We start from the raw sequence: 72,089 nt of genomic DNA, 5'->3' as shown, positions 1-72,089 counted from the left end.
TTTAATATTGAAGTCATGGTAGAATTTACTTCAAGATTAAGAATTGATTCTATTAAGAATCAATACAATATAATGTCCTGTTTTATTTGATATTGCAAGGCAAAAGAAAAGAGGACTGATTGCATGATATTAATGATTAGGTTGAAAAAAAAATAAAGACAACATTGTGAAGTCATCCCAACTTGCCTAGTAATTAATGTTTGTAAAAATGAATATAAGAATACAGAGAGGATGGGTATGTGTCCAGCATGATATCCAGTCAAGTCAGAACTATACAGGCCAAATGCTATGCCATTTGATTAAAAAAAATACCCTAAAAAGAATACTTCTATCATGTTTTTCTATCCTATTGATCAAATGGTTTAACTTCTTCCAGAAGCATTAGAATGCAAAGAGATCTCTGAACATGTAGTATGACAACTTCTAAGACTCACTGTTAAATTACAAAGGCACTGTAGTGAACATATTTATTCTTCTAGATTTAAGGTTAATTAGCATCTTCTGTCAAAACAACAGTTTCTTAGAAGAATCAATCCAATACCTCAACTGCCTGAAAAGAAAGTATTTCAATTCCCAATGTAACTCCTTTTTCTTTTAGTCTGTCATCAAAAGGATCCATCAAAACAATTGTCTTTAATCCTGGCATTTTTCCTTGCTCACAGTTCTCCAGTATTGTCTCTGCTTTCTCAGGTTTATCACAGATCACTGTCGAGATGTCAGCTGAAAGAATACAAACAATTGGAAAGTTTTATCTCATTCCCATTTGGGAGATAAGGGGATATGTAACACACAAGGTTAGTGTTTGCTTGCTGAAATGCCTTCCCTTGGTGCTTTTGTCAATAGCATTTTATTAAGAAATCAAGCCATTTGCCTCTGTTACAATTTCAATAACTACTTTGATAGACTTTATTTTGCAGTTTGTGCTGTCAGGATTTGACAGCCTACTCTTGATAGCATCAAGGGGCATCGAAAAAGAGGCTCAAGACTATATGTAACTTTTGATTTGCCTAGTCCTAATCTACATTCATTCTATCATTTCCCCAAAATAGCATAAGCAAAACATTCTCTCAGGTGTCCAAGAAATGTTGCTTAAAAACACTGTGCTGGCAGCAGTGGCAAATCTCTCTTTACCTTCTCAAATAAACATTATCAAGATTCTCTACTAGGTTGAGCTAATGTGAGAAAAGAGCAATCATGAGAGAAACAGAGAGATCATACTGTACTATTTCCAAATGCTAACTATTCCTGATACATGCTTTATGGAAGGTCCATCAGGTCACCATTGCATGAGCTTCTATAGCTTGTTATACCATGCTGTTAAGGGAGAAGCCAGCTTGTCCAGACTAGCAAAGGAAGTCCATTATGATTACATTTATCCCAAGAGAGACATCTTCCGTACAATTAACCTTAATAAGCTTTATTGCTAAGTTGTGATCCAACCAACTTTTTTCACAAGTAAAGCATTATGGGTTATTTAATTACTGGAGTGAAAGAGCCAACTAGTTCTACTTTGGACTGAATTTTCATTGTTGCTTTTGCTATTATGATGCAAACTTCACTAAGTTCAATGAAGTTCCAGAATCTATTATCTTTGCTGTTATTCCACAGGTTTAATTACTAAGGTCCTTGAATCTGGCCCCATTTCCAACATGTTGAACAGGACTGATATTAAAAGATATCATTGCCTGAGTTATAAATAAACTAACGAATCTGGAGTGATTTTTCAGAGCCAGGAATGATTTATTTATGCAAAAAAGTTGGATTGGGTAGAGTAGTGGTTAAGGCACTGAACCCTGGAAACTGAGGTTCTAGTCCATCCTCATCCATGGAAACTCACTGGGTGACTTTGGGCCAGTCACTCTCTCCCAGCCCAATCTACTTCAGTGTTGTAGGGGAAAAAGGGAGATGGAACAACATGAACACCACCTTGAACTCTGGTAGAAAAGAAAGGGTATAAATTTGCTGAATAAATGGTGAATAAATAGAATATGAATAAATACTGTTGGAATTAAAAACACTTTGAAAGACTTGCTGAGATGTAAGGTCAGAGAGCCAGCAATCAAATCTGTTTCCATCACTGGATTTTCTCCTTAAATACATATACATACATACATACATACATACATACATACCACACTGAGAGAGGAAAAGTCTTACCTTTATTGACAATGAACACAATTGCCTCTGGACCCAAAGTATCATAAAGGGGAACTATTACCATTGAGTAAGTGTAGCAGGCAAGCTCTGAGATGATCCACTATATATGAAAACAGAAAGAAAAGAGTAACATATCATTCCACATACAGGCTAATAATTCTCCTATCAGAGAACTAAACAACATTTATATTACAGGCCTTATGCTTGTATTGCTTGCATTGAACAGAAGCCACACACAAGAACCTCGGCAGGAAGCAAGATAGGGACACTAACTGCTAGTAATTAAAGTATCCAAATAACTGCAGCACTTGTGTAAACAGCATGTAAAAAAGTCTCCTTAGAAAATATTTTGTACAGCACATATTAACTCTGGCCAAATAGGTAGCCAGAATTCCAGTGCCACTTGGATTATTTTCTCCAACACTAAACAATAAACAATAACCATACAAATCTATTTTGTAAAGGCAAACAAAATCCTATATATAAGGCACCATAAGGATGCCAAGAATCCACTCAGTCTGTTGTGTTCATATATTGTAAATAAATTAATCAGTTCAGGTAACTGGTTATTATAGTTATATTCCTAAACTATAATTTACACAAGTTACCTCTGGCCTATTCTGAGCAAAGATGCCAATGAATTGATCCGATGAAGGTTTACATCCTTTGTACAAAAGGCCAGATCCCAAATATTCAGCTCTGTCCAGGACCTATAAATATAAGTGAAAATTTATTGTGCTTCATATTGCAAAAAGTTTGGCTTATTCATAAGCATTGCTCTATAACCAACCTGTTGATAAGATAGCCATTGGTATGGTTGCTTTGGTTTTCGATATCCTAAACAAGGACCATTTTCTGCAAGGAAAGAAAAGAAAAGAAAAATGTATGCTTAGGGAAAACAAAATTATTGAATGTCAATGTGCTTATTTCATGGGATTATCAATAAGATTTCATATATAGTAGCTGCTAAGCAGTGCTTTTAAAACACAAATCTTAACAGTGGGGCATCTGTGGTGTTAAACATTTAAGGTACATTTGTATAGGAATGCATTTCCATTCAGGGAATTCTATTTACCTTGCTTGAATGTTGGTTACAGATTATTATTTTAAATATAAAGATCAAGACATTTCAAGAGGCATTAGAAATATTTCAACAGCTTTTCTGTATTACATTCTGAGTAAAATAATGAAGAAGTACCTTAATGGAAAGAGAATAAACAGTATGAAGGAGATTGAAGATCGACATCTTGATTTATTTAAGCACAGAAGTGCAACACAGAGTACTCTTTTGCCAATGAAATGAGGCCAAAGAAAGAAGTCAGCCCTGATGTATGAGCTATTGAGGGATGAAGGAGAAGTTCACAGAGAAGATGCTATGAATCTTCTGCTCCCTACCTAAGTCAAAGTAGCATCTTGAGCTATGTGCATGGACAGCTGAAATTGTGGAAATATTTAATTAATGACTCCTCCATCAGATCTGTGTTGTGCTTCAAATTCAAAGGCAAAAAATTGTGCTTGGAGCATGAAGAGCACTCACTGTCTGCAACTTCTTAAATGTGGTGCATCTTTCTCTGGGAAGATATGCATTTGGTTTAGGAAGTTGCAGATGGGGCATGCCATCATGTATCGGTCCACATACTCCAAAGCACTTTTTTTTGCCTTTGAATTCAAAGTCTTTCACAAGCCTAGCTGAGGTATTTCTCCTGCACTCCATTAATCACGGATCTGTTGCATCATTTGATTTGGCCCAAGTCATGAAATAGCAATCAAGCATTTCATTTTTCTCCTACAATGGGAGTTTTATTTCCACAACAAGGAGTCTATAATAAGTTATCTTAGAAGATTCACTTTGATGAAGGGAATAGTCTAGAACAAGTTAGTTACTTTAGAAGAATATTAAATAGAATAGAGGGGCTATATCAATGCTAAGTATTATAGAAAGACTACGATCCATGTCTTTTCCATTATGTAACTAGAAACCAGTGGGACGCGGTGGCGCTGCGGGTTAAACCGCTAAGCTGTCGATCGGAAGGTTGGCAGTTCGAAACCACGCGGCGGGGTGAGCTCCCATTGCTAGTCCCAGCTCCTGCTCACCTAGCAGCTCGAAAACATGCAAATGTGAGTAGATCAATAGGTACCGCTTCGGCGGGAAGGTAACGGCGTTCCGTGTCATCATGCTGGCCACATGACCTGGAAGTGTCCTATGGACAACGCCGGCTCTAAAGGCTTAGAAATGGAGATGAGCACCGCCCCCTAGAGTCGGACACAACTGGACTTTACGTCAAGGGAAACCTTTACCTTTACCTAACTAGAAACCAACATGGCAACCATGAGTCCTTTTACTATTTTTACTTTTACTATTAAAGGTAAAGGTAAAGGTTTCCCTTGACATTAAGTCCAGTCATGTCCGACTCTAGGGGGCGGTGCTCATCTCCGTTTCAAGCAAGTGAAAAGTGCTACAGCACTCCCTGTTTCAAATGTTTTTTTAGGATTTAAGGCCAACCATTCAAATTAATACCAGGATAGAAAGTATCTAGACAATAATGGTCATTTGATTTTGATGTATCAACATTACCTGGACTAATTCCCACTAACCTGATACATAACGTCCTCTTCTGAATCCTTCATATAAAGTCTTTGCATCCTCATAGTAATAAGACAGAAGCTTTCCTTCAGGGACAAGCATACTTCTTCTAGCTCCTCCCTACATAAAGGAATCATTACTATTGATTTGGACTTCTATGGAGAATGCATTTCCAAACCCATAACCAACCTAAATCCATGTTTTGCTGACTTACACAACAATTTGGGAGGGAGATGGGCGGTGATAAAGTTTGCTCAATAAATAATTCTCTTACAGAATATTAAAGTAATGTAAGCTATTCCAGTGTCAGACTAACTCTCACTCTGATCACTGCCTGAGGGTTTTTGTTTGCTTGTTTCACACTTGGGGGTGGGGGAAGCACAACATTCAGTTTTGAACAGACTCAGCATTTGCTTTACCTCGGTGCCAGCAGATTGTTTGTTGAGGTCAAGAGGGGGTATAATTGGCTTGGGTTTTGTTATCAACCATAGGAAAACTGTGGTTCCAAAAGTAATAAGACCAATCAAAGCAGGAGTTGGGAGTGGTGAAAACAAGACCTGAAGTAACCAAATCATTCTGACGGATTGCTTCTGCCAGACTGCTGAATCCTAAAACAAGAGGGACCAGAAAGCAATGGTCAGAAATTCACTACTCATATAGAAAGGAATCAGTAACATCCTTTGAAGAACCAGAGAATACATACCTTATCACTGAGTTTGAACCTCAACAAAAATAACTAGTACATCATCAGTATTAACATATCAAGATCAGAGAAAGATCATGCTATAGAGAATAAATTAGAGGTAATGATATCCATAATCATTTGAATTGGTCCCTGTGCTGTTTCAAATAGGCCAAAGAGTTAATGTGTTAACTGAGCCAAGCCTGAAACTATGATGCAGCCCCTTGGCACATGCTATTTTCAACTACCTTTGCCCCATTAAGATCAACAAGACTTTCAGGGAACAACTAAGAATCAGATTGTACTGTTGATGCCTATATTGGGGAAGGCAGGTTAAAAATACTCCTGATAACTGTGATAAATTGAGCTAGTATTTAAAACTTTCCATATAGTTTCTGCTGCAGGACATTCATCCCTGTCTTGCTTCCACTCTCACAGTTTCCATGCCAAGCAAAGTAAATATATCTATTTCAAAAGATTCATTCTTAAAGTCTATGAAAGCTTTTCAATGAGGATTTCAAAATTTCAGGACTCAAAGGAAATTAACCTTTATATTTGTGATGCCAAATCCTCAATTATTACTGATCAAACACAAAATAGTTTGCGAAAATCAATTACATGGAGGCCAACGGCATTTCAGAAATCAATACATTGCGAGAAATCATTACTTGCAAACATTTTCATTTCAACTTCTAGAAGAAAAATTGTGTCCTAAGAGAAAAATTGTGGGAAGCTAGAGATTTTAAATGTCAAGGTGTTCATACTGCATCACTGCTTACTTTAAAATAACTAAAATGTTTCTTGTAAACTAGAAACTGACTTTTATTCTTGCAGGCAGCTGATTTTCCAACTTGAACGCTGTTTTTAGTTATGTCTCAGGATTCTGCAGTATATCTAGTACCCACCTGGAGGCCTGTTTACATTAGGATTAAACATGTTTCAGGAATTTTCAAATTAGTTCATTTTAGGCTAACATTCCACAAAGAATTTTAGAACTAAGTCGTTATCTGCTTAACTGAGCAATTTTTATTGGCTGGGCTCTATAGTACTTTGAGTCTTTTCATGCAAAAAGTATAATGAGACAGTACAGGTACTTTTATTAAGATTTGAAGAACTTAAACTTAGGGAAATGATCTTGTTACTACCTCAGCTATATTAGCCAAATAAGCTCTAATTAATTCACAAAGACAAGGGTCAGTCAGTCCATATCTATGATATTTTTCAAATTCAGTTGTGTGCAGGCTTAGGATGTGCATATTCATGTCTGTGTGAAATTGGGAACAGTGAAGTCAAAAGAAATGAATACGGACAGCGCAGTGATCATTAGCTGTTAACAATGGCCATTCAAACAGCAGGTTGGGGTTACCCAAACATCCTTGCATTGATAACCGAATACAACATTTAGCAATAAAACAGCCCTTTGTTCTAGTTCAAGTCACAGGAAATAGAGTTGAATCACTTGGATTGTAACTTATCTGTTTCATACTCAAATGTGTTGTGTCTGTGTTTCATTTCCCTCTGACCTACATTCTGCCTTATCCTTAAGTAGATGACTGTATATGCAAGACAGGCCTATGTTCAGAATTGCAATGCCCAAGTCCTGAAGATTTTAGAATTCTGATTCAGAATCCTTCTGTATTATTAATAGAAGTGGGTAATTCATGCTGCAAAATCAAGGATAAAAGGTTGCAAGCATGTTTTTCATGAAGACAATCCCCCCGCTCCTAAAGTGGAACAATTTTACTCTGAATAAATATGAATGAGGAACTTGACAACCAAACAGCTAGCATGTCAACATAGCTCTCAGTCCATGGAAATAGCTGGCAGTAAATTTATGGAACAGGCATCATCAAAATCAAAAGTTCAAGCAAAATAGAACCAGTTGAGCCTTTTAGCAGTGGTTAAATAATATCTAATGTTTTCCATGAGAACAAAATTTGTTAGATCATATCCTAGTAATAAAACTTGTTAAAATTAATTATACAAGAAGATTTCTCTTGAGGTAGATGGAATAATAATTAGCTTCCTCTGCTGGCCTGAACAAGGTGGCTTTCCCTTTAATAGCGTGCAATAATAGTGGAAATCCAAACTACAGAAACCCTTAACAGTGGAAGCAATACAGAAAGATGTTTGATCTCTTTCCCCCATTCAAGATAATCACAGCATCATTCAAGAAAAGAAAAAAAAAACCAACTTCTAACTTGACTAATTTGATAAAGCATATCTGTGTGTATGCTTTCACTTGTTAGTGAATAGATACTGATAAACAATTAGTTATCACCAATGATACTTTCTGCATTCCAGTTTCCTTTAATCCTAGTATTTATATCCCTAACATGGACATGTGTATGCATAGACATAACCTTCAGGCTAACACTTGATGTTGTAGGATGTAGTCCATTCTTCCATATATCTTCTGTAATAAGATGTATCGTTTTTGTAAGAAAGATCTGAAATGGGTATTCACTAGAACTGTAAAACTTCAATCATTTTAGTGGAGTGTATGATCTGCCTCATAATGATCAGACAGGACACCCTGGAGAAGATGCTGATGCTAGGGAGAGTGGAGGGCAAAAGGAAGAGGGGCCGACCAAGGGCAAGGTGGATGGATGATATTCTAGAGGTGACGGACTCGTCCCTGGGGGAGCTGGAGGTGTTGACAACCAACAGGAAGCTCTGGCGTGGGCTGGTCCATGAAGTCACGAAGAGTCGGAAGCGACTAAACGAATAAACAACATGATCTGCCTAATTCAAACCCCACTATCTTCCGTTTAAAAATCAAATAGGAAAAAAACATCCATACAAATCCCTGGAAAGCCACCTTACTTTCCTTCATATGAGGGTTAAGTATAAAAGTAGAAACAGAAGTGCTACTGAGGGAGTTTTTTAAATAGCATCTAGGCAGGCAGAAGATAGATGAGTTCTTTCTGCAACAGTTGACCAATCTTTCAAACAGCCACACAATTGTGATAAAGGGGATTTCAGATATCCAACATCTGCTAAGAATCTAACTTAGTCAAAATTCCAGCATATGCTCTCTTGCTGACAATTTCATTTAGGAGAAAGTAGAAGGAAGAAGAAGAGGGTCTCCTGTCCTAACAGAGAAAAAATGGTTGAAGAAGTGAAGGCATTTGGCACTTTGGGAGAAAGTGATTTTATTATTTTTTGAGTTGTGATATCCAGAGGAAAAGGAACTGAGACAGTCCTCCCTACTGCACTTCAGAAGAGTAGATTTTGATGAACTTCAAGGGAAAACAAATCCAACTCAACAATTTCAAATACTTACAGAAAAAACTGGCCAGAAAGAATGGAAAACTCTACAAAACGATATATTGGAGGTGTGATTGCAAACAATCACAATAAGAAGAAAAAATGGGAGAAATCTAAAGGCCAGTGTGGATATAGAGAGCTCTCTAAAATACTGAAGGGAAAAGGAAATAGGAGGAGGGGAGTGTACCTAAAGAATACAAAGTAGCCTCTAGAAGCTGCAGGAACTGTGTCAGAAATGGTAACTCAGAATGAGATAAGGCTTGGGAAAGATATCAAAACAACAAAAAGAAGTTATTGGCTATGGTTAGAAATAAAAGAGTTCTTTGGCTATGATTAGAAATTAAAAGAAAACCAAAGAGGCCATAGATCCATTGCAAGGAGTAACTGGTGAATGAGTGAGGATGAAAAAACAGAACTTCTTATCTGCTAGTTTGGTATTAAGGAAGGCCAGAAATTACAGACCTGGCAACTTAATGTCTATACTAGGCAAAAAGCATACTTATGAGCACTTGGGTAGACATGCTAGAACTAACAGGAGCCTGCATTGTACCTGATTAAACTAATCTCTTCCTTTAATAAAGTTACTAGTTTAGTAAATCAGGAGAATGCTGTATTCATAGTGCACTAGGCCTCAGCAAAACCTTCAACAGAGTGCCTCATGATATTTTCCTATATAACATATAGGCTAGAAGATACTATGTTAGTTTGACTCACAGTTGACTGAATTACTACATCCAAAGAACATTCATTCACGTTTTCATGTCCATGTGGAGGAAAACACTGAATGGGCCTGGAACTATTCACAGTTTTTATCAGTGATTTGAGTGAGGAAGTAGAGATTAAAGTTTACAAATAATACAAAGGTAAGTTAGCGGCTGATAATTTAGATTAAATAGAAAAGATTCAAAAAGATCCAGACAGGCTTGAATAGTAGGCTAAAATTCATAGGATGGAATTAATTGAAAGAACTAAATTTCTGCATCTGGGTAGAAAAAATTGAGACGTAAGTTTCCAGTGCTGCTATATGCAAGCTGCCTAAGTACTATCAGTTAAATCCTTTTTGTAAGAACAGTCATACATTGTAAATTGATTGGTCTGATCCACCCCTAATCCAAAAGCAGATCAGACTGCCACTTTGGAATTACTAAGACTTCAAAGGATCATTTAATACTTTCAAGATCTTTCACCACATACATGCCAAGGAGTGTACTAAGTTTAAACAGTTTCAAGTGATAAAAACTTCAGTTATTGCATAAGGTTCTGCAAACTGTGGCTTTTGCCCTTTAGTGCACGCATTACTGGCTTGTTAGCATGCTTGAAAAGTGCTCATATCCCACTAGTACAAGAAGCCCTTTTGACCCATTTATCAGCAGATAGAAAGGAAACTATGGCAAGAGCAATTCGAAGGTTCATGGTGTTGTGAATTTACAACTACTCTTATCATTTAAGTCTTAAAGTACAGAATAACTATAATTCATTCAGAGACTCACCTCAAAGGGTTTTTCTTCCTTTTATTTAGAAAAAAAATCTTATTGAAACTATTTGTGATGTTGAAAGCTGCTGTTTGTCCGCAAAAGAACTACTTTGAGTTCCATTACATTTGAAAATAAATTGGAAATTAGTCATATTTAACGTATGGTATTTCACATGCTCGAATCTCATTGATTCGAAGGTGGAATATGGGAACAGTGTCTCCAAATGAATTGAGAGTCCTGAGTAAGAGGACCTTTAGAGCAGCAGGAAGCAGAAAAATGACAGGAAGCAAGCTAACTATTGCTGCTCAAAGTTATTTAGCAAAATTTACCTCAACAAGAGCCCCCTAGAAAAAGTAGGACTTCGTAATTTACATTAGGGCATACAATAGGTCCTTCTACAAATGCTTACTATTCCTTAGATCCAGCTGTCTTCTGGAATTAGATTACTGAATAATTTTTCATTCAGCTTTAGGTCTTCACTAATTGGGAAGTAGTAAGAGCTGCAGTTCATTCAGATGTTCACGTGAAATGTTCACCCAGTGTATTAAACCATAACTTGCTTTGTTTCTGGCTTTGCATGTTGTGCCCTTAAATGACACATCTTTCTGTCATGCTTCCTTCTTATTAAAATCAATACGCTATGCTGTATATATCATATGCCACCTTTGAAACTTATTGTCAGACAGATGAGAATTAAAAAAAACCCTCCCCCTGTATAAGCAATACTGTATGCTACATATGTTTGTGAATTATACAATTTTTAATAATGTTTAGTATTCTAGGGGATACTCCACCCATTAAAATCACAAGACAAAACAGTGAACACCCTTAACTTTAAAACACATAAGCTAAAACTCCTGGATGTAGTTAGTTTAAAACTAAAGCTATATAGAAAGGACTTTCCATAGACAAGTTGTAATTCCCTTTGTTGGCATGCGCTGTACCTGCATGAATAAGTTCCTATAGGGGGTGGGGGAATCATCCTTCAGTCATTTGAGCCCCAAACCATTTAAAAAGAAAATATACAAATGTTCAACAGGAGCTGCCATCATATATAACAGAATGCAAAAAAAAACCTGCCCATGTTAGCCACAACCTTTTATATGTAGCAACCCTAAATGTTATACACTGCCACCTTAATGGGAAAGTAATTTGGATTATGTCACTGAAGCCAAACAAGCCACTTTTGAGAAGAATGTATTTAGAAGTACTTACCAAACAGACACCACTCACTACAAGCCTACAGCAGACTTATCTCACATCCTTAAATAATAGTTATATTCAGGAAGTGCTGGAAGCAGCTGTAGTAAAAGGCAGACCTCTCAACCAGGAAGTGAGTAATTGTTCTCAAGGTTATGTTACTGTATTTACACATTTGATGAGCAATAATTTTGTAGGGCTTATTTCTGTAAATATGTAATGTTAAACTGTGTGCTGTTCTCTGTAATGTAGTAGAAAGTGAAGAATTCTAGTACCCACATTTAGGTAAAAAGTGACAGAAAATGAACTGAATTGCTCATAGGTCAGACTTTTGCCTTTACAACTTTAAACTTCTATCCCCATTTTTTTCATTAAAAATTGCAGTCTTCACAATAAGAAGGAAAGTATGCTGAATGGAGAACTGTTCTGAACTTAATAGTTGTAAATCCGAAGACAGTGAACTGGATTCACATCTCAAAAGTATTTTAGCTCTGGTACACGATAGCCTGTTAGTATTTACTCAGAAATTAATTATGCTGTGTTTACAGTGAGTTGTCATAGTTTTAGTTTTTTACATCACATAATTAGTTTATATCAGTTTATGCTGCAGGAGTATTTAATTAATGCCATCAAGCCATGTTGGATAAAGATGAACATAAGATCTTCACCTGATGTTATGTTCCTTCAATGGTTCTGCTCTGGTAACTGAGAGAGCAACATATTAACATATTGTAAATAAAACTTCTGTCATTATCTCTTAAAAGCTGGGTTCAAGCTAAGCTATTATTTGTTTAACATGGTATTTTGAATAAACCACAGTCAGCTGGATTTACACTTCAAACTGAACCATGCATTAGTGTTATAAACCACAATGATATGTTTGTACAGCATGCTAAACCAAAATGAAACTACATTTTGGCACAGTGTGAAGTGCAAATCCAGTCAACATTTGCCTATCAAGCTATTAAAAATAGGAGAATGGATCATCAGGGCTAGCAACTCCAAATTACACAGGACTTGATGTCCAGAATCAAAAAGTAGAAATTGATAATTGCTTAATAGCAGGTTTATTTTAAAAGGGCAGATTATGGCACCATGGAAATGGTCTTGGAAAAGCATTATCTGTTCAGTTTTTCCATTGAAAAAATTGGTTCTTTCAATGCTACCTACAATTATTTACAACTGCTAATACTGTAAGCAAATTTGCTCATCAGAAACTCCCTGGAATTCTTCTTAATAGCTTATAAGGAAAAATAAATATTTAAATCTAGATCAATAATAAATCATGTACTAGGCCAACCATTTTCAAAAAACCTTTCCAAGAAAACTGCATGCAGAGACTAGTCCAGGCAGTTGCCAGGAGTCAAAACTGACTCAAAGGCGCGCACACACACACACACACACAAACCCTGTATGTTATATTCAAACAGATATAACAATTTCAACAATTTTGAAGGGAAGGAAGTTAATTGCTTGGCTTACCTTCTTTCAGTTGCAGAAACAGAAGAGAGAATAAAGTCTAGTAATTTCATAAATGATTCTTATATATGGTCTCTCCTTGCTATCATTGTTCCATCTGCTTTAATAAAAATGATAGCTGTTTTGAAGCAGCCGTGTTAGGTTCAAAGGTAGAATTTAGCCTATCAAACAGTGGGAGAAATGTGAGCTAGTATGTAATGCCAGTTGGCAAACAGGCAATATTTACACAAGAGCTTGCTAAACTCATAGAATGCATAAAGTTGCAAAACCAACAAAGGGTTTAAAAATGCAGCACGTGCTGTATTCAAATTCACTTTTTATTTGCCTTGTGGGCTTATTCCCTCTTATTCCGCATAACCCCCATATAAAGAAATTAATTATATGCATTTTCCTGGGCAAATTTTGTATACTTTTCATTAGAAATTGGGGGCAGAGATGCAAGGAGTGTCACTGCAAGACATAGAACAACCGACTTGCTGCAGTATGTAATGCACAACATAATCTAAAAGCTTCAGGGAAAACTATTACAGAAATATTTGCATATGTGGAAAAATCCTGAAGAATTCTAGTAGAATGCCACTGGCAATCTACTTGTGGTGCTTTTGATTTTTCTCTTTTTCTTGAGTTAGTTTTATAAAGACTGCTCAAATCATTTGCCAAAGATCAATGAGATCTTAACTGAATGAGGGTCTCAAACCAGAACCTCCCTCTGCCCTAGAACATGATGAAGCTAAGCAAAGCCACCACTGAAATTTAATTGGGAGAGCTATCATGCAATAGTTGGTAGAGTACTGTGATTTTGTCTGTGTTGATTCCATAACTTTGATTAAACCACAGTGATTGTTTTCAGTCATCAAACTAAGCCATGGCTTACAGATCACAATGGCTGGGTTCACATAGTATGCTAAGCTCACAGTAAACAAACCATAAAGTGGTTTATTGTGTTCTGTGAACCACTTCAGTGTCTCTTACATTCTAAGTTCAGTATAAGGGAACCATTTTGTAACTCAGCCAGAGTATGGATAACTTCACGCATAATGTGATGAGGGCTTTTTAAAGGGAAATAAAAGAAAGAAGGCCTTTTTTTTTTGCACATTGTGCAAACATGAGCTCTAAAATTTTCACATGCAGAATGAATACTCTGAAATACTTCAACACATAATTTATAGCCTTATATTGCATTTACACAGATATTCCTTATTAGTTTATAGTGAAGTAGCCCCTCCATCAGTTCATACCCATGATAAAAAGCTGCAGGCATATATACTGAGTGTAGTGCTGATCAGAGGGTATTTCCAAATGTCTATTTGCCACCCAGTTTTGTGTCATTTAATGTTACTAACACTGTCTCTTTGTTTTTTATCCTGCCTTTATTATTTTTACAAATAACTCAAGGCGGCGAACATACCTAATACTCCTTCCTCCTCCTATTTTCCCCACAACAACCCTGTGAGGTGAGTTGGGCTGAGAGAGAGTGACTGGCCCAAGAGAAATGTAACTGCAAGCACAATATATGGGAGAAACAGCTAATTCAACCGAATTGCTCTTCCTCTATTTGTTTAACAATACATACAAAATATACATACAAAATAATTTATCCACATCTTCCTTAGACAATTTTGCCATTTTTTTCACACTACAGATGTTATGCCCATCACATACAGTGGTATAATGGCTAAAAGGACATGATTTATGTAAAGTCTCTTCCAAGTGAGGGCTTCCTATCTGTTATGTCCTGGCCATTTAGCTTTTCTTCCTCCTTCTGATTTATAAACCTTTCTAGGTTCTTAAATTCAATCTTAGATATATCCTGATTTGCCTCCTAGAGCACATGGTATTCCCTGTGACTCTATGGAAGCAAAAGTTGGACTTCAAAGAAGCAAAATAGAAAGAGTATTGATGCTTTTGAACTTTGATGTTGGAGAAGACTCCTGGGAATACCATGGACAGCCAAGAAAACAAACAAATGGATCATCAAATCAACCCAGAGTTCTCACTGGAGGCACAAATGATCAGGCTCAGATTATTCTACTATGGACACATTATGTGAAGACCTAGCTCTCTGGAGAAGGCTCTAATGCGGAAAGGTGGAACAAAAAAGAAGAGAATGACCAGCAGCAGTGTGGATAGACTCAGTTACAGTAGTGATGAATGCACCATTGGAAGAGCTGAGGACCAGGTTAGGGACAGGTCTTCATGGAGAAAGTCTATATGTGTGGTTGCTTAGAGTCAACAACAACTTGATGGCATATAATCATCAATCCAAATTCCACTCAACTCATATGGGAATCTGATAACTCCTCTTATCCTGAGATAGACAGTATGGTGCTTGTGGGAATCAATATTCCTTGATGATTACTAATCTTCTTTCCCCACTTCACTTTGTTTTAATTTTTTTAATTTAAAAACAAATAAATTCTGGTCTGTGACTGTAATAAAATATTGATTGATAATAACTGTAATGGTTGCCCAACCCAAATACTCAGACTCACAAGAGGGTGCTAAATGAAATCTGATTTATTAGGGATATTAGGACAAATACAGAGAAAGCTGAGAATGAGCAAAAGCGCGCCAAATACAAACTTAAAACCCCCGTTGCACACATACCCCGCCTCCCTACCAGCAGAACCGCCCGTCCCAGGTGCTGGCAACCATCAGAACTGCTAGCCTGGGAAAGTAACCTTGAACACAAGAGATAACCCAAATACATTCCAAAATCACAGCCAAGAGATAAACCCCTCTCATCCTCCCGTCAAAGATGAAACACGCATCCAGCTAATGACATGCGAAACGTTACGATGTATCAAACACATTGAAACGGCGAACATGACAATAACAAATAGAAAGCTGGAATGCTGAAGAAAGCAATGCACCAGTCTCAAGGATCATCTTTATTTCCAAAACTGCCACTGGACCTTACACAAGTCCCGTAGTCCTCCTTAGAGAATAAAAATATTTCATGGGTGCAGCCCAGTACTTTGTTTGGAAATATGCCTGGGGTGGAGGGCGGGCACTGTAGCCTGGAGTGATAGAGGAATCCTGGATAGGGTAGAGAGAATTGACATGGAACAACCTCACCAGTTCAACTTTTGTTAATTTTAGTTAGGTCCTTCCATCAGTCAGTGTTGTTTTAATACTCTAATAGGCCATTCTGCCTCATGGCAAACATTGTTTTAGAACACACATAACATGTTCCCTAAAGTTCCAAATGTGCACATTAGTCTAAAATGTTTGTCTATCCTTGCTATAGATAAACTGCAAGACCTGAGAAATTGTGTGTGGTCAAGACAGGCAAACAATTTTTATTTGCTATCTACTGTAGTCATGTTATCCTTCCCTTTCAGTTTGCTTAAGCTGAGAAATACCCAGGAAAAGGTAAAGAGCAAAAGACAAGATGTTGTAAGCAGTAATACTGACCACAAAGTAAATTTCAAGGCAGAGTTCATTCAGGAAGGAAAGACAACCCTTTGGTAAGACTCTCCACTTTTACTTTGTCTCTCACACACACACCAGTTTGATTTCAAGGCAGATGGCTGAGTGGTATATACTTGACTATCGGAAACTGCTTAGGGACAGTTTGAGGGTCGTTCATGCATCTGAAAACCCCTTGTTCCTGTTCCATCTGAGATTTCAAAAACATGTTTTTCCTCATATTGATGAAGTAACTGCACACAAAAGTGAAGTGATTTTGTACTTCAGTCACTTATAACGGCTGGTTTCTTACGGTATGTAACGCTAAGTTAGAATCAAGCTGTGCTTAAGCAAGCTAACCATCTGAATTCAGTTAATTCAACCTAATTCAGACAGAAGTAATCAAAAGAAAAGCAGCAGTGAGAAAAATTGTTTATTTTTAAAAACTATTCAGGACTTTCCGTAAATTATTCTGCCAAACATGAGGTGCTATTGCAAGGAACCTAGCTACCATGGTGATCAAGGACTCGGTTAATTAGCACTGTTGGATGAATGGCAAAGGTGTTGGTATCATAATTTAAAGCAGGAGTATAAATAACAAAGAAGAAGGAACAATGGAAGGTCTACAAACGTATCTTAATATTTCTTACAGCAATGCAGCAGCACCTTAGCAAATGCTCATGGTATTCATTTTCCATTTACTATGGTTCAATTATTTCATTTCTTATGACCACATATTCCGCAAACAAAATCCTTGCTGTTGAAAGGTCCAAGCTCAGAGTAGCTTTTCAGGCTCCTTGCAATATTTCCCATCCTTTGAGTGCCCAAAAGTTGACCTCAGCTTTTGAGATTGCCATCAATAAAGCCAATGCAGATCCATCTTATCTATACTACTACAAACTGGAGTATATATATGGTGACTGCAGTTGTGATGCTAAGAAGTCCCTCCAAGCTTTCATCAATCAAGTTCAAAAAGAAAACATTTCTGCCTTGTTTGGGCCAGTTTGCTCGGAGGCTGCTGAGGTATAGTATATGATCTTCCCATTCAGTGATTATGCTGATTTTTACGTGATTTTTATTTTGTGGCAAGCTATTTTGCTGGACTTCATCTGAATATTTCTGTAAGTGGAAATGGTAACCAAAATGTTAGTATGGGACCTCCTGTTCAGATTTCTAGCATGCCCTTTTCAGTATATTCCATTCCATTCTACTACCCATTTAGATTTTCTTTGGGCTATCTATAAATTTTTCTCTAAACTTGAATTGTGTACCATTGTGTATAGATGTGTCATTTTACTTATATAAGGATCAGCATGGGATGGCATTTTCAGATACAGTAGACTCTTTTGAGGGGATAAAATCTTTCCAATTTCAGAAAAATAGGGAGATGGACTCTTGAATGTTTTGGAATGCTTTAATGTTATCTTTTGGTCAGAATTGGATATTTGCAAAGATATTTCCTGCTTAGAGTTTGCATTCTTCCAAATGTGAGACACTAGCAGTAAATATGTGCATTTGTTTGGTGGGTATTGTACAAGGGCAGTCCTTATATGGGAGTTTGAAAATAATATATTTTTATCTTTTTATTATTTATTGAATATTGAAGATGCTGATTTTTCCAAAATATAAAACAGATGAAAAAGTGTTGCTGTTTTGGACAGAATTAAATTACATCTTGTAGCAAAACCATTGCTTAGCTAAACATTTTGATTTGGGTATGGTCCCTAAACCATTAAAACAATCCCTATGGTTCATTATGATGAGCATTTTCATTTGGAGATGAAAGTCACCTAATGATTTCTTTTTACCATCCAAAATGAATAAATGCTTTGCAAAGGATGTTCAATGTCCTTCTCTTTAATAGCTCCTCTTTTATTTTTGGTAAAAGATTTATCCAAAATAGCCATGGCTTGGAGAGCAACTGTAAATGTTAAAGAAACATAAACCTAGCAAGTAATTGTACATTATTTGGCTCTGTCAGCTCATCATATCAGATAAGCTATGCTGAAGTAAAAATTTCAATCTAATCTCCATATAGACCTTGCATTAGGTATCTACAGTATTTCTTAAAGATAAAAAGCTCCTTTGAGTTGAGCTTGATTCCTAATGACTGAAAATATCCATGTTGCTCTTTTGACAACACTGTGTAAATGGTTTGTCACTTTTTTCAGAATATTTTTTCAAGTCCCTTGTATTTCCCAGGGCTCAACACAGCAACCAGTTGAACAGGCTGATGTAAGATATACCTTATTTGGAAACTTATGGGTGTGCTTCTGGGATAATGCTTTCCTAAACTCAGTGCAAAAAATAGTGTTGCACAATAACTACCACAAGAGATAAAGGTAGAAAGAGAACAAAAACAGGGATATTGTGAAAGATTCAAAATCTTTTGCAGTGAAAAACTGGTAAATTATCGGGCAGTGTACTGAAGTTTCTGGTTCTGATTCTATCTATCTATGCCTCCTCTTAAAATCAGACAAATACAATAGAGCCACCTTTCTTGTTTTACTTCAGTTAATTCAAGAGCAGAAGAAGTTTAACTTCAGATAAAGCCTAGGCTACTGTATGTTAGTTAACCTTAGGTTGCTTGAAATAATAAAGCAAATTTGGCATGTCTTAACTCCTAATTGATTTCAGAGGGAATTAAGTGCAACATAAACTTGTTATGTTTAATGAGCTACCTCTTCTATTATGGTGTTTGGCAAACAAAATTTATGCAATGATGGATTTCTGTAAGAGGGTGATTGCCATGTATTTTCAAGCACTATATTTTCAAGAGTCCTGCTGAATACTTTAAAGAATATTAACAAGCAAGTATCATTATTTATTAATACGTTAGTTGTTTTCAAAACATCCCATGCATTAGCCAGCTTTCCCTAATCTGGTACCCTCCAAAGTATTGAATGTCCGCTAATGGTTACCGACTAGAGATTCTGGGAATTAAAATCCAACACATTTGGAAGGTACCAATTGGGGAAGACAGGTTTAAGAACTTTGTCCATGTGCATATATATGCCACACTAGTTTTTCTTGTAAAAAAAACCTGTAAATGTTATGATATAGCAAACAGAAATAGTTCTGTTCCTTCCTTGGACTTTGACAATCCACCGATGTTGGTGGTGGTTTGAGGGTTTTCTGAAAGTGAATCTTTAGCCACAGAAATATTTCATGGTGTTGCAGCCACACCTACAAAATAGACTTGTTTTGTCTGGACATGATTAATCATTCTGAAGGATTAATTTCCAGAAAACACTCAAACCATCACAACAATTAGGGCTGGATTTAGACATGGTAAGGTCTTAAGCTATAGTAGAGGTTCTATTTGGTAGTGCTACAGAATACTGCCACGATGGATAATAAATCCATGGTGGGATATAGAAGGTTCTTCTTTGAATAGAAAGTGTGAATACACACAGAAACATATTTTGAGAGCCCCTTTCAGATTGTGAAGGCCCAAACTATATTTTTCTTACCGTGTGCCCAAATGTGACTCTGCCTATGATGCCCAGATCTGCAAAGCTTTGTCTAAGTAAAATTTGTTTGTATATAGCAAAGTTCTGTATATGCTGCATAGGCTACTTGGACTAAATGTGAACCCCAGCAGCCCATTTTCTGATCATGCAGAAATCTCAGCTCATGTTGACAGAATTCAGTAGCAACATGATATATCAGTATCATCCCCTTTTTTAACCCTCACCCAAAGCAAAAAGAACTAAAAAAATTCAGCCCTCTAGATCTCATCATGTCACTAGTTGTCATGTTGCCCTCCTGAAGGCCAGGAGGTTCAGTTGTGGTCCCAAATTGCCAGTGATTTTTTTTTTTCAGCAGTACAGTTATAGTCAGACTCACCATTTCAATGAATAAAGCTATTTGTTATAATATGCATGCTGGTATGTACACAGTATATTTAATTCCTCACCATTCTTTTGGTTTGTTTCTTTGTTTTGTAAACAAAGGTTTTTTTCAGATGAATGGAAGTTTTTATCTTCCCAATTGTTTTAAATGAAATTGTCTGATTCCATTTCTTCTCCTGGCACAATATACACAAACTTTATTATTCTATTTGTTCATCTTTTAAAATCATAATCTTTCAATCTAAGTCTTAATTTAAGGCCAAATTTACTGAGGCTAGAACTTCACTGAAACATGGAATAGTTCTGGCTGTACAAGATGAGATGCATTGTTATAGTTGAATGAATCAGTTATTCTACGTTTCAAAGACTGCTGTTGCTAGCACCATCCCATGCACTGTATAGACTACAAATAAAATGCCTCTTATTCTGTTTGCAAAGAAGGCTGAGAAATGCTTCATCTGATTATATGCTGTTTGCCCACTACTCTAGTGTGGCCAGAGACAAACGTGTAATGAATGTCCACATTTCAAAAACAAGATGGCAGAGCAAAGCAGCAGCAAGCCCTAATCTGAACAATATCCAGGGTTTTCTCCAACATTGCTGTGCTGGATTTCATATTCTGCTTGATATTCTGCTTCCACAGTTTACATCAATTAAATCTCTTATATGTTTACAGGCGTGACCATGCCATATCATTACAGTCCAACATAAATTAGGAAGGAAATCTATCTTAAGGTCCAATATATCGCTGTATAAATTATGCAGTCTGTAGCACTCCATAGGTTTATTTGTTTATTTATTTGTCAAATTTTATCACCGCCCATCTCCCCCCAAAGGAAGGACTCTGAACTACATCTCCCAGCATCCCTCATCACTCTTGGCCACTCTGGCTCAGGCTGCTAGGAGTTGTAATTCAGAAGGGTCACATTCTGTGCATCTAAGGTTTAGAATAAAATAAAAGTAAAGTTACCTTTTAAACAAGCTCAGCTCTTAGTAACTAACATGGACACAACTATCTTGACATGATATGAAAGTAGTTTGCCATTGTCTTTTTTTGTTTGTTTTTTTACTGTCTTGCTAGCTTCAGCCCTAAATTTCCTAGACAGTCCTTCCTTCAAGTGTTAACCAAGGTCAGTCATGATTAGTTTTCTAGGTTAACCATGGTGGGGAGACAGAAAAAGAAAGAAAAGTCAGATTCTTTGTGAACAATTTATATTAGTCATTTTCAGCAACCCTTAAATGATAAGGGCAAAACACGGTCAATTTTTTTTCTCAGAATTGCATCAGCTAGTGTACATTACTCAAAAATTTCTGACCCATGTTGTTTATATACACCATCAAAGCAATCCCATCAAAGTTTCTTGGAATCAAAGAGTTTTGGTTTGCATGGGAACCTAATTAATTAATTAGTGGTACAGCCCTATACATGTGTACTTAAATGGAAATCATTCCAAGTTAATATTTTATATATGATTGCAATTAAATGCAGTTTCACATTCTTTCACCCCCACAAGCCTAGATCCAGAACAAGTGCAGAACCACAATTTAGCTAAATTAGGCGTTGCAGGATGCTCAGTGCTGTTCCCATGTGCTTCACATCATTTAAAATGGGGTGGGTAAGCATTTTGTATCCCTTTGAATTTAGAATGTGCAGCTGAATTCAGTGGTAAAATAGACCATTTTAATCCCCCAAAATAATTTTAAAGTAAAATGAATATGTCACTGGCCATGCTGTTGCCAACTGTAGCATCTGCCCATTCTCTGTGATCAGATGGAGTTGCTTGTTCTGGGTCCCACTGACCATGCAATGTCATCTAGTGGGAGCCAAGAAGCAGGCCTTCTCTGCAGAGCACTTGTGCTCTGGACAGCTTCCCCCGGAAATTTGCACTCTGTTCATCTTCAAGCAAGTCCAAAAAACGTGGCTCTTCCCTCAGGCCTTGGGTTAGGGCATCCAAGGGGCTCCTCTAAATTGGAATGGGTTATGTGTGTGGGGCGGTTCTTTTTCTTTTTCCTCACTGTTCCCTTGGGGAGGTTGTGATTTTTTTATATCATGTTGTTTTTCCTAATTTTAATTTTGTGAAGCTACCTATGGGCAGTCAAATGACACCTGGAAGTACAGGTAAGCATGGCCTGGGAGAACAAAACAAAGCAGGGCATAGGCTGATAGAATTTTTCCAAGACAACTCACTCTGCATAACAAACACTCTCTTCCAACAGCCTAAGAGACGGCTTTATACATGGACTTCACCAGATGGACAACACCAAAATCAGACGGACTACATCCTTTGCAGCCAAAGGTGGCGGACATCTATACAGTCGGTAAAAACAAGACCTGGAGCTGACTGTAGTTCCGATCACGAACTTCTTATTGCACAATTTAGGATCAGACTACAGAGATTAGGGAAGACCCACAGATCAGCTAGATATGAGCTCACTAATATTCCTAAGGAATATGCAGTGGAGGTAAAGAATAGATTTAAGGGACTGGACTTAGTAGACAGGGTCTGGAAGAACTATGGACAGAAGTTTGCAAGATTGTTCAGGAGGCAGCAACAAAATACATCCCAAAGAAAGAGAAAACCAAGAAGGCAAAATGGCTGTCTGCTGAGACACTAGAAGTAGCCCAAGAAAGAAGGCAAGCAAAAGGCAACAGTGATAGGGGGAGATATGCCCAATTAAATGCCAAATTCCAGAGGTTAGCCAGAAGAGATAAGGAATTATTTTTAAATAAGCAATGTGCGGAAGTGGAAGAAGACAATAGAATAGAAAGGACAAGAGACCTCTTCCAGAAAATTAGAACCATCGGAGGTAAATTCCAGGCAAAAATGGGTATGATCAAAAACAAAGATGGCAAGGACCTAACAGAAGAAGAAGAGATCAAGAAAAGGTGGCAAGAATATACGGAAGACCTGTATAGGAAGGATAACAATATCGGGGATAGCTTTGACGGTGTGGTCAGTGAGCTAGAGCCAGACATCCTGAAGAGTGAGGTTGAATGGGCCTTAAGAAGCATTGCTAACAACAAGGCAGCAGGAGACTACAGTATTCCAACTGAATTGTTCAAAATCTTGCAAGATGATGCTGTCAAGGTAACGCATGCTATATGCCAGCAAATTTGGAAAACACAAGAATGGCCATCAGATTGGAAAAAAATCAACTTATATCCCCATACCAAAAAAGGGAAACACTAAAGAATGTTCAAACTATCGAACAGTGGCACTTATTTCACATGCCAGTAAGGTAATGCTCAAGATCCTGCAAGGTAGACTTCAGCAATTCATGGAGTGAGAATTGCCAGATGTACAAGCTGGGTTTAGAAAAGGCAGAGGAACTAGGGACCAAATTGCCAATATCTGCTGGATAATGGAAAAAGCCAGAGAGTTTCAGAAAAACATCTATTTCTGTTTTATTGACTATTCTGAAGCCTTTGACTAGATGATATTCTAGAGGTGATGGACTCATCCCTGGGGGAGCTGGGGGTGTTGACAACTGACAGGAAGCTCTGGCATGGGCTGGTCCATGAAGTCACGAAGAGTTGGAAGCAACTGAATGAATAAACAACAACAACAACAACAACACCTATAGTTCTTTTTGAAAGTGGGTAGTGGAGAATTTTATCCTTGATGACAGTGGTAATAATAACAATAGTAACAGCACACATATACACACACACAATGTAAGGACTCAGGAACCAAACATCAGATAAATCTACCACTGTAGTTCTTCCTCTCCTAATTTTCTATGTTATATTTACAAATGTAGAAAGCCAGTTTAGGATAATATTGAATTACAGACCATAGTAATGCTAAGACATTGTGTTGGTTCAGATGTGGCATTATGCTATAATGTGGTTTGTTTGGTTTTGGCTTAGTATGCTTGGTGAAGCCAGCTAATTCTTATTTATTCAATTTAACATGGTTAAGCAATTGTAGCTTAAGTATGACATGTGAACCAGGTCATTGTGTTCTCACAGCGTCCTGTGAGTTGTGGGCTCTTAATATTGCAACATTTTGCAGCTTGTTTTTAAAGGAAACAATTTTAAAACAATATTTTCAAATATAAAACAACAGTCTGCTTATCTAGCTTGTTTCACCATGGTTGATTGAAAAAACTATTTTTTGTTTGGTTCACACTAACCTAAGCTGTAAAGTGTGGCTTATAAACCATAATGGGCAAATTCACAAAACACACAAGGCTAAACAAAGCGAACCACATTATAGCTTAGCATGATTGGCAAATACTCTGGGTTCACCTATCATCCAGTAGCTCACAATCTTGCTCACAATGGCAGCAGAGCCTTTTAAAGGACACTGGATTGGCTAATCTTGCTTTCTAGTCACTTTCAGAAATTGCCTATTTAGCTATCTTAAGGCTACTAGAGACCTTCAGAATGACAAGTTTGAAAAGTCATCTGGTAAGTTTACTTTCATTCTTGAGCAAAAGAAAAATTACCATAAGTTTAAGAATTTAAAGAACTGGAAATAAATGGCAAAAGGGTAAGTAGGACTTTGATCTAAGAAAGTTATAAACGAATTAAGGTCCAGACAAATTTGGAATATTGAGACTTTTACTATAAGATTTTGGAAATAATTCTATAAAATAAACAGGTTTTTGTGGGAACCAACTTGTTTTGCCTAACTTAAGTCATAACAGAGATTGGAAACTGTGATTTCAGAAATTGGACACTACAGTGGACTAAAAATTCCAGGCAGAAAAGGAAAAGGAATAAAACTGTAAACTTGCCTTTGGTTTTTGGTTAGTATGGGGATTTACAAAATGACACAAAATGTTATAACATTTGAAATACTGCAGCAGATTTTTGAAGAATGGGGCCATAAATTAGTAGTTACAATGTCAGCAATGATGTCTGCTTCTATGCATAGATTATGTTCAAAAGATGTTAAAGAAGGAATGACAGATATGAAAAATAATTGCCTGAATAAATGCAGAAATATCAGAACCAGAAATACTGGATAATAAAAAAAGTGTGGCTTATAAGACAGAGAAGGCAGCTAAAGTGGAAACACAAATGACAAGCGAAGAAAATGTCCCAGATAAGGACTTTCTACTGGATATAAAAAAGAAGTTGGTTAAAGCTTTGAAAATCAAAGTGGAAATACAAATGACAAACCAAGAGAATGACCTGAATAATGTCTTTTTATTGGATTTACAAAAGAGGTTTGCTAGAGCCTCAAAGAAGCCCTTGGGATGGGAAAAAGAAATATTGAAGAGAGACCAAATTCTGCAACAACATCTGAATGAATTAAAGATCAAGATTGTCAGAAGTAAAAGGAAGGAATATAAAGTCAGTTTGTTTGATCAAGGTTAAAATAAGACACCTTTATATAAAGCTCTGGTAACCCTTTACAGACTTTTTGCTGACACCAGGACTGAAAAGTTGATGATTTGTGGATTTGCATAAGGGATGGTTTATAGAAAGAAGAGGTATGTATTTGTTTGTAACCTTATAGGGGTGAAGAGTTATTAAGCTTGTTTATACTTGTCTTGATAAAGATTGGAAGTCACTTGTATGTATATTCCTTTTCTTTATCTTACTATCTTTTTCTTTTTTTCTTTGCACTTTTTATTCTTTCTATGTCTCCTTCTATTTGAATTTAGTTTGCATTTGCTTTTAATATTGTAATAAAAATCTTCAATAAAAATTATAAAAAAGTAAAACTCTTTTCAAAGAATGCAAATAGATGAACAGGAAGAATAGCAATAATAATTATATCCCAGCTCTGTATCAGGTTGTGTCATGCAAACAAAAATTACAAGAACTCAGAGGCAAGTTCTAACAGACAACAGCATTTAGTACTGAAATGATACAAAGTTGTTTAACAAATGAGAGAAGCATAGATCTTAGAATTTTTCACAGTCCACCATGGAAAAGTGGATGGCTGCTATTAAGAGCCAGTTCTCAGATTATTCCACATCAGAATTTAGCCCAAGCAGATTTATATATTTAATATACAGTATTTATCACAAGTTGTTTGAAAAGCACTCTTACGTGATTCTACTGAAGTTACACTCTAAATCAAGTTCTGAAGTTTTCACCACACTTTAAATAAAGCAATTTATTTATCTATAGTTTTAATAAGCACACACATTCACCCTACCATGTTTCCTTTTCTTTAGCAGTTGTTTTATCTTGGACACATGGGTATCCAGCAAAGAAAGAAAGAAATACTCTTTGATTAAAAACCTCTTATGTTTTGTTTATTCAGTTACTCACCAGTCACTTCCTTAGAGAAAAGCCTTGTTTCTCTAAACTCCTAGGAAGACAATTGACATCATGGCAATGCTGAGCTTACACCTGTAATAGCAATTGCTGTAAAGTAAGAAAAAGTAATTCTCCTTGGGACTTGCCATCCTTTTATCTGATCCTCCTACATGCATAAACAGCTGTCAACAAATGTAGCTTTCCTAAGTCATAGCTTTCCCATGGTACTTCGTAAGGCATTGTGGAGAATTTTCACTCTTTTATAACTTTCAATTGTGATATTCCAATCTATCCAGTAAATGCTAACAGAAAGTATGACTATTAAAAGAAATTACTGATATTCTAGGAAATAAATGGTCTTTACAAAATATCACTATCCAGAAAATTATACATCAGGTACATTAGACTTTGCATGAGATGCTACAACAGGTCATTTAAATGTAGTATGTCACATGTAACTACAACTTTGAGGAAAATGTAGTTCAGTCTGTATCCAAGAATTGCCAGCCTTTTGAGGTAGGCAAAGTCAGGAAACAGGCACTGCAACAATTCCAAGAACAATCCTTTTGGTTGTAGGGTTTCTGCCTCCCCCATCTTACATCGAACAGTATCAAGGCAGAGTTATTTTCAGTCCCTTTATCATCCTTTCCACTTTTCCAGAACTAAGTAGCCACTTCTCCTCTTCAAAATCTTATCCATTCATTCATCAATGTTAGACTCTACATTCTTTTACAGAAATAGTTATTGATGTACTTACCTTGTTCTGTTGTGGTGAAAGGGGATGAAGAAAGTATTGATAGGGGAAGGCTAAGTCTTTGGTCATTCTGTCTATAATAGTTTCACCTCTAACTGGGCTATTGCAAAATTTATTTTGTATCTATAATTACATACATACACACTATCAGGAAGCATCAGCCTACTAGTCAATGCAAAAATGTTGGGGATGTTGTCAGAGATAGATATGTGTTGCAGGTATAAGTGGGGCAAACCTTGGTGCTGTATCTTTGGATAAATAATTATCCATGGTTATGCAAGCAAACACACCTAAGTGCTGAAATGGTTTTGAATAAAGTAAACTACTCCATATGCCAGGGTGTTATTAATACCACTCCACTCTTTGGTTTATTCATGAAAAATGCTAAACCATGTACTTTCTATGGTTTACTGAAAACATCTCAGTAGGCTGGGTTCACATGATAAGTCAAAACCTTATAAAACTTGTTTGATTTAATCTGATGTGTGAACCCATCTGTCAAATTGGTCTATCACAAAGATTTTAGTGTCACAAATCAACATTAAATCAAAACCAAACAAACCACAATATGGTTTAGGATTATTTGTGACTTCAGCAATAAGATTCATGTACTTACAAAGTCCAAAAAAAAAGATGACAAGCTTTGTTCCATCTGTTCTGGTTAACAACCCACACTCCTGGAAATATGGTGTACTAATGATTACTCAGCTGTGAATATACCAACAGTTGGATCTTGTCTGCAGAGCATTCAGCATAGTAAATTTATCTCTGTTTAAATAATGCCTTTTATGTATAGCAGACGATAGCCTCACTCTGTTATTTACTAACCTCACCTTCTTTCCCGTTTTTTCCCCCCTACCTACAAGCCCAGAATAAATAGCATAGTTGCAGCAGCCCAGCTGTAGCAGAGCTTATGGATTTGTGTAGTTGAATAGATAAATCATCTTGTGCCAATTCTTGACCTATATTTAAACATTCCTAGGTACAGCATATGTTATTTCCCTTGGTTGTACAGGTAATATAGTATGGAAGGATTGAACTTTTCATGCTTACAGATCATTAGTGTGGATATAAAGAATATGGGTTTAGAATACTGAGACTGAAGAAACTTTAAAGAGATCTTCACGCACTATGTTGAATGAAAATTATTTTTAGAAACTACTGGATTAAAACAACTCAATCTACCTGATATCACTTTCTCTATCTGAATGCAGAAAGCGTATAGAATTCAGGGAGTAGATAAGGAGTCATTCAAAAAGACCCCAAAATCCCAACTGCACTTCCCACTCAAAAGAAATTAAATTGTTAAATATTGATTCTGGAATCTCTGCTGACTGTGAAAGTGGGTCTGTATGTATGTATTACTAGGGTAATGTGAGGTAAAATAATAAACTCTCACCAATTCTTTAGCATAGAAGTAAGCAATATAGGTTTACTCCTCCTTTGTTCGCTATTAATACTTCTCTCTCTTGCTCCCTCTGTGAATATTACTTAATCCTCTGTTCAATATCTGATGAAATACTAAGATTACCTACTGCTAAGATTACCTCTGCTTTGCAAGTTGCATTAAAAAGCCTGGTTATTTGAGGGACCACCAATCTCCCTTGGTTTCTGCCAGGCTGGTACAAGCCAACAGAGTCCCTTCAATTAAACAATGCCATTTGTCAGGCCCCAGAAAGCGTGCTTTCTCTGTTACCCCTGAGAACCAATGCAGAGAAATCTTTAAGAAATATTTGTAATTCCTGCTGAAACTTCCACCAACCCTCAGCTGCTTTATGGGAGACAATTCAAAGGGAAATATTCCATTCTATATAAATTAATAATCATATTTATCAGCTAATTTCACTCCCCAAACTATGTCCCAATTTTTGTTTAATTATCTCGTATACACTATTTATTTATTTATCAAATTTGTCACCACCCATCTCCTCCCACTGGAGGGACTCTGGGTGGTTTACAACAATATAATCCAAAAAACAATAAATATATAATAAAATTCCAATATAAAATACACTATAAAACAATTTCACAAAGCTACTAAATATAAATAAATCCAGATGGTTGTGGTCTCATTCAGTCATTGCATAGGAGGGGCACTTCAAGGCACTGGCCAACCCCAAGTATGACTATTTTCCTCCCTGCCCCAAGCCCGGTGGCAGAGCCAGGTCTTCAAATTCCTCCAGAAGGCTAGGAGCGATGGGGCTAACCTCACCTCTGGGGGCAAGATGTTCCAAAGGGCATGTGCTACTGCAGGGAAGGCCCACCTCCTGGACCCCGCCAGATGGAATTCTCTTATCGACAGGGTCCGTAGCATGCCCTCTCTGCATGATCGGGTGGGATGGGCTGATGTAATGGGGAAGAGGTGGTCCCTCAGGTAACCCGGTCCCATGCCATGTAGGGGTTTAAAGGTGATAACCAACACCTTGAATTGGACCCAGAAGCAGACTGGTATCCAATGCAGCTTGCGTAGCAAAGAAGTTATATGCTCCCTTCTAGGGGCACCAAAAATAGCCCATGTGGCCGCATTCTGGACCAGCTGAAGCTTCCGGATACTCTTCAACGGTAGCCCCATGTACAGCGCATTACAGTAGTCTATATGGGAGATAACAAGGGCATGAGTGACTGGGCCTCCCGATCCAGGAAAGGGCGTAACTGGTGCAAAACATTAATCTTGTAATCACTTTGGTGGTTTCTTCATGTAATTTGATCATCATAATTCTTATACTTGCTTTTCCAGTATGTCTTGTAGCTCTTCATTCTTCTTCTGCATCCCATATGAGAACATCACTGATGGATGTTCTTGACTTGTTTAAGATGTTGGAGAACAAAATTGCAAAAATTGCCACTGCATTTTCTTCGATACATAATTCCCTTATTACCCCTCAGTTCAAAAGAATGTGGAGCAACTTGTATTAGTGTATTTCTTTTTCCCATATATGCATATGTTTCCATCATATACCTACCTTTTGGGATAAGTAACATTATATAAAATTTAGGAAAAGAGTAAGCAATGGTAAGCAAAAGAAATTAAAGGCAAAAAATGGAAAAAAGAAAAGAACGTCTAACTAAATCAACTTTATACTTACATTATTTGCGATACCCCTATGTATCCATAGGTGTCCAGGGAAGCAGGGGTAAATACACAAGGGAGGGTGAATAGTACAATGTACATCATTATGCAAACTTTCCATCAACATCCTTGTGTGGGATGTCATGACACAAATCATTTTGTCATTTTGGTATTGTTGGGGTTAGAAAGGATGCCTACATACATCACTTTTATTTAAACTGTTGTTATTCCAAGATCTGTAGTAGCTCAGGAGGTGATCCACTGACTGGATGATGGTTTTTGCACTCTTTTATTGGTCAACTAAAGTGAGCTATAATTGACAGATGATGTTCCCTATCTTATCTTGGCATTTTGAAGACCGCAGAAGTGAGGATGATTGCATTCAGACATTTGTGAGGTACTACGGAATGGAACAAATTGGGAAATAGCGGGAAGACTGGGAAAGTAATTGAAGAGAGAATAGACATAAGGAATCAAAAGAAAAAATATGAGTCCATTGACAGATTGTTTTAAAGATGGCAACTTAGCCCAGGTGTCAAGAAACTTGGGAAGAATCCTTTCAAATAATTCAGAGACACAGTCTTAATAAAATCACTATAAACGGATGTTGGAAATTCTTCTTGCAGTTTCCAAGATTCTATATTTACTACAAGACTGGCATTAAAGATATATTTCTGAAATCTGTGTAGATTTTGTTTCCTTGATCTTGCCTGGCCGTGTGGAGCTTGACACATGGCACCTGTAAGATATTAGGATAGTATGCATTTGAATTAAGGAGGCACCAATAGAGGCAACAATGTCAATACTTCATTTTGCCATGCCCTTAACTATGAGGTGGCTACCATGTGAGCTCAGGAAATGTCCAGACCTTTGATGAACTATGATGTGAATAATTGTTCAGCAGCCTTTGGAGAATATAGGTTCCCATCCCTGATCTCTATATACAGAACTGTCTCTTACAACTTCATGAATGTGACATTCCACAAAAGCTTCATGTCTTTATGGAATTTCCATTAATATTTATAATATTCATTGTGGGACTCAGAATGACACATATATTTATTTAGTTGATTTAGGATCCACCTACCTCCAGACCAGTTCTGGCCAGCTCACAATATAACAAAACAAAATAAAAAATACAATACACAAAAAATGGTTCTTTGGGGTAACAGAGAAGGCACGCTTTCTGGGTCCTGACAAATGGCACTGTTTAACTGAAGGGACTCTGTCGGCTTGTACCAGCCAAATGAAGCTGCAGGAAGATCCAGAAATTACTTAATTTCTTTGTAAAATCCAAATGTGATCAAGTTGACATTTTTCATGCATTCATATAGATGGTAATCCAGAATAAAGAAATTTATATACAGTTGTTATGTGTTATTAACTAATGCAATTATAACTATTTTTCTCACCTAGGTTACAGGTTTGCTTGCTTCTCACTGGAATATTCCCATGTTTGGGTTTGTTGGCCAAACTGCCAAGCTGAGCGACTCATTTCTTTATGACACTTATGTCAACCTTGTCTCGCCAGTGCACCTGATAGGTGAAGTGCTGCAAAAAACTCTTCAGTATTTTGGGTGGAGATATGTTGGTCTCTTTGGAAGCTCCTATGATGCATTTACATGGGGTGGGTCAGAGGAATTATGGACATCTATAGAAAACCAACTCAAATTCAATATAACAATCACTGCGAAGGTGAGATACAATACAAAAGATCAAAGCCTTCATGAAGAGAAGCTCAATTATATATCATCTGTTGCCAGAAGTAAGTTTCAGAAGAAACGGAAAGAAAATTTAATTAGTATAAATTACAGAAATATATGAGCTCTTTGAAATAAAATAAGATAAAAATACTTAATCTCCTCCTTTATCTTGTTTTGAAAGAGTTGGAGGGAGATATGAGGTAAACTTCCAATTAGTTAATGGACATTTGTAACAATGGCTAATATTGGGAAGCAGAATTTCAAAATGGCTATAGTAATTTCAGTTTGGATTATATCATAGTATAGAGATACCTACATATTTGGCTGCTAATGATACTCTCACTAAGGGGCACATGTGGTAGATGATGTTTCTCTCATCTATTTAGAGACTTTTAAAGACCCCAAGTATCATTTTTTGCCTCTGGAGTACAAGGAATATAGTCCTCTTTAATTGCTACTGTTTACAACATATTATTCTTTTAAGATTTAGTTCTGCAGATGGGTAATTAAATTGATTTAAATGGCACTAGCCAGTTGGGTATGTAAAAATACCATATTTTATTTATTTATTTAATTTCTATAGCCGCCCATCTCAACAAGTGACTCTGGGTGGCTTACAATCATAAAAACCATAAAACAGTTTAAATAATTTAAAATAATTTAAAATACAAAATAAATATATATAGTCACCAAGTAAACAATGCATGGATGTTAATATAGCCAAGAAACGGGGCCCTTAACACACTTGGGAACCAGGCCTGGGCACATAGCCATGGCGTTATGGAAGGCCAACAGGCTTGGGGATATCCTGATCTCTGAAGGGAGAATTCTCCAGAGGGGCAGGTGCTACAGCAGAGAAGGCAGGCCTTCTAGTCCCCCCCACCCAGCACATTCCTCGGCTAATGAGACACATAGCATGCCCAACCTACTATTATATACCTGCATCCCTGGAAATGTATTAAAGTGCTAGAAAAATTTAAAAGAGTACAAATTCAGGTCTCTGAATAGCATAGACTTATGTAAATAATGGACAGTAATTCATTCAACTTTTGAGAGTTTTTGTAATGACCGCTGTCTTTTTTAAAGTACCCATTTAAAAAAAAAATACAGAAGAGGAATCTCTATGAGTTACAATCCCTACACTGGCAGCTTTCATTCAATGGCAGAATCATTCCCACCATCTCAATCCCACCTCCATGCCAAAAGGCATATACTCACTGCTGGGTATCTTCTCTGCCACTTTCATGCCCAGTGCAATCATCCAGATCAGTTCACTCACAAGTCATCCCAAGACTCTTGTTTCACAGCAGCACTTTCTGCTAAGCTGCTTCACCAAACATATTTAAAGAGAACTGCACCATTTTACAGTTAATGTTGCAAATATCTTTTGTAATACTTAATAAGGCACAGATACAGTATACTGTACATAAATCCCAACATCAACCCTACACATCTGTGTGCAGGGAATAGTAATGAATAAATTGCTTTGACTTTATCTTTGCAATGCTATTGAGTTGATTTCTGTTTGTTTGGAGCTTCCATTCTCTTGTGTATTAATTTTAGATAAGTGACAACTAATTGTTTCAATTTCTTTGCAGTTATTGTTTTAATCTGCAATTCTTTGGATGCAAGAACCATTTTGTTACAGGCCAAAGAATTAGGTATGATAAACGGCCCATATGTGTTCTTTGTTCTACAACAGTCTGAGGTCAGTAAGTAGCAATGGGTGTTTTATTACCATGTTTTTTAGATTGCATGATTGGGAAGAAGAACTATGGTTCTAATGGTTACCTTAGCTCATAGCACAGAAATGAAATACCAGATTAGAATATATTATCAAAAAGGGAAACATGACAACCTAGTTTACCATGTGAGGGATTCCAATAACATATTGAATAATTGTTTTAAGCAAGTGAAGACAAAAATCCTCTAGGCTTTCCAATCAAAAGCATTCCTGGTTCAAGTGTATCTCTTTTCTGTAACTGATATTTTGGAAAAGGGTAGACCTATAGGTTGTGTTAACTTGACACATAGCCATGGTTAACTTAAATGGCTAAGACACAATTAAAATAATGTAAGCTTCTCCGTTTTGTCCTTGCATTCTAGACCAATTTTGGATAGTCTTCAAGGGCAGCCCCATGTAGGCCACATTGCAGTAGTCCAGACAGGAGGTCACTGAGGCATGAGTGATAGAAAGCAGGACCTCTTGATCCAGGAATGGGTGCAATTAGCACACAATATGAAGATGTGCAAAGGGTCTCCTGGACACAGCTGCCACCTGCTGTTTGATGAGGAGTGGTGAGTCCAGGAGAACTCTCACACTTTGCAATCTCCTTCCTATTCCCTGCCAAAGATGGAAAATCTCAGGTCCCAGGATCAAAACAACTCAAAATCCACAGCCACTTGGTCTTACTGGGGTTGAGACAAAGGCTGTTCTTCTCCATCCAGACACTGGAATAGAACCTTGAGAGCCTCACTTGATTGTCCAGGAGTGGAGATAATACAAATGAATATCATCAGCATATTGATGATACTGCACACCAAGCTGAAGGATAACCTCCCCCAGTGGCTTACTGTAAATGTTAATGAAAAGTGTTCTCCCCCACCAACACCAATTGGAACTCCCCCAAAGGAATAAGAACCACCACAATACAATGCCTCTCACTCCCAACCATGGTCCATGGTGTAGACATGGAGGATCTTCCTCTCAGAGGTCTAGGAGGGCCAGGATGGATGCACTCTCCCTATCCAAACCCATCAAAGGTCGCTGACAAGCACCACCAGTACTGCCTGAATATTATATCCCTGCCTGAATACAGACTGGAAGGGGTCCAGTAATATGCCTTCTCTAGGACCCTTTGGAGCTGCTAGCCAACCATCTTCTCCACCACCTTTGGAGTTAGGACAAAAATTGTCCAGTTCTGTTGGATCCAGAGATGGCTCCTGGAGGAGGAGGTGGAACCACCCTTTCTCTCAAAAATACAATTACTACTGCATGGATCTACCCATATGCTCCCTCTCTGGAGGTCTTGGTCAGCCAGGAGGGGCATGGATCTAAAACAGAGGGGATGTACTCATACCCCAAGGATCCGGTCATTAAGGATTAACAGGGTCTCACTCCTCCCAGATAACCATGCAAGACCATGTCTTGGTCAGTTCCATAGGACCTGCATAGCTGGAGTTCAACTCAGCACAAATCCAATCAACTTTATCCATCAGCTGCTAAGAATAGATATGAAGCCACCCTCTAGGGACTGGGTCCCCATAAACAGGGCTGCCAACTGGCAAATGGACAGTGCAGTAGGAGTGGAAAGGCCTTAAGAAAGGTTCTTACCTGTGTTCATTTGTTACAATTATTCACCATGGTATAATTATTTGTAATTTATGAAGCTATACTGGGCCTTTTGGGGAGTTCACATTACCCCTCATACATGGTATTTTAGACACATATGTATTGTGACTGTAACGATGGTAGTTAGGCTTCTTATACAGAATAATCACCCCGTCCGACAGTTTTTGGGAATGGACCCTATTAAATCTTTACCCCTAATATACTAACGTACTCTATACAGAAATGGGATCAAATATATGTATTTGTGCTTATTTGTAAAGGCTATTTTGGAGATACTATACATAGTACAGTCCAGAACTCTTTATTCCCTCAGGACTTCTTTACCTCACTCCTCCATGTATTTGGGATTTTCATAACACCCATTTAATGTGAAGAAAGGCTGTGTTGAAAATCTCATTGGCAAAACTGGTAACTTACCTGTGAGGTATTTGATACTGAAATTTGATGGTACTCTGTTCACACACTGAGACACTGAGATATTTATTGCTAGAACTCACAATTTCTCTCTCTTGTCTTCCAGGCCTATTTTTTGGAAGAGACTTGGAATAATGAACACATTAGCATCATGGATGCTTATCAGCCTGTTTTTTTAATAGCTCTTAGGTCTTACAAGGAATATAAGGCCTATTCTGATTTCATGAAGGAGCTCCATGAGAAGCACAGTTTCTTTTCTTTACAAGAAGAGGTCATATTTACTGCCATTAATTGAATATGTCCTTACCTAGATATATAGCTTGAAGGAATCTTTCTTCATTTCCATGTCTTCCTTTGATGCCAATGCTGCCAAATCTGTTATATACCCAATATTTAACTAATCATTAATCAGCTAATTCGTGTAGCTTTCTCCAATCTGGTGGTTTCTAGCTGCGTGCACTTCAACTTCCCAAACCCCTTGTCATTAGCAATGTGGGCTTGAGTTCCTCCAAATTTGGAGGGCATCAAATTGGAAAAGGCTGAACTAAGGATTCTGTGAAATTAAAAATCATGCTGTGGTGAAATTATCAGAGTAAAGAAATGGTGCAAAGTCAATATTCCTCGCAAGTAACAACATGGTAGCTATTGCTCTTTCCTTACTCTTCATCAGTTTTAAAGCTTAGGAACAGTGACTCTGTATGTTCGTATGACATACTAGGAAATGTCAGTTACTGTAACTAACATATGCCACCATCTCACCCAACTGCACTGCATGCAGCTCTTTAGCCAAACTCTCTGGTTCACTGGGTCAACTGAAGCCCAAATAGTTGCCATTTTCGGCTTGTGTAAATTGGGATTTGTACCTAAGGTTGGGGAAAGTTCTGGTCTTTGAATTTCACAAAATGGTGACCATTTGGAGGGCTGGATGTCCTAATAATTACATTGGTCAAAATGTTAATGGTAATAGCAAGAGAATAATATGATTGATTGATTGATTGATTGATTTCCTATCCCGCCTTTATTATTTTTATAAATAACTGAACTTACCTAATATTCCTTCCTCTTCCTATTTTCCCCACAACAACCCTATGAGCTGAGTGCTTCATATATAGGGAAATTACTGTTGGGTTTACACAAACCATTAAACCATAGTGTGCTATATTTAATTAAGGCTTAGTGTGTGTTATGTGACACCAACACTGTGGCCTAAAATATAGTATTACACATAAATCCAGCAACCCACAGATCTAGAAGTCATTAATAGCCAGCTTGGTTAGCAATTGTGTTGTCCATTGTCAAAGGCAGTAATCCATTTATTATGATGCAAATGCACTGGAATAAATGGGACTGCATCTTAAAGAATTTGGAATTCTTTAAGATGCAGCCCCAATTATTTATTCATTTGTCAAATTTGTCACCTCCCATCTCCTTCCCCCAGAGGGACTCTGGGCAGTTTACAACAAAAGTAATCCATTAAAACAATAAATATAAAAACAATACAATATATAGATATATAAACAGCACTAAGAAATAACTATAAAAATAGCAGTAAAAATGAAGTCCAAGTGGGAAGATCTAACACAGACCATGTCTGTGAGGAGTGCACTAGGGTGCCAGCCATCCCCAAGCAGAGCTACTCCCTTCTCTGATCCAAGCAAGACGGCATAACCAAGTCTTCAGGTTCGTCCGGAAGGCCAGGAGCGATGGGGGCATGTTCCACACAGGGTGGGAGCTACTGCAGAGAAGGCCTGCTTCCTGGACCCCGCGAAATGAAATTCTCTTGTAGACAGGGTCCGCAGCATGCCCTCTCTGCATGATCGTGTGGGACGGGCTGATGTAATGGGGAATAAGCAGTCTCTCAGGTAACCTGGCCCCATGCCATGTAGGGCTTTAAAGGTGATAACCAACACCTTGAATTGGACCTGGAAGCAGACTGGTACCCAGTGCAGCTCATGCAGTAGAGGTGTTATGTGTGCCGATATATAACGCGCGCGGCTGTGTTCTGGACCAGCTGTAGCTTCAGATACTCTTCAAGGGTAGCCCCATGTAGAGTGCATTGCAATAGTCTATATGGGAGATAACAAGGGCATGAATGACCATTTGAAGGGCCTCCCAATCCAGGAAAGGACGTAAATGGCACACAACACGAAGCTGCTCAAAGGCCCTCCTAGCCACAGCTGCCAACTACTTTTTTAGCAGGAGCCATGAGTCCAGGAGGACCCCCAGATTATGCACTGGGTCTGTCTGGGTCAGTGCAACCCCATCCAGAACCAAAGATGACAAAGTCCTGGATTTGGAAGAGCCATTAACTCACAGCCACTCCATCATACCAGGTTCAGCTGAAGCCTGTTGTTCCCTATCCAAACCCCCACAGCCCCCAGACACCGAGAGAGGCAGTCACAGCATCACTTACCTCACCCAGGATGGGGATGTCCAATTGAGTATCATCAGCATACTGATGATACCTCATCCCATGGCGATGGATGATCTCACCCAGAGGTTTCAAGTAGATGTTGAATAGGAAAGGAGAGAGAACCAAACCCTGCGGCACCCCACAAAGGAGGGGCTGAGGGTCGGGCCTCTTGTTCCCTATCACGACCGATTAGGACTGGCCCTGGAGGAAGGAAGTGAACCAGCGCAGAACCACGCCACCCACCCCCAACTCCCTGAGCCACCTCAAAAGGATACCATGGTTGATGGCATTTAAAGCTGCTGAGAGGTCAAGAAGAGCAAGGATGGATGCACTGCCTCCATCCCGCTCCTACCAGAGGTCATCCATAAGTGCGACCAATGCTGTTTCCATCCCATATCTGGGCCTAAAACCTGACTGAAAGGGGTCTAGATAACCTTCTAGAACCTTCTGGAGCTGTAAAGCCACCACTTTCTCAACCACTTTCCCCAAAAAGGGGAGATGGGAGACTGGACAAAAATTGTCCAGAACAGTAGGGTCCAGCAATGGTTTCTTGAGGAGAGGATGCACCAATGCCTCTTTAAAGGCAGCCAGGAACACCCCCTCTCTCAAGGATGTATTAACCATTGCCTGGACCCAACCACATGTCACCTCCTGAGCCGCTTTTACCAGCCAGGAGGGGCATGGGTAAAGGTGACAAGTAGTGGCATTTACTATCTGTATGATCCTGTCCACTTCCTCAGGTCCAACAGGATCAAACTGTTCCCAGATAACTGGGTAAGTACGCTCTGCTGGTATCTCTCCAGAGCATGCCTCACACTTAGAGTCCAACTTGGAGCGGATATTGTCCTGCAGATGCTCAGCAAATTGCTCTGCACGGCCCTGTAGGTGGATCTCTAGGCCCACCTTCCCCAAAAGAGATCGAGTAATTTTAAACAGGACCGTTAGGCGGCATTCTGTGGACCTGACTCGCAATAAGAGTGGAGAAGTATTGATGCTTCACCGCTCTTATCGCCACAAGGTAGGCCTTAATAGAGGCTCTAGCCAGTGTTTGGTCGGATTCAGTCTTTGTCTTCCTCCAGCAGTGCTCTAGACATCTCTTAACCCTCTTCAGAACTCTCAGCTCCTCCTTAAACCACGGGGAGTGTTGAGTTCAATGGGGCAAGAGAGGCACGGTCCTCTATTCCAGGCAGCAGCCAGGGCCTCACTGGACCATGCAGCAGATCCTTGGGTATAACCCCAGCTCCCTCTGAAACCCTGCCTCGTCCATCAGCTGCCAGGGTCGGACCAGTCAAAGAGGTCCCGCCTCCTTGCAGAGGAGGGCGGCATAAGTGAATCTCAAGGCCACGTGATCTGACCATGACAATGGGGACAGCTGTAACTCTCCCGTAGTTCACATTGCCACTGCTCTGACAAGAAAACCAAGTCTGTGGTGAGGCCACTGTCTCGAGTCAGATCCTGAATAATCTGAACCAGGCCCATGGCTGCCATGGTAGCCATGAACTCCTGAGCCACCTCTGAGGCATACCCTAGGGATGGCAGGTTGAAGTCCCCCAAAACTACACTGCCGTGGGGAACTCCACTGCCAACCCTGAGACAGCCTCCAGCAGCTCAGGCAGGGAGGTTGCTACACAGCAGGGAGGCTGGTACAGTAGCAACTCTCCCAACTGTTCTCGGAAAGGGTATTACTTATAAAATATGAAGTAACTATCATTACTTCTTTGCAGTAGTAATACAATATACAACTTACTGTCTCTTGGGTATATTACTTAAAATATAAACTAACAAGCAGGCTATGTTCTCACACAAGACTAAACTTCAAAAAGCTTAAATAAGGTTAATCATAACCAAATTTTGCATGTTCTGCAAATGTATCCTCTAGATTCTATCTAATTTAATTAATCATGGGATGCATGCCTAGACGGTATGTTGGAACTTCATTATGCTATTTTTAACTGTTTCAATTCTGATAGTTGAAGTTTTAAATAGAAAGATTCAACCTCTACCTTTAGAAATTGACTGTAATGTGTAATAGCATTTGGAATAAACTGCTAAAATTGCATTAGTGTGGCCTTTGCAAATTCGGGCAAGGTTACTGCTGAAAATCCATCTTCTACCGTACTATTAAAGAAGCAAGAACCCTGCCCTCCTGGACCAGCCTAATTTGCAATCAGACAATTTCAAGGGGAAAACAACCTTTTTTTTTTCCAGAAGTCCAAACTCTTTCATACACAGTATTGTATCTTTTTCAGGTAAATTCTTATGCTGCCTACCTTCATGATGCTGTTTTGCTTTATGCATCATCTGTAAAAGAAATGTCAGAACAGAAAAAGGATTTCCATGATGGAAGGGCACTTATTAACACTTTAAAAGGCTATAATAATACCCCTCTGTATGGTAAGCTCACATGTTAAGACTGCAGTTGTTATAATTTGGGAAGGCTAATAATACAGCATAGATTTTGGTTGTGGTTGCCCAAAACACTGACATACAAAGAAACTGGGATGGTGTCTGAACTAGCCTGTGTGGTTAAGTGTCTCATGCAAGCCCAGAAAAGTAGGCTGAGTAAAGTGGGAGTAAGTGTATCATGGGTAACTGTCATGTGAACATCATTTCTGAAAGTAGAATAACCTCCCAGGGATCTCCATATAAATATGAATTGAAATATTTTAATAGCCATATTGCCCAAAGGAGGAGTTGAATGTCAAATGAGAGCATGGCCAAAGACCAAATGGGAAGGATCAATCTGGCAAGAGATCTTTTTCTCACCATTCACATGCTATTTGTAATCATTCTGAAGGAAGTGGTTCTAAATGAAGAAGTCAGTAAAGCAATTCATTTTTCATATTGTTTCATTGATTAATGCTATTCTTGGAAATACTTCTATTTCGGTCAGTAGCTGTTTGGCTAATATGGAATGGGGAGGCAGAGACATAATCTCTGCAGATTTTGAAGATTCAGAAGAATTATCCCAGGAAAAATATGACATATAATAAATTTTTAACAATCTATATCTTGAGTGTCTTTGTTATTTAGGCATTACTGGCCCTGTGCACATTGATGAATTGGGTGAGAGAAAAATGGATTACTCTGTGTATGATCTTCAGGAATCTGGAAATTCTACTCACTTTGTTCCTGTTCTTAACTTTGATAGTTACAGAAGAATAGTAAGGTATTTCTGCTTGTATATATTTCATAAATACTCTGTAATTTAATCTTTCAGATAGCATGAAAATATTATGCATAAAGATTTAGTTTGTTGAGTATAATATATAGTTCCCTTATTCACCTATTGAAGGAGCAGCTTATTGTCTTTATTTTATTAAGGATGAATTTAGACCTACTTCAATCAGAATCATAGTCCCTGTTCTTTTTATGGAAAGTTCTGTGAGCTGGAGCAATCTGACCCTTGTTTTCATGGGTTCCTTGTTCTGTAAGATTGAGTTCATGCGTACAGAATCTAGTAAAATCTCTTTCAAACTGAGCTCAACCTCTGGTGACATCATTAACATGTCCATATAGTTTTCTAGATAATAATAAAGTTACTTGACGTTGCCCTTCTGGGTTGTTTTCTCAACTATCCAGCCTAGCCTGTACCCTATCATTTTCTGGTGCTCTCTAAGCATTAAATGGCTCAAACCAAAATTGGTTTTCAAAATCATCAAAGGTCAGTTAGATAATACTATGTGGCTAGGTACATATAGAATCTATACCAGTACAATTTGCATATGTGGATAATGAACTGTAAACGTGGAATCAACATATAGTATGGGAAATGGGTCTAGCACGGGAACCCTGGGGCACTGATCTTAAGTGTGACTTTTGTTTGAATAGTTATAGTGTTCAGAGAATTCAGGAAATTCAGAATGAAAAGTTTATTTAAGCTTGACCTCAAAGTAGATAATTAATCAGTTTTATCTCTGTTCATACACTCAGGGAACAGGGATAAGCTTAGAGGCATAGTTGCTTATTCTGAGGAATTGAGACAGTTTGCCATAACAAAGCACATTGTCAATACTTCTTTTGTTCGTATATTGCAGCAACATCATGAATACAAATCTTATGGTTTCTGACCACATACTGTTTTTAGTAATATTTATAGGGAGAAATCACATAGACAAGCCTTTAAGCCTTGACTGAATAAAAGTAGACATGGAAATTCAAGTTTCAATTAAGGACCACAGTTTATCGTCAACCATGGAAGCTCAGTAAGTGACGTTGGGCCAATCACTCTCAGTCCATCATATCTCACAGAGTGGTTGTTGCAGGGAAAATAGGAAGAAGGGGGACTATGTATACCACCTTGAGCAAAAGGCAGACAAATCTTGCTAGCAATTAAACCTTAACACATGCTTATATTCATTTTATCTTGGGTGGCTAACCCACAACAAGAGTAATGGAAAACTGGGATGGAGAAAAGCTGTGTGCAAGCTGTCCCATGGCAGCTGCTGATGGAGCCTTCATAGAATTCTAGATGCCTAAAGAATTAATCAGAGCCTGTGTGTTGCCTGGTAACTAAGTGTTTTGTCCTGCTCTCTCAGAGCTATACCTAAACACACAAACCTTTCCCTTCTTCTCAAAAATGAAAGAAAATAAATTTCTAGCATTTTCCCATGTTCCTCTGTTTGACTTGGGGATGACTCTTATAATGTTGGCATGCTAAGAGTATGCATTTGGAATCCTTTCCATAATTATGCAGATCACCCAGAAGTGGAAGGCAGAGTGAGCACCCGCTGTTAGTATATTTATATCCACAGACACAACACCATTAATACAGGACGGTAACAGCATTGCTCACAATTGCAATCTCCCAGTTACACTATTATGTGAACAACAGAAGGCTCCTATCACTTGAGGAAAGGGACTACATCTTCATCTGGAAGACGTCAAAGTGCTGCCAACCTCCATTTATCCTGTCTTCCATATTGTTTAGTATTTACGTGAACACTGGAAGAAATTACTGGAATGTAGTGCCGTCAGTATGCTGATGAATCCCATTCTCTTTGAATTCAGATACATGCAAATTTTATAAAACGTATTAAAAAAGAAGAGATCATGTGACAAGAAATATAATGTAATTTATGAATAAATCACTTTTTAAGTATGGGTTGATTCACCACAAGTTAACACAGTTAAATAATAAAGATAAGTTCTTTCTGCAAAAACATAATTGACCTTTAATTTTAACCTCTTCCTCTCCTCTCCTCTTTAGTCCCACTGCAGAAATTAACTACATCAGTTGGCCAAATGGAGAAATACCTCATGACAAACCAGTTTGTGGATTTCACAATGAGCACTGTAAAACTCATGCCACCAGTGAGTGTGATGCTATAGAATTATTTATGTTAATTTAAAACATTTATACTTGGATTTCAGCTGAAAAGGCTTCAGTAGAAAGAGACTATATCTGCCTTCAGGATCACAAGCTGACAATTTAAGACACAAAATGAAAAAAAAAAGTAGGAGTGGAAATAAAAACAATACTTGGAAACTAATTCTATATTGGTCTTAAATGGCATTGCTAAAGATGGGAGGAAAAATGCTTTTTTTTTGTATACATTTCTCATTCAAATAGCTCATTTGAATTCTCATTCAAGTTCTATATGGATACTTCTTCCTTCCATGGAATGAGGGAAGATACTTGTTTTACTGGCATATTATACTATGTATTTCAATCCTATTCTAGATTTCATTGTAGACCAGACCATTGAATTAAATTTCTATCTTTTTTAAAAAGAAAGATGGCTAATATTAAAAATTAAATTTCACCTCATTGGGAACAGTTCAGGCACTGAGCAAAGCAGCTTCTCTCCAAAGCTTCATAGTTTAATCCAGGAGTAGGCAGCATCAGATGATGTTGAACTATGGCCATTGGCTGTACTAATTGAAGCTCGTGGGAGCTGGAATTCAGTAACATCTGGAAAATGTTGACAAATATGACATATCAGCAATCCATTCCTGCAAATTGGTTTTGTTCTTCCAAAGTTCTGTAATAAACCTTTTAGCTATCCCACACCAATATAGAAAAGTTTCATCCATGATTCTTATTGCCTTCATAAATTCTAAATTCTACATTTATAACTAGGAGGAAGAAAATCTTTTTGCAATTGTTTGATAGATTTGCTATCCTGAGATTTCTAAAAAATAATTCATAATTTTTGTACCAGATGGCATGCTTCACCAAAACTGAGTGACTTCTGCCTGTTCCATAATGACCTGTACTATTTTTTGTCATTAGAAGGTATAGCTCTGGTTGTTATGATAATTCTCCTGATAATAACCATATTGGGGACCATTGGTGTGACAATATTTATGAAGATCTATAAAGGCAACCTTCAAAAGCAAATCAGTGATATTGGATGGAGAATTAATTATGAGGATATCGTTCTTTTTAATGATGATAAGGTAAAAGATTATACACTATATACTGATCTTCCTACTGATACATACCATAATGATGAAAGGTGGGGATAGCCATAATTATCCAACACAACTGGAGGGCACAAAATTAGGCAAAACTAGCACATGATAAATTAAACTAAAACTGAAACAGAAGTCTGAGGTCCATTCCAATTATTCTTATTAATGCCATTCCATCAAATGCATTAGAAGGAAATGTATTTAGAGAAATCTGTGGTAGTCTTTTTTTTTTTCCCTAGTTCAAGGTATGGCAAGGAGCCAGAAGTTCTCTAATGTCATTTGATGCAAGACTCAATAACATCTTTTGGGGTTTTCCAAAATCAAGAAATTTTATCTTAAACAGCAATCTATCATAGGATGATGGAATGGATTAGATTTTCTCCTGTCATCACAAAGCCCCTGATATTGCCTTGAAGAGTAATTTTTTTGATGCTAATGGAAGACTTGTTTTGACATCAAAATCCTTAATATAACATTTTACATTCTCTTTGAAAGGAAAAATGTGATCCGCCTCAAGCAAGCACACCAGTGCCTAAAGAAACAGAAAATATTGGGGCTCATTTGTTTACTTCCACCAGTAATTATTCTTCACTGAAAGACAAGCAAGGGAAAGAAGATTTTTTCACTACAGTAGGATTGTATCAGGTATATATATAGACATCCAAAGTACAGTAGATTGATTATGAAATGGGAATGCATGTCTTTAACTTCTGTTGCATTATATTGGATTTTAATTATTTACAGGGCATGAGCTGCTCAACAGTATAAAATACAGAATAATTCATGGGATAATAGATAGGATTGTGAAGATGACACCCTTATTTGTTTCGCTTTGTAGAAACTGGCATTAATTGAAGTCCTTAGAATAATGTAGGTGCAATGTAGAACTGTATAGAATCCAAATAATCAAAATTATTAGTAAATAGATTTCTGCAAAATATTTTAAAGTGGCTGTACACACACAGATGTATGGAAACAACCTGAAATATCTTGCAAAGCAGTTGCACAAATCTAGGGAAAGATACAGCTGCTTTAATGAACTGAAGAAGGTTCCTTCATTTCTATGCTTGTAGATACAAAGCTTCTTTTCTGAATGATTTTCTATCTATTGAATCTGATCTACTGATCCTTCCCAGGGCACATTTCATTCCATGAAACATTTTATACCTAACAGACCCATAAAATATATTCCTGAAAATTTGAGTAAAAAAAGTTTAAATTACTCTTGTTCCATCCCTGCATTTTAATATTTTTCTAGGGTTCTCCTGCAGTTTCCAAGTAACTGTATAGTAGGTACTTTCTTCAATTTGTAGTTATTTTTTAATTAATTCTTTAAGTATATTTAACTTTTCTTTAATTCTCATAAATGTGACTTTCTCTTGAGAAGCTGACCATACTTTATTATAATTATTAAGTAATAATTTTGCTACCAATTTCTGCCATTGCCTTAATATAGAAATATTACATTTTTTGCTCGCTTCTGATTATAAGCTTTATATTTGGAGAAAATACAACAGTTTTCTTAACTTAGTTACCTAAAATTATTGGCGATGTTGTTCTTGTATGGAACAGGTTTTTATAAAACCTGGACTCTTATTAGGTATAGGTTGTGATTTTTTTTACAAAGTTACTCAATTCAAAATTATTGAACTCTAATGTTTGAAACTTAACAGCAAACTAACAGCAAACACATAAAAATATACAACTTTTTATTGACTTGAGATGGAACTTCAGAAGCTTACGATCCAGTGTCTTCTGGATATTGAGCATAATGTTGCTGTGTTTAGAATACCATGGTAAAAACTTTTAGAGTAATTACATTTGGAGTACTACAGCAATAATTTTAACTTTAAATCAATTTAAGTGACAGCAATTTCAAACTAAAGATGTAACCAATAAGTAACCAGAATGCATTTCAAGATTAAATATCTAAGAAGATCTTCCCCCTTTGGTGGTGGTGGTGGTGGTGGAACTATTTATTTATTTAGTATGCTGCCCATTCTCATAGGCTCTAGGCAGCTAACTGTATAAACAGATAAAATAAACCTTACCAAATCCCAAACACATATAAAAGAAAATTAAAAATCACCAAGGAATACAAATACACTGCACCTGCAACCCCATTTTCTAATCAGACAAGGTATTTTTATTGTGCAAGATGAAACAGGAAGTTATTCAAGATTATCCTGAAGTCTAGGAGGGATGAAACAGATCAAATTTCTACTGGGAGGGAGTTCCAAAGAATGGGAACAGCCACCAGGAATGCCTACCTCTAGGGCCCCATTAGGTGAAATCTTGGAGAGATAGGACCTGGAGAGAATTGTCAGCCCTTTGAAGTAGACCAGGTCAGGAAACAGCAGAAGGATTACATGAATGCTGCTTTATTGTTGTAGGGTAAAATAACAGAATTCATGATAGCCTGCCACAGTTTCCCTCTGCCCCCTCTTATACCAAAAAGAATGAAAGCGTGAATATCTTAAGTTTCTTTCCAATGCTTTCTCCTTTTCCAGGACAGAGTTGTCTCTTATCTTCCCTTAGCTATTCCTGCATATCTCCATCAAAGTTATCTCTGCATTCCTCTACAGGAATTGATCCTATTTGATCTAGCTGGATGGACAGCAGAATACAGGAGAAGGTGGCCCTTCAGCAGATCTGGAGATATGTGGAACCCAAAGGGTAACCACCAGCACCTTAAATCACTCCCAGAAGGCAATTGACAACAGTTGCAGCTCCTGAAGTAGCAGGGTGACCCAAGCATATCAAGATAACCAATCACTGCCCAGGCTGCTGCATTCTGCAACAGCTGCAGTTTCTGGATGTTCTTCAAGAGCAGCCCCACATAGAGTGCATTGCAATTATCCAACCAAGAGGAGACTAGGGCATTTGACTGTGAACAGGGCCTCCAGTCCAGGAAAACTGCAATTGGTATACAAGATGTAACTGTGCAAAAGCCCTCCTAGCCAAAGCTACCAAATGCTCCTCAAGTAGGAGCTGTGAATCTAGGAGGTCTTCCAAATTGTAGAACACCTCTGAACAGGGTACAACCCCTTTCAGAGTCAAAGATATAATGTCCCTAAAATGGTTACACTCTCAGACCAAAAATAATTCTGTCTTGGAGGGATTTAGTCAGTCTGTTCTTGCCCATCAGATCATGACAGCCTCCAGGCACTGGGTTAGCACTTCCATAACATCACCTGTTCAGCTTGGGAATGAGATGTCCAGCTGGGCATCATCAGCATATTGTTGTGCCAACATAGGACTGCTTTAGTAGCTTTATATAGATTTTGAGAAGAAGTGATCCCTTAGGCACTCCACAAAGTAGGAACCTCTACTTGCCCACCAGCACCCTCTGGAACTGACCTTTCAGGAAGGAGGAGAACCACTTCAAGACAGTGCCCCCTATTCCAAGATGGTTTCTATATTAAAGTAAAAAAAAAAAAGCTTTCCTTCTTTTACCTTTTCATTTGCCCATTTTTGCTTTTGTTTCAGGGTGTTCTTGTTGCTGTCAAGTTCATTGATAACCAAACAGATGCCTGGGTTTGGAAACAATCAGTTCTTCAAGAGATTCAAATGGTATGTCTGTTTGTTAAGCTTTTTAAAATCCTCTGTTGAAAATCTATGACTTCATTAAACCTTCATATTCTAGAGGTGAATTTCAAAATTGAACCACAGAGCAGTGACCTGGGTTAGTAATATCTGACCTGCTACTACAATCAAATATTTCTACCCAGGTTGCTGCTCTATGATTTAATTTTGAAATTCACTCCTAAAACCTGAAGGTTTAAGGAAGCCATGCAAAATTAAACACTGCACCTTGATTTATTAGATGCTCATATGCACTTTTGTGATAGAAGAATATTTGACAACCTAAGAAAGAATAGCAAGATTACATAAGTTTATAGTAGCATTTACACATTATTATGTCTTCTTCCCCTCTTGTTCAAATGACCAGTTCTAGTCTCCTTCAATTCAGGACCCTCTGGGCAGGGGAACTTTCTGGAAGCAGGACTTCCTCTAATAACTTCTTCTGTTGCCCAGCCTAGTTAACCACAGTTACTAAGATTGCTTCAAGTTTAAAACCTTCACATCTAAATTATCTTCTTCTCTGGGGAAAAAAAAGAATTAAAATAAACATTTTCTCCATTAAAAAAAATAAAAATTATTAAAAAATGTCAGACACTAATAAGCTGGTATATTGAAAGGTGTATCAGCCTTAGCTGGTAAAAAGTGTTCTTGATGACCGTTGCTACCTGGGCCTCCTGAGGAGTAGCCAGAAGTTCTGAATCTGGTCCTTCAAGGAACACACAATCCCATTCAGAGCCAGAGTCATATGTCTATCAAGATTGACTGACTTCCTAAATTACTGAACTTCTATTTTATTTGTTGAGCCAATGATATAGAAACTATTTGGCATCTCATTTTAAATTAGAAACTCACCTCTGTAAAAAGTGGGTTTATTTGCCATTCCTGTGGCTGGTTAACTCAACAGTTCCAATACAAAGAAGTATGGATGGTAATTTCATACATTTTTTTCCAACGTTGTTTGTAAAATAATCACTGTAAATATCATTAATTGGTAGATATTTATGAAATAAATACATACGAGGTAATACACTTTTTAAAAAGATGCAGTGTATTTCAGATTAGTATCATGTTTTCATTTGACTAGCATCATCTTTTGGTTTGAATACACCATTTAGCCCAAGCTGGTCCCATAATTGATGTCTTCTGAAATAGAGACAGAAAAATGTACAGTTTAATATTTAAGTTTTCATCTTCCTTCTTGCACCAATGAGGTTCAGATATAGAAATAGATCATGGCTGGGATCTATACAAATGAAATCAAGGCTTGATGAAACATTTATCAATCTTTATTTACTTCAGATGAGAGAACTGAGACATGAAAATCTCGTGGTCTTCTATGGGATATGTCCCGAAGCTCCAAATATCTGCACTGTAATGCATTATTGCAAGAAGGGAAGCCTAAAAGTAAGCATTATGCAACAAGAATGGCTAAGGATTAGTTATACAGAATTGTTAAAGAAATATGTTCCATGCTATATATTCCATGTTATGAAATACTTAGCTTCTCAGACTTTTGGCTAAGTTCAAGTGGTCTTTTTTTTTTTTTTAACCTGTGTCCAATTCTTGGAGACTGCCTGGTCAGTCTCCCTACAGTTTTCTTGGCAAGGCTTTTCGTAAGTAGTTTGCCATTGCCTTCTTCCCAGGACTGAAAGAGAGTGACTGGCCCAAGGTCACTCAGCTGGCTTTCTGCCTAAGGTGGGACTAGAAGTCACAATCTTCTGGTTTCTAGCCTAATGACTTTTATGGCCCTTTTGTATGACATACATAACTGGGTCAAAGTGAGGTAATTGATGTCAGCTATGTCATATGAACAGAAACAAGAGATTAACAGAGGGTTAAACCTCTTGTCTGGCTCTCAGAACAAGGACAAAATCCCACACCACCCCTGAAAATGGGATTCCCCTAAACACTCAGTCTCTAAACAATCAGACTGTCTCCCAGTTTTACTTTTTGGCTTATCCCTCAGCTATAAAATAAGGGACAGAAAGGAAAAGGTGTAGGAAAGCCCATGTTTTGCCAAGTGTTCAGGCAGTGATCAGATGCCCAGACAATTGGTTCTTTTAGATCCAGAGACAATAAGCACACCAGGGAGTAAAGAGATTTTAAGCTTTATTATTAACTCAAGCAAACAGATTTAAACAGAAAAACAATTTAGGCAGATTAAACAGAAACATAAAAAGCATAACATAAATAAAAACCATAACATACCAAGCAAGATGATATCCAATCTCCCATTGGTTGTCAGAAGCCTGTCAATAACAACAGTGGAGATACCCCAAGGTGGCTCAGTTTCCAGAGTACTCAGCCCTAACTCTGTGCAGAAGCTTCCGGCAAATATATCCTAGGGCGGTTCAATTTCCATAGTACTCAGCCCTAAGTCTGTGCAGAAGCTTCCAACTCAAGAAGCAATCTTAAGGTTTTTATCAAAGTCTGGCCCTAAAATCTCATGACCTGTTTCCATGGTACTGAGGCTGCAGGACTCAACCTTGACTAGATAGTTCCCAGGGTCTGGGACACCTGTTTATGACATAATTCAAGAGCCTGGGAAGTTATACAGATAAGCTAATGTTACCATAAACAATCTTGGGGTTTTTTTCAAGAGTGAAAAAAAAGCATGTCAAACAGCTCAGAATGAACTCTAAACTTCTATAATTTTCTTAATATGAAGGTGAAATCAAAACATGTCACTTAAATTCCTCAAAATACAATGGTCTTCCTCAATGCCACTACAGCCCATTCTCTCATACTTTCAGCATAGAGTGATTAGGAAGACACTGAAAATGGTCACTCCTCCTTTGGGACATTGGCTGTCATACCCTGCTGGTATGTCCTTTGTCCTTGTCCTTTGTGCCCTGATCAATGCACATTTGAGGACCTCATGACAGCGTGACAGAACGCAATTAATGTTGCCAGTTTCTGGGCAAGATCTGTTTAACTTTTATATATTTTAACTTCTATATTTTATATTTTAAATTCTATGTTTTACAGTATGTCTTATTTTAATTGTGATGCTTCTGACATGAATAAATAAATAAATAACCTGCTGGTTGATGGACATGCTTTTTCCTGGGCAGCAGCTGACACATGTTCAGCTTTATTGTGCAAACATGGCCAGTGTGTAATTATTTCACTCCTGGATCAGTGTATCAACAGTGTCCTCTTCACCTGTGCATTATTTGTGATCTCAGTATTAACTGCGAAAGAAGATTAAGCAAGATTCAAAATCTTGTTCTACATTATGTAGCCACTTAAGTCCTGTTCAGGCATGAACTCCTAAGTCTTGGAAGAAGGCTCAACACATTTCCACACTTGCAACATGTCCAAAGGCACTGGACTGATTCTTTACCTTTCTTTAATTGAGTAGGGAGATCTAGACAGTAACTGGGATTGGAAACCCTGATAATACTTGCTTTCTCTTGCTGGAGGAGTATCACCACACATTTCTAATCCTTTCAGAATAGCTGTCCAAAAGTCTTACTACTGGTATGTCCATTTGGATCTGGTGTATCACAGCAACAATTGAAATGATGAAACAAAAATGAAAATGAAATAAAGAAATGTAATTTAATTTAATCAAATGAGATGAAGAAATGTAATGTAATCAAATATAATCAAAGATGAAACAAAGCAATTGCTGGTATTTTCAGTGATGAAAATGCAGGATATAAATGGATACATAAATATATAATTTTATATGATAGATGAAATATCTAGATTTTAGGTGCAATTCAGATGTGCCCCTATCTTTGAAAACAGGAATGCTGTGGAGGCACAAATTCAGATAAGTAAGTCAGCTTCTGATTTAAGCTTTCTCTCACTTTGATCTTTTACCAGCATTGATTTTCCAAGATACAGTAATTGTATCTCAGCCTGCAGAAAGAATTTCAAAATGATCTTCAACAATACAGTTTTTCAAGCCAAGTTTTACAGTACTGGCATTTGATGGGCAAGAGCAGAAATCAAAAATTAAACTCCTAGATAAACAAGAAGTTCTTGACTCCCACAAGGTGCTTGCAGGATTTTATTTATGTATCACATTGGAAAACTTTCTCTGGAGCCTGATTCAATATCCTACCCTTGGTATTTCTGCAAGGAAAACATGATAAGATCAATCAGAACAGAACTGCTTTTGTTGAGTTGGACAAACTGAGTCAGTAACATATATGCTGTATGGCTAACCTTTTTACTCCAAACTTCCCACCAATTTTTAATCCCTCTCTATATAGATAGCTAGGTGGAATGGATAAGGATCATATCCTTCTCCTGCTCTCAGTCCAGTGCTCTGAGCCCATAAAGGAGATTATAAGATTCTTATAATCATGAGATTTCAGAAATCAATGGAAATGCCCTAAGTTGAGCAACAGCAAAATGGTGTGTATAAGCATAAAACTATAACTTAGACTGTACTCTTAGTTTTATGTATTGTAAACATATTGAAATTCTGATTGAGTGAACTACATTATAATGGACTGACAAACAAAATATGTAGAGTATGCTCTAAAAACATTAAGAGCTTGTACACAGTAAATGGAAACACACCTGGAGTAGATTAAGGATAAACTGAATTAACAATTCCAAAATCCATCTACAAAAATAATACATAAGATTTTTGCACTGATTCTTTTTTCTAGGATGTTTTGTTGCGTTCTAATATTGAACTGGATTGGATTTTCAAAATCTCTTTTGCCTATGACATAGTCAATGTGAGTATGGAGTGGAAGAATCACTTTGTACTACAAGGACAGTTTGAAAACTGGTAATTAGTATAGCAACTTAATATGAAATAAAACCAATATCTCTATCTTGTCATGGTTGCATGGCAGCTGTATAAGTAGTGTTACTCTGTGAGTGTGTTTATGTGTGCGTGTGCATGTGTAGATAAACCCAAACACTCACACAGGTGTAAATGGGAAAGAATGACTGTGGGACTTAACTGTATACTTACTTTGGATCCTAATTCTAAGGACAAAGGAAATAAAAGAAAAAGGCTATTCCCCGTGTGCTAACTTTTACTGGGTTGAGTTCAGCTTTTAACGAATGAGGTTTTAATTCTCTGATCTGTATTTGGATATTTTAAGTGTTTTTTTTTAAATAAACCTGGGACCTGCCAAAAGGCATAGTAAAACCACAATTCGTATTTCTAGACAATTATCTATATAGTTATCTCTGGTTCTGACCCTCAGAGAAAGATTAGGCAATACTGGCAAACGATAATCTAGAATCAAAAGCTATAGCTATTATGATTAAAGGCAACCTAAAAACTGAAAACTTGCTATTCATGGTGAATACTATACCCTGGCTAACTTCCTTTGCTTAGCATACTGTAGTATACTGATTGGTCTGTTTTTCTGTTAGTAATATCTTTGTATTTCTGTATTCCTTCTCTCTCACACAAACATACACTCTGCTTATTTATTTTCAGGGTATGTTCTTCATCCACAATAGCCCTCTGAAGTCTCACGGAAACTTAAAGCCTACAAACTGCCTGGTAGACAGTCGCATGCAAATTAAGCTCTGTGGCTTTGGCTTATGGGAACTTAAATACAGAAGAAAATCTAGAATAACAACTGAGGAGGAGACAAACTATGCTGGTAAGATCCTTAAGTAATCTGAAGTCCAAAGAACATCACCCATAAAAGCATTTAGTCTGCAACATCTCAGTGTTTAAAGATGTTTAAAAAACATATTGAGGTCATCATCTGCAATAAGCAGATACCTGCCATGTTCAATCACCGTGTTGCATAATTTCACCATTCAATTCTCCATGATATAGAATACTATGCATTACTTCTACCCACCCAATCCTTCAGGGGATAGAATATTAGACTTTACTCTTATCATTAGGACTGTAAAAAGTAATGAAAGCAGAAACTGCCTGCTGTGGATAACACTAGCCAATACTGCTTCATATAGGCATATAAAAAATACCAAAAAGTGTCTGAAAATGGGTGTCTAAGAAATTCCAGTGTGAAATTCCCAAATCCACTCTTTGACTAATGTGCAGTTTATATACCCATAGATTTTTACTTCACAAAATGATGCAATACAGTACTCAGAAATTTTACAACTACTGTATAAATAAATTGCAGATTATTGTAGGACAAGAATTGAGACTAAAGACATTATAGAGTTATTCCTAAAGGCAAGCAAAACTATCTCATAATTTTCCAGACTTGATAAAACACAAAATATTAAAAGATTGCATCAGGTATAATTAGCATTTAAAATAAGAACCCTAAATGTCCACATCCTATTAATCTATTTTCTATTCTTTTCTTTTCTTTTCAGATCTGTACTGGACAGCTCCTGAATTGCTTAGAATGGGGGAGTATCCATTTCATGGCACCCAGAAGGGAGATGTTTACAGCTTTGCTATTATTATGAGAGAACTGATATACAATTGTGAAGATGGTCCATTTCAAGATCTAAATAGGAGTGCAGAAGGTTCTCTTTTTTCCCCTTTTATTTTGAGAACTTGTGTCATTTGTCCTGCAAAGTTGATAGGTAGGAAAATTTGTTTAGACACACACACACACATTTATAATCTGTATGTGTGTGTGTGCACATGCATGTGAGAGAGGAGGAGGAGGAGGACAGTTTACAGAGCATGCAGTCCAAAAGTCCTTGGGTATTACATATGATGTCTGGTAGTTAATCTACACAATGTGTTTAAGATGTGAAGTCCTTGGTGTTCTCTGAACTTGGTTGTTTGCTTGCAGATGTTTCATTACCCAACCATTACCCTTCCCCGATGGGTGGGGGCAAATTAAACAAACAAACAAACAAATAAATAAACTAGGTAACATCATCAGTGCTAGTGAGTGTGGAGTCTGCAGTCATACAGTAGTTTGCTGTGCCACTGTTGGTGGGATGTGATTTTCTCCTTGGTAGGTCCTTGATTAGACTTTGTTTTCTGCTTGATTGTTTGCCTGGTGTTAATCCCTGCTTATCTGGGTCTTGGCTGCTGGAGAGGATGTATTCTGGTCTTTTTGTTTCCTTCTTAGCTTTTTTATTGTCTCTTTTGAATGGTATGTAAATGTAGTTTATCTCTATGTGTCTATTGATGGCTGATTTGTCTGAATGCCAAGCTTCCAGGAATTCCCTAGCGTTTTTAGATTTAACTTCGTCTAGGATGCTCACAATTTCCTAGTCGAAACTATGGCTGAGTCTGTTCATGTGTTGTGAGATTAAGGAATTTTCATTGTGTCTTCTGACTGCTAATTGGTGTTCATGGATGCACTCCGCTAGTCTTCTGCCTGTCTGTCCTACATAGTGGCAGCTACAGTCCTTACCCTGTATGTTGTAGATGACTTGTTTTTTCTTTTTGGAGTACTGGATCTTTTGGTTTACTTAAGATGAGGGCTTTAGTTGGTTTGTGTGTTACGGTGATGCCCTGTGGTTGTAAATAGTAATATTTTGAAATTTTGCTCTGTTCATTAATTCAGAAATAATAAAAAGAATCAAGGACCCTAAGTCTTCTGTTCCGCTGAGACCCTCTCTTTCAGTAGACAAATGCAACAGCAAGGTAACTGAACTTTTGAAGGTATGTTGGGAAGAATACCCAGAAAGGAGGCCAACATTCTCTGATATAAAGACAGCACTAAAAGATGCCAGCCCTGATGGGTAAATTTTCTCCTAATGCAAAAATACATCTGTTTGATATTGTTGTTTATTTGATGATGGTGATGATGTTTAAAATCTTAAAGTGTTGGTTTCTTAATAAAGGTATCAAATGAAGGTAATCCTTGATTCATGACCACAATAGGGACTAGAAAATTCATCATTATGTGGTGTGGTCATTAAGTGGGGCATCACGTGACCACACCTGATTTTTTTGTGGAGGCCATTAAGCAAATCACTCTGATCATTAAGTGAAACATGTGGTTGTTAAGCAAATCACATGGTTCCCCATTGCTTTTGCTTGTTGGAAGCTGGCTGGGAAGGTTGCAAATGGCAATCACATGACCCCAGGATGCTGCAACCTGTCATAAATACATGCCAGTTGCCAAGTGCCCGAATTTTGATCACATGACCATGGGGTCATAAGTGTGAGGAAAGTCATAAGTCACTTTTTTCAGCACCGTCATAACTTCGAACAGTCGCTAAATGAATGGTCATAAGTCAAGATCTACCTATACATCATAAATGAAAGATGAGAGCCAGTTTGGTCTAGTGGTTAAGGTGCTGGGCTAGAAACCAGGAGTCTGAGTTCTGGTCCTACCTTAGGCATGAAAAACGGCTGGGTGACCTTGAGCCAGTCACTCTCTCTCAGCCCAACTCGGTGCAATGTAGACTGGCCTCCTTGTGGTGCACCCCGGGCAATGTGACTTGTCACAGCTAAATAGTCTACACATCTGGCTGCTGGACCTCACAAGGACTTCCCAGCAAGAAAAGCAGCATGAACACCAAACTGCTATGCCATACGATTAAAAAAAAAAAAAGATGTATTGATTAGCATTCTCACATGCTTGCCTCCCCCAAACCAAGAAATGGAGCTAATTGTGAAGAGGAAGAAAAGAACTTGTTGTTTTGTTTAAATGATAATTCAGAAGCTTTGTAACCAGTAGTGTTCTAATACTGAAAGAGTTTGCCCAATGATGGATATATATGTAGATATCCATTATTAATAATTATTGACCAATACTTATAACATTTCATTTTAGCATATCTATCAGCCCATTTTAAAAAGAAAAATCAATCACTAAATGCCAACCCTATAGATAAAATTTTAGAAGCCTATTATCTGATCTTTGGGTTGGTAAGCTGTTGAAAAAAACAGTATTATCAATAATTTTAGTTAAAACTACTGGAGATTGTCATTAGTTTTAATTAATTACTGCTGTAGTTATCAGGTCACTTTCAATTCTATAAGAATCATGCAGGATAAATGTTTTTAATGAGCCAAGTCTCGGAAGCTATAGCACATTCTCCTACATTACACTTTGAAAGAATGGTAAAAACAGTTTCATTCAATATTTACTTATTGAACACTTCCAAAAGCCATTTCAGTATCTTGGACAACATGGTTAATAAACTGGAAAAATATGCAAATCATCTGGAAGAAGTAGTTGAAGCAAGAACAACTCTGTTGTTGGCAGAAAAAAAGAAGACTGAAAAGCTTTTATCAGCCATGCTACCTAGGTAAGTGAAATCCTTCATTTTTTTTTTCTCCTTTATTCTTGAGTAGATTTCCTAAACTGTTTTCAGCCTGCACAGTAGGTCTAGCCCCAAGCTAAAATGAATCTGAATGTATTTTAGGGTGTTTGTGTTACAGTTCCAGTTCTTTTCTCTTTAATAATTAAAAGGTATAGATCACAGAGCAATCTTTACCCAGAGGTCTGAGGGACATAAGGATGGGATGAAAGTACAAATACATTGGTAGACACCATTTTTATTTTATTGTATTTATTGTATTTATTTTATTTTTATCCCGCCTTTATTATTTTTATAAATAACTCAAGGCGGCGAACATACCAAGTACTCCTTCCTCCTCCTATTTTACCATGGAGAATCCTAGTATCTTAGTACATTAATTTGCTATAAACTGTAGTCTGCTTTTTCCTCTAAACTAAAGCATTTTAATTTGCAGGAAGTAGAATTACCTGCAAATGAAATTGCAGAGTAAGAACAAACAGTATTGACTCCTGGCAACTGCCTGGACAAATCCCTGCAATTTTGTTGGCAACATTTTCAGAAGTGGTTTGTCATTGTCTCCTTCCTAGGGCTGAGAGAGAGTGACTGGCCCAAAATCAACCAGTTGGCTTCATGCCTAAGGTGGGACAAGAACTCTCCCAGTTTCTAGCCTGATGCTTTAACCAGTACACCTAACTGGCTCTCAATAATAATAATAATAATAATAATAATAATAATAATAATTCCCACAAATGAAATTGCAAAGTAAGAACAAACTATGGTTTGGAATAGTAGAGTTGGATCTGAATTAAATTGGTTCATCTGGCTGTCTGAAATCGTATCAATTTCAGTAGAACATAAAACAAATAACAGTTTGGATCCATCTCTATAATCAAAGTCTGCTTTGTGTAAAACACATTACAACAGAATCAGACAGCCCTTAATTCTTACATACTAGGAACAAAAACTTATTTTTCTCATCACTCCTAGGGCAAAAATAGAAATATGCAAGCTCAGGTTAAGTCTTTTCATTTGTTTTAATGCATGGGTTGTTTTCTCTACTGATTTGGCATTATATTGGAATGGAGCTGCCATAGCTTTGATTATTAAGAATTAGATGAACCTAGAATGGGGTGTCAAAAACATCTTGGAATAAGGCAATGATAGTGGCAACTCACTTATATAAGGGAAATGGTAATTAAAATACTTCATTTTTATATAGCCTCTAAATATTCATGGCTCAAAATTAATGTCAAGTCATCATTAAGTCTGAATCTGAACATAACAAAGGTCCTTCATCTGTGCTGCTGTTTGGCAGTTTGAATGTTTGCACAGTTGACACTAGATTGCTTAAAATTTTGGCACTCTTGCATCTCTTCATAAACAAACTTTCAGCCAAGGTCACCAATGAGTTGGGGCCACTGCCTTTTTCTAGAAAAGGATGAGCAACTCAAAGCACACAATTTACTTTCATGTAATCCTGGATCTAATTTCAAAGCCCCCTACAAAGAGTCATTTTGATCTAATGTTCTTATTAAAAATCTGCTGAATGGGAAGAAAGAGGGGAAAGAAAACGAGTACTCAGTGAGAGGGCAAAAGGATAGATCCACCCACTTTTTAGTTTGGCTTTGTCCAACTTTTAGGTCTGGTTTTGTCCAACAGTGACTTTAATTCTCCACCCCACCCCCAACCCCCCATTTTTGGCATATGGCTCACAATAGATTGTCCAATTTTTACCTAGTTCTGAGAACTATTTCCCAGACTGACAACAGCATTGAGAGTTATGAGAACTAGGACCAGATGCACTTTGATCCTCCTACACTAAAGTGCCAACTTCCTCCCTCCTCTCAAGCTGGTTGCATTGCAAAAGCACTAAAAAGTGATAAAGATGTTGCCACCACTATAGCGCATACAAAGAGGCTTCCTTCGAAAGTCAATTGGTAGCTAGAATTCCATACTGGAACCTGATCCTTTCTTTCTAATAAACGTCATTAACAGTAGGTTAATTTCTTGGATTTGGAGGTAGAAGTCCTGACTTTTGCAGTACACACATTTTTGGAACAAATAACATTATTGCTATATCTTAAAGATATGTCCTGATTGTGTACTGTGGAAAATAACTTCAGTCCTCCAGTTATAGAATTTGGAACCATCTTGTTTTGAGGATGAGAAATTGTATATAACTTTGCATGACTTTATGATTTTAAAAGTCTGATGTGATTTTCTTCTGAAGTAAATAGAGGGAGAATTTATCTGTCATCCATTTGTGTTCCAGCTTTATAGGAGAACAACTTGTTGCTGGAAGATCAGTGGAACCTGAAAGCTTTGAATCAGTCTCCATTTTCTTCTCAGATATCGTTGGCTTCACCAAATTATGCTCTTTCAGCTCTCCCCTGCAAGTTGTCACTCTCCTCAATGACCTGTATAGTCTATTTGATAATATCATTCAAATATATGATGTCTACAAGGTAGGAAAAAACATTCCCCCAGAAAGGATATCTGCATCTGTCCTCCCAGTATCCATGAAAAAATGTACATAATTTGCCATATATAATTAAATTGTCTGAGAACAGCTGTGGAGATAATTAAGACATAAGGGACATGAGATTCTTTTCACTTAACCATTTTTTGTGTCCTATAAATTCTATATTCTATTGATGAAAACTCAAACTTTCTAAAAATCTCTCCTACTTCCATACTTTTATGAGTTGCTATTAAGTTTTATCATCTGTTCTATCTGGCACCCTACTACATACTAGTACAAGTACAAATGATGAGTTTTGTTGTTTCCAGGTTGAAACTATTGGAGATGCCTATATGGTTGTTAGTGGCCTCCCCATTCCCAATGGGGCAAAACATGTTGAAGAAATTGCCACTATGTCTTTGCACTTTCTCAGTGCAATTATATCCTTCAAAATCAGGCACCTGCCAAATGAGAAACTAAGGGTGCGAATTGGAATTCATACAGGTGAATAGCATCAATTTCTTAGGACTTTCATCTGTTAACTGAATTGACCTTTTGTGGAAATGAATTTATCAGATCACACACTGCTCATTGGCACAGAATTAGCAGAGGTTTGCAATTTATTATTCTTTCTGATTTATTTGAGTAGACTGAGTTGGAAGTGTCCTTTAGACTTAAACCTACACTGTTATATTTCTTCCTTGCAAGATAGAGATCTTTGATCAACTAAGAATAATTGCTTCTTTTATTGGTTAGATTACATTGAAGTTCTCTCAAGTTGTTTGTTTTATAGGATATTAAATGATACGTTGCAAAAATTAATTGCCTTTATGTTTTTCTGTCTGTATTTAAGAGAGATATCACAGCTTTTAAGTCAGTCCTAGAAACTATCCTGAGATATATGCCTGTGTACCAGAGGGTCACAATATGGAATGAGTTAGAACACTGCATTTGATGTCTGTTTTGAGAATTAATCTGGTCACTTGTTATTTCTGCTTTCGATTCTAGTACAGTATAGAAATCATATACATCATATTAAGTCATGGTTTAACTACTTTTTTAATATTGGCTATTATACATGCTTTATTAACTGCAATGGTTGTATTCACATAACAAGCTAAGGCAAAATCAAACAAGCCATGTTATATCTTTGTATGATGTGTCAACCAGTCACTGACTGAGGAGAGGTAATGAAACTATATTCTTCTTGCCTCCCTACTCCCAGATGTCTGCTGGTGTCCTTTATATATTCAGAGGAAGAAAGAATGGAGCTCTGCATGTTAAAATCTGTACACATATCTCAAAGGACTAATCTCCATGATACATAACCAGACTGTTGTGATTATGTATATTTAAGGCTGGAGTATTAAGAATATCATTATTTACATACAGTATTTCACCTATGTGCTATATTACCAAAACAACTTTACTAGTGTTGCAGGTATATAGGTGATCCATTAGGATACTTTTTGCATTATACTTGCCTGAACCATCCACATAAAATACTTTTTTTCAGAAAAAAGGATATAGTCAGAACAAAATAAAGTGTATTAAAAGTGTTATTTTATGCTGGGAAAACAAGATATTAGATGTAAATGGATTTGTAATTGGATTCCAATTGGCTCATATTTTAGTCCCTCCTAATAGCTATCCAGTGATGGACTGTAGTGGGAAGGTGCTTAACCTGACCCATGTTCTTAGGCGTAGTCTTGTGCAACTTTGGTCCTGTATTGCTAGGAAAATAGTTTCTTCAAGAAACACTTTAGAATAAGAGCATTCATTAGAATAGGAAAGTCATTACAGCTTGGAAAACAAAATATATGTAAAAAGTACTCATTCCAATGTTCAGATCACATGCCCTAAAATCCAAATTTTGTTTCTATATTTCAGTAAGAAATAAAGCGTGCCAGAATCTTATACTTCTTTTCTGTGTGGCTGAAGTAATTCTTAGTGCTTGTCATTTCAGGCCCTGTTGTTGCAGGAGTGGTAGGCATCACAAGGCCACGATATTGTCTCTTTGGAGACACTGTGAACACAGCCTCACGGATGGAAAGTACCAGTTTACGTATGTTGTCATTCATTTCTTACAGAGAAAACAAAAGGTTGATGTAAGCCATATGTATCATTTTATTAGTGCATCCTGTTTCATAAATCAATGCACAGCAGGCTATAGGAGAATAAATGGACAGCAGTAACAGGTACTCATAAGATTTTTGTTGTACTGCTGGGAAGTTGCAGGGAAAGAGTATTATCTTTATGCCCTGGTTGAGGAAGCACCTGGCTGCTCCTTATTAGAAAAAAGAGGACTTCAAATTAGTTCTTAAATATAAAAAACACATGAATTGCAATCAGCTTGACACCTGGACCCGAATAAGTAATTAAGAGTTAATAGATGGGGAAAAAATTATGTTATTACTCTTTCAAAAACTTGCCATAGTTGCATAATGTAAGTGTCTTTCTCTCTCCATCTCTTAGCTCTGCAAATCCATGTTTCTAATATCTCAGCAAATGCTCTTCAAAGAATTGGAGGTTATAATTTGCAAGAAAGAGGAACTGTAAGAATAAAGGTATGCCTTCCATAGAATCAAATAATACTGTAGCTGGGAAGAAGGAATGGGTTAGAAGAGAAAATTGTTAAATGAAGATTTAGCAAGCCAGAATACAATACATTCTGGCTAAACCTCCCTGTAGCTGCATATTGTGTGGAGAGCCTTTAATTTGACAATGTGTAGGTACTATTAAACTCCAGCTGTCTTCAAAGCTAGTCAGCATTGCTAAAATTGTGAAAGATGATGGGAACTGAAGTGCAGCAACACTGAAAATGTGCCTTATTGCCCATCCCTATCTCAGGGCTTGGACATTACAACCATTTGTAAATTGGCCAGTACTTTGGGCAATCCCTACATTACCATTGTGCTTTTTCCAGTACAAATATATGCATGCAGCCCAGCTTGATGATTAACAGTTTTAAGAGATAGTAAAGTTTTCTTTAAATCTAGCTTGCTTCTTGGCAATTCCATGAGTATGTGCATATAATTCTCCAATGTAGCCTAGAACCCTGAGTCTCTCACTCACCTGTTAACCAGATTTGAGCCAGCTCAGCTTTTTTGCGAAAGCAGTCAAAGTCAGCCAGATGTTATCACTTTGTTGAGCCATTTAAGCAGAGAGAATCCAAAATAAAAGTCAGAGAAAGTATTGTAGCCAGAAATATTGGATGGCTTCTCAGAAGCAGAGTTTTTACAAAGAAAGATTGGAATAATAAAGAAAAAGTGGCAGACCCAAGATTCCATTTTCTCCATTTCTTCTTCATTACCATTTCCCTTGAAGGAATACTCTTCATCTTGTTAAATGCTAATCCTTTCTAAAAAGCTGGCAGTCTTTTAAAACCTTCTGCAGTTATGGGTGTTGAGACCTACACACATGGGTAGCTTTGCTTTTGACATTATGTAAAAAAAACCTCTGTTTTTGTTGATTGCTAGGGCAAAGGACAGCAAAGAACTTTTTGGCTGAAAGGCAAGGCTGGATTTGACATGCCTCTACCAGATTTCAACAGCAGGTTTCAACAACAGCTGAAGGGAAATGTGGAGGCAGGATCTGTAGCTAATCACTTGACCTAAATGTATCAGTTGAATGAGATAATTGCTTATAGATAAATTGTAAATGGAATCCTGTTTGGAAAAGGATCATATGGCCATTTCTCATGATAATATGTCATGTGAAGCAATATGAGAGACTATCAGTACAATACTATACATATCTTCCTTTAGTTTAATACGAAGGCATGGTTGGTTTCTTCTACAATTTTTTCCTTTTCTCACATTAAACTTCTTTTTAGCTTGGCCTTTGCTTAGTCTTATGATTTCTGAATTAACTTCTACTGGGTCACTGATCCACCCATATTAACTTTTACATTCCAATCTAGAGATAGCAAGGATAGAATTGCTCAGATCTCTTAAGTTGCATAATTACATATTGCTGTATACAAAATACATAGAATTGCTCTGCCTTCTAATACCTAAACTTTCAGTCACAGGGAAACAGTTCAAATCACTGTGATTTTAACTCCAGAAATGCTTCTTTTCCATCTTTATGTCCAGGTAGTTTAGTCTTAGAGATGAAAAAAATAAAATCATTTGCAATGAAAAGCATCTGAAATAAAAGTTCATAATGTATAGAAGTAGACTAAGATGCAGTGTTCCAAACTCAAACCAACCAACCAAGCTTGTTTTAGTTTAGAAATGAATGGATTCAAATGAAAAGAAAGTGGCACTCAGATCAGCAGGAGGCTCTCTTCAAGATACAGTACCTCACTGCCAGAGGTGCATCTGTCTGACATGTGGGAAATACTGTACTTCTCTCTCATATAGCCCCCAGGCTGTGGAATATGCTCCTAAGGAGATGTTCCTGGCTTCTACTCTTCTAGTATTTAGAAATTTGGTAAAAAGACATCTTTTTCTCCATGTTGTTAAGTTTAATTGTAATTGTTTTATTTTAACGTTTGACATTTATCTGTATTTTAGTTGCATTGCTGTTTAGCCTACAGTTTGTACACTTTATACTATTGTAAAATTGCCTTGTCAAACTGGTAGAAAGGAGTGCTATAAATTTAATAAATAAATAAATATCTAACCACTATTGAGCAAGAAATCTGTTAAGCTGCGGTAAAGCAAGGAAAAATAACTGCTGGATTTAAACTGCCCTCTCATGTTGACAGAAGGCAATCAATAGCTTCAAGTGGCTTCATTCTAGAATCTTATCTAGCCATGCAATATTAAGTATCAAGTTCAAGGCAAGGAATGCTACAAACTATCTTACTAGGCTTCCAAAGAGCTATAAAAAGATAACTCTTTAAGTACTTGGGGACTGGGAGGATTAACCCATCCCTAGCTGGTGGCACATCTATGTTGTTGTGTTCTGTGAGGTCTCCCAATATTGATTATGCTTTTAATTCAATGCTATCAGTGGAGGTAACCCACTTGAAACATGGGAACCGAGTGGCACTGATCCCATAGCAAATAAATATATGCCTTATAAGTCTAAATAATGCTAAATGCTAGGCTCTGCAGCACTTCAGATTTCATTCCAAGAAGGTGCTTTGATGAACATGGAAGCATAAGCATAATACCTATCTGCAAGTCTCTAAAGCAGCTGTGTCTTTTTCTGTGATCATGTGGATCCACTACACAGCTGCTGTACAATCTTGTAAAAAAACCATGGCTGCTTTAAAAACTTTCAGCCTTTATGTGCTACATTTGCTCCAAACTTTGAAGTATCTTTTGGGAATAGTATCTGAAATAGTATCATGGTCTGCGGTATCCAAGAAATTCAACAGTCTCGTCCTCTCTGCCTTACTCCAAAACTGTAGCTGGGGAGGACCAAAGGCGAAAAAAGTTTTTTTTTTAAGGGATTAACCAAAAAGACTATCCTCTGCTGTCTCAGCTCAAGGCACAGCCCTTCTAAATAGTAGGTAAAGGTAAAGGTTTCCCTTGACATTAAGTCCAGTCATGTCCGACTCTAGGGGGTGGTGCTCATCTCCGTTTCAAAGCCAAAGAGCCGGCGTTTGTCCGTAGACACTTCTGTGGTCACGTGGCCAGCATGACAGTCACAGAACACCGTTACCTGCCCACTGAAGCGGTACCTATTAATCAACTCAGATTTGCATGTTTTTGAACTGCTAGGTTGGCAGGAGCTGGGACTAGCAACGGGAGCTCACCCCGTCATGCGGATTCGAACGCCGACCTTCCGATCGGCAAGCTCAGCAGCTCAGCGGTTTAACCCGCAGCGCCACCGCATCCCTAAATAGTAGTTTCCTATTAATTGATTCTTCACAGACACATTGCTACCTTTTGGATAGGCAACCCAAAGGAAGTCTAAGGCAGAACTCTTTGTTCTGGGCTTATAGGGCTGGAGCTTTTATAGGTGTTTATAGCTTCTAGAATTCACATTTGTTCCAAACCTAAGTTTTAGATGATCAAAGGATAGACCACAAATCAAATTTAAATTAAGGAAAAGTATACCTAGACAATTACTAGGATTTTTTTTTTCTTACCTTAAATCCCTCTTTTCATCCACTGTTTCCACTTCTGTATTAGTGGGTCACAAGGCAATCGTCACAAAGCCTCCTATTACCTGATACATAGTATGTGTATCTGCACAACATATTTCTTACATGTTTTTTTCTTTATGCAAATTTAATATTTGATGTAATCTTATATGCATAATATCATAGTATTAGCTGTGTAAAGTTTGCTATTTACACTAGTATAAGAAATAATGTAATCTTCTGCGTATTGTCTGTGGAGACATCTTTGTGTGTTTTTTTAATGTGACTAGTAAAATGCACAACTACGGAAATGGTGTAGTGAATCTGATCAGATATAATGGGATTTATTTTTACTTAAACAAATACCCCTTGAGTGTTAAGAATATCTACTTAGAAATAAATTTCTTTAAATATATATTTATTGTATAGTACAAATGTCAGTTCAAAATAGTATTTTTGAACTAGAAACAAAGCAATATAAAATGAAGTAGAAAAATCCAAAGCTAATTATATTTTTTAAAAAATGAAATCTAAAACTTATTCTTAGATTCTTTTAAAAATATCTAATTGTTGAAGTTTTGTTTAAAGAAAAATTGCTCATTTCACTAAATTAACATACAGTAATATTGAAGAATCATTTAATTGAATGAAATTGATATTGTTCCTCCTGCCCTTATTCAAATTTCATTCTTCATGTTAAATTACCATAAGAATATAAATTGCTTCTAGGTCACATAAAAATGTTGTGGTTCTAGTATTCTGTTAACAAAATGTGTCAGTCAGTTCATTTCATAATCTGTTATTGATCTTTAAAAAATGACATGTTCATTTGTCTAATGTAATCATTAATTAAATGTGGATAAAACACATGAATCAATATGATAGTTTGCTTATTCATTTTGTCCATATTAAAAAAAAGTTTATATTTGTAGCTTGTATCTTTAACTTAGTTCAGGAAAGTCAGTATTGAAAATAATAACAGAGTTTATAATGGACTGTGTAATTATTTCCTCTTCTTCATGTCCGCAAGTGTATGTTTATTTTCTTGACTAATACTGTCAAGTTTTTAAAAAATGGACTTAGTGTATAACTTTCAACTTAGCATATCTTTCAGTCACAGTCTAATAAAGTGTCATGGTAACATTGCCCAGTGAGTACAGAGATTAAGGAATGTTCCAGGCCTTGCAAGCTTTAACTCAACTTTGAATGTTACACTTCAATGACTTCCTTAGCTGATCATTTTTAAATGCTGAGAATGATGGTCCTAGGATGAAATGCAGCTTGGAAGAGAAGACCTACTTATTCACCAAATGTTATATATTTAAATATTACTGGCACCCTCAGGTAGTCTGCAGTACGAATATTGTGTGTTTTCTATGAAGTATTTCACAGTTGACCATCATGGATTCATTAATCTGAAAGTGGATAGGAAGCTGGTCTTTACATTTTGCTGTCATTTGTTATGTGAGCCTAGTAGTTGAGGTCTAAAAAGCTTATGCCTTAATAAGGACATATGAATCCAGTCAGTGTCCTCAACACAAATACATTTTACTCAGTAATTGGCAATGAACTTGGCTATACACAAAGCTTCTCCTACCTAACACACAGAAGCCAAGATCTAATTTATAGGACAAAATTACTGTACATTACTTCATCTTGAAAATTACTAGGTACCTTGAGATAGGAACAGCTAGTGTATATTCTAGGCATTAGTCTGCTAATCCAATGATTCTCTATTGTATTCTTTAAGAATCAATGTTACCATTAACTGATTCCTGCAATGTGGTTTTCTTGCTAGTCCCAATATTGAGGCTGTGAGAGATGCTTAGTTCAGATAATCAAGAAATAAACTAAGGCTGCATTTTCTTTGGACTAACATTTGGAAACAAACACTTGTAAATTCCATTAAAAACCTTTATTCTCTTGTTCAGAAAACAAGAAATTTATATTAAAAAATGCACATAGTTGAAGACAAATCACTATTATTCTTAGCTATCATAGAAACATTTTTATGTTACATGTTGAACTGGACAAAATATCTCTTTGTAGCAACAGAGAACCACAAGTATAATAATTAGCAGTTGAAGTTGGATCAAATATTATACTAAAATTACACAAATTCCAAGCAGCAAGGATAAATGGGAAATAACTGCAAAAGAAAGAAAAAATAGGAAAAATATAAGTGATTAGCAACTGTCACAGCACAGTCTCTATCACTCATGTCAGTTTTAGTTCTTGCACTTTCAAAACTATTGTGAAGGTCTGTTTCTGTTTTATTTTTGTACCTTCAAGTCAGTGTTGAGTCCAGGTAACTGACTGGACTAGGCCTCATGAAAGTGGAGGCTAGGGTATGAGTGCTTATACTCAACTATTGGGCCAGATTATCCCTTTTTCCCCTTGGTCTTGCCCCATTAACTATGAGGGATGATTTGCAGTCCACATGGACTCAGGCAATGACAACTAAAATTCCATCCCTGGGCTTCTCCCCAGGTCTCCTACTCAGCATGGGATATGATCAGGCCAAAGCACTCATTAAACAGCGTGTAGCAGACACAGAGCACCAATTGGATTTAGCCAGGTCCCAAACCTTTACCGCCAGTGAATCCAGCAGGTATTCTGCCTCCCCTATGACACACTTAACTAAACTCGAGGTGCCCAGCCATCGGAGGGCCTTCACTCTGGCAGGATGTCATGCCCTCCTCTCTGCTGTCCTTGTAGGCCAATACAGGAAGATGCCTTACCCGGAGAGACAATGCCCCCGTGATTCTGGTCACACAGAAACAACAGAGCATGTGCTTCTCCAGTGCCTGTATTATAGAGACATTTGTACCAGCCTCATTCTACCATTATTGTATAAATACCCAGGGCGCTCAGGACAATTTTATACCTCCCTGCTGCTGCCAGATACCAACCCTGCTACAACATACAATGTTGCCAGGTTCTGTGCAGCAGCGCTTAAAATTTGCCAGATGATGACTGGTGCCATAAACTAACATTTATTTAATATACCAGAGTACTGTATTTACAGATATACTAACCTTTATGCTCCCCTATACCCATCTAATGCTCCTACTCTTTCCTCCAATTTTTTTTCCTTTTTCCTTTTCCCTTTTCCTTTAGAGTTTGGTGTTTTAGCTTTCTATATTAGATTTTAATGTATTTTTTATTTCTCTGTTTTAGCTTTCATAACAAATTTCAATGTACTTTTGTGTTTTAGCTTTTTTATATTAGACTTTAATGTACCTTCTATGCTTTTAACTGACTGTACCCCACCCTCCTTATGCTGGTCTTTGACTGTAATAGAGATTTGTTCCCCAGACTAGTGCCTGCAGTTTTCTTGGCAAGATTTTTCGAAGTGGTTTGCCATTGCCTGTTTCCTCAGGCTGAGAGATGACTGGCCCAAAGTCACTCAGTTGGTTTTGTACCTAAGGCAGGACTACTACTTATAGTCTCCCAGTTTCTAGCCTGGTGCCTTAACCACTACACCAAACTAGCTTTTATTGTGAAGGTACTAATTATCTATTATTTAGTTTATTAATTTGAATGAAAAAAATAGATTCTGTGGTATCTAGGTTTAACATGGAATGCTGTGGGAAATGTAATAAGTCTGTACTCCTGGCAATATTTGAGGGGTTGGGGACTACTTTCCTCTGTGTCTTTGACAGGGGCAGGGGGCCATTTAAATGGCAGGGGGCCATTTAAATGACATGAAAAGATTACCAGAATGGATATTTTTTTGTTTTGTATTTTTAAAACCTTTTCTGCAAGTACGTAGATGGCTTAGAGAGGCAAACATCTTCCATCTCCATACTTAGTCCTCTCCTCAAAACCTTGTAAAATTACTGAAATCACATTACTAACTTTCAGCACCAGAAGACATGTTTTTTGGTAGTGCAATTTCAGCCAATTTTTCAGAAGGTCTGGGTGGGAGGTTACGTTAATTTAAAATTGCTCTTAATTTAAAATTCTTGCAAAATGACAGTGCTCATTTGTTAGCTGTTAGGGCTGTGCAATAGTTTACATTCAGTTTTGAAAAGTTGCTTCATAGTATGCAGAAGTGGGAACCCAGCAACTGATGGGCAACTCATTAAAGGAGCTGCACTTTCCCCCAAGATCTATCAACACATGTCAGTGACTTGATGAAACAGGTATATGACCTTGGAAACAGGCAGGTGCTCCCTATAGGCTCCCATGTATGCTGAAGCTACTCTTCAGTTTCAGACTGAAACATTGCACAGCCCTATTATTTGCATTATCTGGATTACAAATGATCTTTTAATTATAATGTTTCTAACTTCTACCTGATAATTTGTAACTCCTGGATAACCCTCTACCTGTGTGGAATAAGAAAAAAAGTATTTTAAATTAGGAAATGGTATGAGATTATTAATATAAGCCACAACATCCATTCTAAAAGTGATGGCCCATTCAGAAAAGTTGAATGGCTTAATTATACAATTTCATTTTAAACAGTGTTCAGGGTGGCTGATTATTAAAATCAAAACACTTACTAGTTAATGAAAACAAAATGTTAAACAAAATACCTGAAACAGTTCATCTCAGCTATCCTCAGCTATCCTGAATAAAAAAATTATTGTAGCTCTGACTAGAGTCATTAGAAAAACCCTTTGCCTCATCTGACCTGATCAACTGCACTAATCCACTGTCCATTTTGTTCTGCCACATGGGCTATCTCAATTTCCTTTTGCAGGATTCCTTCATATCTTGGAATCCATCTGAATCCAAGTTTCTCTGAAAGTGGACCATCATAATGGCCTTCATCCAGTTTAAACGTTCTCTGTTTATGCCTTAATCAGGGAATCAACTGAGAGGCAGCCAGAAGTCAGAGTAAGGCCAGCATGCAGCACTCTTCGGACTCCTTTGGATTCTGCTGATATTTACAATTTGTTTCTTAAACTTATCTTTCATTTTTAGAAAAATTCAGCAGTGCTTCCAAGTGAAATGTGAGCTTCTATTTACTCTCTCCAGACTACTCTGGTCCAAAGTAAACATTCTTTGCTATGAAATACTCAACTCAGGAAAGGAAAAATGGAATTGACTTCATTGCTAATGCATGTGATAGTGGACCAATCTCAGAAGAACAGAGCTGGAGATGATCCAACAGTTTCATAGAAGGAAGAGGGGAGACTGGGAGGAGAGAACATAGTAAGACTGGATTAGGCAGCAAGGGTGGATGTGAAGAATGCAGCAAGGTGTCTCTGTGTGTATGTGTTTTGAGTGACATGTTTATATGGATGAGAAAGAGAAAGTGAATGACTGTGTCAATTCTTTTCATCTGAAGAAACAAACTTCTTCTAGTGAAACATTACAACTTACCGTTCACAGTGAATTCTGCAGTTAAAACACCACCTGTTTGCTCCATATGTTCTCTCCGTTTTGCACATGCCTTAAAAATAGCAAAGAAAAGAATTAAAATAGTAAATCCTAGTTTATGAAAGACATGCATTCTAAGTGGCCATAGAACCCAAAGAGAACCAAAAAAGGCAAATTATCTCCTATAACCTGCTAAACAAATGCATTTTCCCTTCTCTTAAGCATTTTGAAAGCATTTTTGCAGATCTTAGAGCAACTATACCATGAAATAAAGCTATTAAGCATCTTTGACATATTTGGTGAGAATTAAATACCACTATCCCTCCCTGTGAATTACCTGAAATGTTGGAAGGGCTCAGCAACCCTGAGAGCAATGTTATCATGGGTGGAAGTTCCTGATAAGGTCAAAAAGGGAAAGGGAAAGCTTAAGGCAATTCATAATAAGGGTGAGCGCAGTGAGGCAGGGATGAGGTAAGACAGCCTACCTAGGAGAAGGCAACGTCAAACCACTTCTCAACTGTTATCAAGGAAACAGTATGGATAGCAATAAAATTTTGTTGTTTAAATACATAACTAATTCTGAGTGCCCCATATTCCATGCACATGCGCTGATATGTAAATCAATGAACACAGTGGCAGGATGGTTTGTAATTAGTGCATGATAGTGTTCTAAGTGCCTTCTGCATAAAATTGTTATAAGGAGAATCTCAAGTCTAAACTTTAAATTCAGAAATTATAGGGAAGGATAAAGATATAGAGCAACATTGTCCCAAACACTGAACTGACTTACAGTAAGTTATGCAACTCTTTTATTGGATTCCAAATAAATGGTAATTCTTTATGAGACAGAACATTTATCATACCTAGATAGCTTTCTGAACAGTATACAGCAGCACTATCACATACATTGCATTAGCACCCCCTAGTGAATATCACAACAGTTATTCCTTTCCATTCTTACTCATAGATGAAGGTTACTTCACATTGTCTTACAATAATACTGTAACGTGGGATATTCTAAGATATAGCGTTTATTCAAGGAGCTTAGCAAAGGAATATTACCATGGTGTTTA

The 72,089-nt window shown here is 37.3% G+C and overlaps 3 protein-coding genes across 3 annotated transcripts in view; 1 reads left to right on the top strand and 2 right to left on the bottom strand.

The window, feature by feature from the left end:
- ACSL5 (acyl-CoA synthetase long chain family member 5) overlaps positions 1–12,934 on the bottom strand; it is a 27,302-nt gene extending 14,368 nt beyond the window's left edge. The window contains exons 1-7 of the mRNA XM_063307156.1: positions 12,851–12,934; positions 5,161–5,349; positions 4,753–4,861; positions 2,948–3,012; positions 2,766–2,867; positions 2,158–2,257; positions 542–720 (exon numbers count right to left, since the gene is read on the bottom strand). Coding sequence (XP_063163226.1) covers positions 542–720; positions 2,158–2,257; positions 2,766–2,867; positions 2,948–3,012; positions 4,753–4,861; positions 5,161–5,316 — 711 coding nt within the window. The 5' untranslated portion in view covers positions 5,317–5,349; positions 12,851–12,934. The remainder of the gene's footprint in view (positions 1–541; positions 721–2,157; positions 2,258–2,765; positions 2,868–2,947; positions 3,013–4,752; positions 4,862–5,160; positions 5,350–12,850) is intronic.
- A 4,050-nt stretch (positions 12,935–16,984) lies between these two features.
- Positions 16,985–63,256, top strand: LOC134500470 (guanylate cyclase 2G-like). The gene is made up of 20 exons (XM_063307806.1): positions 16,985–17,281; positions 31,576–31,924; positions 33,461–33,570; positions 40,291–40,435; positions 41,075–41,210; positions 43,251–43,354; positions 44,277–44,443; positions 44,954–45,103; positions 47,948–48,031; positions 49,343–49,447; positions 52,675–52,746; positions 53,466–53,634; positions 54,332–54,487; positions 55,489–55,666; positions 57,044–57,184; positions 59,451–59,643; positions 59,969–60,143; positions 61,606–61,704; positions 62,115–62,206; positions 63,119–63,256. Exons 1-20 carry the CDS (start codon positions 16,985–16,987, stop codon positions 63,254–63,256), a joined length of 3,060 nt encoding a protein of 1,019 aa, XP_063163876.1.
- Positions 63,257–70,315: 7,059 nt separating this feature from the next.
- TECTB (tectorin beta) overlaps positions 70,316–72,089 on the bottom strand; it is an 8,245-nt gene continuing 6,471 nt past the window's right edge. The window contains exons 8-9 of the mRNA XM_063307805.1: positions 71,020–71,089; positions 70,316–70,458 (exon numbers count right to left, since the gene is read on the bottom strand). Of these exons, the coding sequence (XP_063163875.1) occupies positions 70,316–70,458; positions 71,020–71,089 (213 nt within the window). The remainder of the gene's footprint in view (positions 70,459–71,019; positions 71,090–72,089) is intronic.

This window comes from Candoia aspera, chromosome 6, assembly GCF_035149785.1.
Source record: "Candoia aspera isolate rCanAsp1 chromosome 6, rCanAsp1.hap2, whole genome shotgun sequence".
Classification (NCBI taxonomy): Eukaryota; Metazoa; Chordata; class Lepidosauria; order Squamata; family Boidae; genus Candoia; species Candoia aspera.
The sequence above is the reverse complement of the archived record's forward strand: the minus strand, read 5'-3'. Positions and strand labels throughout refer to the sequence as shown.

Coding starts and splice junctions, on each gene's coding strand:
- LOC134500470 (XM_063307806.1), top strand. CDS start 16,985: ATGACCACATATTCCGCAAACAAAATCCTTGCTGTTGAAAGGTCCAAG. Junction 31,925..33,460: donor TATATCATCTGTTGCCAGAA/GTAAGTTTCAGA, acceptor ATTTCTTTGCAG/TTATTGTTTTAATCTGCAAT. Junction 43,355..44,276: donor CTGTAAAACTCATGCCACCA/GTGAGTGTGATG, acceptor TTTTGTCATTAG/AAGGTATAGCTCTGGTTGTT.